Source organism: Stylophora pistillata, chromosome 3, assembly GCF_964205215.1.
Source record: "Stylophora pistillata chromosome 3, jaStyPist1.2, whole genome shotgun sequence".
NCBI lineage: Eukaryota > Metazoa > Cnidaria > Anthozoa > Scleractinia > Pocilloporidae > Stylophora > Stylophora pistillata.
The window spans coordinates 46,195,158-46,265,270 of record NC_142521.1 but is presented as its reverse complement, the minus strand read 5'-3'; the positions used below and the strand labels follow the sequence as shown (position 1 = coordinate 46,265,270).

General features: G+C 38.7%; 8 protein-coding genes, 1 long non-coding RNA gene and 2 pseudogenes across 14 annotated transcripts in view; 6 read left to right on the top strand and 5 right to left on the bottom strand.

The window, feature by feature from the left end:
* LOC111341316 (adenosine receptor A1) overlaps positions 1-666 on the bottom strand; it is a 4,188-nt gene extending 3,522 nt beyond the window's left edge. The window contains exon 1 of the mRNA XM_088754049.1: positions 190-666. Coding sequence (XP_088610175.1) covers positions 190-312 — 123 coding nt within the window. The 5' untranslated portion in view covers positions 313-666. The remainder of the gene's footprint in view (positions 1-189) is intronic.
* Positions 667-996: 330 nt separating this feature from the next.
* Positions 997-13,183, top strand: LOC111341313 (uncharacterized). Of its 5 annotated transcripts, none has more exons than XM_022948272.2 (12): positions 997-1,716; positions 2,537-2,644; positions 2,820-2,909; positions 3,524-3,721; positions 4,348-4,591; positions 5,501-5,634; positions 6,333-6,621; positions 8,251-8,466; positions 8,829-9,056; positions 9,392-9,494; positions 9,946-10,015; positions 11,134-13,183. In XM_022948272.2, the coding sequence occupies exons 1-12, from the start codon at positions 1,096-1,098 to the stop codon at positions 11,236-11,238; spliced, it is 2,406 nt and encodes an 801-aa protein (XP_022804007.2). In that variant the 5' UTR covers positions 997-1,095; the 3' UTR covers positions 11,239-13,183. The 5 variants fall into 5 exon arrangements, with proteins under 5 accessions (XP_022804007.2, XP_022804006.2, XP_088610173.1 ...); XM_022948271.2 differs by having other exon boundaries at positions 9,389-9,494; XM_088754047.1 differs by lacking the exons at positions 9,946-10,015; positions 11,134-13,183 and adding an exon at positions 9,571-9,691 and having other exon boundaries at positions 9,389-9,494.
* Positions 13,184-15,363: 2,180 nt separating this feature from the next.
* LOC148736429 (uncharacterized) lies at positions 15,364-18,648 on the bottom strand. Its single transcript, XR_015998935.1, has 2 exons — positions 18,482-18,648; positions 15,364-16,378 (listed from the first exon to the last, which is right to left on the bottom strand). It is a non-coding gene; the product is annotated as an uncharacterized LOC148736429 (long non-coding RNA).
* LOC148736430 (uncharacterized) lies at positions 16,444-18,086 on the top strand (the record flags this gene model as incomplete). Its single annotated transcript, XM_088751534.1, has 1 exon — positions 16,444-18,086. A coding segment is annotated over one exon (573 nt), but the record flags the coding sequence as incomplete, so codon positions are not given.
* On the top strand, positions 18,648-27,649 carry LOC111341327 (uncharacterized). 2 transcript variants are annotated; one of them, XM_088754024.1, is made up of 10 exons: positions 18,648-19,151; positions 20,096-20,296; positions 21,170-21,413; positions 21,817-21,950; positions 22,760-23,045; positions 24,126-24,341; positions 25,012-25,221; positions 25,833-25,935; positions 26,035-26,104; positions 26,631-27,649. In XM_088754024.1, the coding sequence occupies exons 1-10, from the start codon at positions 18,660-18,662 to the stop codon at positions 26,730-26,732; spliced, it is 2,058 nt and encodes a 685-aa protein (XP_088610150.1). In that variant the 5' UTR covers positions 18,648-18,659; the 3' UTR covers positions 26,733-27,649. The 2 variants fall into 2 exon arrangements, 1 of the variants encoding a protein (XP_088610150.1); XR_015998934.1 differs by lacking the exon at positions 26,631-27,649 and having other exon boundaries at positions 18,656-19,151; positions 25,012-25,246; positions 26,035-26,080.
* A 2,497-nt stretch (positions 27,650-30,146) lies between these two features.
* Positions 30,147-31,795, top strand: LOC148736428 (trace amine-associated receptor 13c-like; annotated as a pseudogene).
* Positions 31,796-35,392: 3,597 nt separating this feature from the next.
* Positions 35,393-36,413, top strand: LOC111341309 (adenosine receptor A3-like; annotated as a pseudogene).
* A 2,637-nt stretch (positions 36,414-39,050) lies between these two features.
* LOC111341322 (26S proteasome non-ATPase regulatory subunit 2) lies at positions 39,051-53,184 on the bottom strand. The gene is made up of 21 exons (XM_022948281.2): positions 53,039-53,184; positions 52,831-52,887; positions 51,114-51,278; positions 50,634-50,755; positions 49,958-50,179; positions 49,324-49,482; positions 48,014-48,170; positions 47,234-47,294; positions 46,445-46,588; positions 46,038-46,144; positions 45,446-45,573; positions 44,785-44,872; positions 44,132-44,294; positions 43,658-43,759; positions 42,743-42,990; positions 41,912-42,080; positions 41,497-41,591; positions 40,989-41,115; positions 40,488-40,606; positions 39,716-39,830; positions 39,051-39,349 (listed from the first exon to the last, which is right to left on the bottom strand). Exons 1-21 carry the CDS (start codon positions 53,141-53,143, stop codon positions 39,273-39,275), a joined length of 2,730 nt encoding a protein of 909 aa, XP_022804016.1. The 5' UTR covers positions 53,144-53,184; the 3' UTR covers positions 39,051-39,272.
* Positions 53,185-57,248: 4,064 nt separating this feature from the next.
* Positions 57,249-63,663, bottom strand: LOC111341319 (uncharacterized). The gene is made up of 2 exons (XM_022948279.2): positions 62,214-63,663; positions 57,249-59,128 (listed from the first exon to the last, which is right to left on the bottom strand). The coding sequence occupies exons 1-2, from the start codon at positions 63,661-63,663 to the stop codon at positions 58,365-58,367; spliced, it is 2,214 nt and encodes a 737-aa protein (XP_022804014.1). The 3' UTR covers positions 57,249-58,364.
* A 92-nt stretch (positions 63,664-63,755) lies between these two features.
* On the top strand, positions 63,756-68,448 carry LOC111341320 (solute carrier family 61 member 1). The gene is made up of 2 exons (XM_022948280.2): positions 63,756-64,071; positions 65,137-68,448. Exon 2 carries the CDS (start codon positions 65,177-65,179, stop codon positions 66,509-66,511), a length of 1,335 nt encoding a protein of 444 aa, XP_022804015.1. The 5' UTR covers positions 63,756-64,071; positions 65,137-65,176; the 3' UTR covers positions 66,512-68,448.
* Positions 68,449-69,892: 1,444 nt separating this feature from the next.
* The window catches only part of LOC111341310 (vacuolar protein sorting-associated protein 18 homolog), a 24,025-nt gene continuing 23,804 nt past the window's right edge, over positions 69,893-70,113 (bottom strand). Inside the window, exon 31 of the mRNA XM_088751904.1 lies at positions 69,893-70,113. This exon is cut by the window's right edge and continues 178 nt beyond it. The gene's annotated coding sequence lies outside the window, so the exon portion shown is untranslated.

Below are 70,113 nucleotides of genomic sequence, written 5' to 3'. Positions count from 1 at the left end.
GCACACATACATCATGCATTCTATATTGGGATATGTTTACTGCCAAGACGAACCACAGGTAGCCCAAGCTCTGTCACAGGCTCTTTCACAGTGAATAATTAAAGAGTTTGTATAGTGGTTTAGTTGGACTTGCTTTTGAGCTCCGTAAATGTAAAGTTGTGTGAAATAATCAAAGAAATAAAGTCTTACCTTCGTAGAGAGTAGTCTGTGATGTTCTACTCGCGATTTGAGGCCGTTTTGATGTGTTTCAGCTTGACGCCCTAAATTACCGTGCATAAAATACGGGAAGGTCGGAAACTTCTGTTGACACATGCTCGGCAAAATCGCTCGAAAACAAACACTTAAATACTTTCCCTCGACTCAAAACTCGGCAGCACGAAAGCTAAGTAGTTTCCCTTTAAGTTCACCGAAAAAAATCCCACGAAAGTCGGTTTGTCGAGCAACCAATCCAGCGAGAATTTCAAATTAACGGCCGTTCGGAATTCTTCTAACGTGTGGAAGGATCTTCTTGTGCAGCTGAGAGACCGTTAATGCGCGGTCAACCTGGAACCTAGTCAAATCTCTCTCAACGGGTCCTCCCTATAGTCTTCTAATACCAACTCTTCACACATACTAAGGTACCCCGGGTAAACTCATCGACTTGACTAGATCGTCGGTACTGTCCATCTTCACTGTTTTCAATGGATTATTACATATATCCTCTTACCTGTTGATTTCCTATTCTGTTGCTGCGAGGCGTCGTTTTCCTTGCCGCTTTTCTTTCCCAGAACAACCTCCGAAAATTTGGTACACCCGCTAAAAATTTTCAAAAAATAATTTTCTCCTTTAAACCTTTGAAAATAGGAAAGTGCCTTCGACGAAAACAGAGTTCCTCGGTTTTAAAGGTCAACCCCTATAATTTTCCGCTAATTTCGCTAAATTTTAGACGTAGGCACTTGAGCCCGCGTTGTTGACCGCATACCCGCTGACGTAGCATTTAATTATTCAGCTCTGTCTATGGCATACATGCACACAAATAATAATTCGTTCGAAAGACTATTGATCGAAGGCTAGTGTTGTCAACGATAGATTATTACCTTTTATATGTTGTGACCGATGGGAAGTGGGACCTCTAAAAGAACCGAACAGGCAGTAACAACCCATGCAAGGTCAAATGGTAAACAAACAGCAATTGAAAATATTTACCATTCAGAGGAACGTCACGGTAAACTTTCCACAGATGCAAGATCCTCAAACGGAAATGTGAAAGCTGAATCTAACGCGACCACCAGAGAAGAAAAACCCGTGACGGATCGTTTCTCGGCAGAAAATGAAGAGATAACTAAAGATAGTAATGACGAAAAGATATTTATATCTTCGTTCTGCGAAAATGATCCTCAACTTGAAACACGATTAAGTGCCACAAATAGGCATTATCAGTCCTTGAATGACGCTTTTCATGATGAAAATTTTTTGACTGAAACGTCACTTGAACATGCCAAAGCTTTGATTGATGTTTACTCAAAGTGTAGGAAAAGATCAAACAAAACCGTTGTGACAGATTTTGCTTTGGCATTGGGAATACATAAACTTGTTTACGATATAATTGATGATCGTAGAAGTAATTACCCCGAGATAACAACCTGGGATAGGATAGTTCGTAAGGATACGGAGAAAGAAGGGCAGGGCAATCATGAGGAGACAAATGACAGCACTCTTGCCGGTGACGAGAACCAGGTGAATTGAGAACTAAGAAGTTGACAACCGTTTTTAGGGAATTTATTCGAATTACTAACATGTTATTTTTTGGGTAAGATGTTTTCTGAGTCCCTTTAAGAAATTGAACTCAGAATTTTTTCTTCAAATGTCCCATGCTTGTGACAAGACCAAAAGCGTCTTTCTCTATTTCTTTACCAAACTTTAAAGTAATATCATCTTTTTTTATTCTGTTGACAATGTTATTTTTATTGAGAAAAGGGAAAACAGTCAGGTAACTTAAATGTGTTAAACTTGTCAAAGGGGTGACCTTCTACCTGTGAAGAAGACCACAAACTATAAACTAGTAATGAATATGACATGCCACTCTCCAGAAGCGTTACTTTTTTTTTATAAATAGAGTGGCTTATCTTTTTTACTACTGATAGGGCTCAATAGTAATGGTAACCAACTAGCCACAGACTTGTAGAACTTCAGTTTTGGCTGGTGGTTTTCAATTTCCATTGGTCAGTTTGGCAAGTAAACAAACTGAAATTTTTGTAACAAATTAAGTTATCACTAGCCACTTGGCTAGTAAGTCAAAAAGTTAGTGTCAAGCCCTGACTGAGGTTTATAAATTCTTTGAATTAAAGTATTCTCTATTTTTTCAGCTTTTTTAACATAAGATGTGCTTTTATATCTTGTGACAAATAATGATATAATTATTTGATCAAGAAATTCAACTTGTGTACATTATGTAGGGATGTTTTATCTCTACCTGCAAGTCAGTTTTGTTGCAGCCCTAAGCTCAATTTTTCAGGGTATAAACAAGTTTCTCTGCTGGTATCAAATTATATTCCAGAACCTTGACAGTACCTCACCAGATGTTGAACAAGTTAAAGAAGGAGAGATCCACAAGAAAACCCAGGAGAGAGGAATTGCTGACCCTCCAGAAAGCGCCAAGGACGAGGTCAGTTTATCACCTTTATGGCTACAGTACGTGACATTGTTATCTAAATCCACTTGATCATTTGATTACTTTCACTGATAAGTAAAAATATTCTTGTAAGTATGGTTTGCTATAATACAGAGGTACAATGTAGGTTGTTGGCTGATCTGTCTAATGTTATTCCAACCAAAATCAGGAAACAAATAATACACATGATCAGAAACCACAAGAGGGAGATGAAATCCAAAAGACAATTCAAGAAGGTGCAAGTGAGGAAGACAAAACTGTGAGTATCTACAGATTTTTTATGTTTATTATCATTTATTATTAGAATGCACGGAATAATGACATTCTTAAAATGCTGATATGCAGCTGTAAGTAGTAAATACAGAACTCTTCTCTGATGGTCATTTGGTAATCATTGATGCAAACAATTGTGTAATTGTCATGGAGTATAAATTAACATATTGAAATGTTTAAAAGAAACATACACATACACGATGAAAGATTCCCTTGTGGGCAAGCAATGCAGTAAGAAACAAACAAGCAAACAAGATATCAAAGACAGGATTGTTGTTTGGTGCAATTTTATGACAGTAAAAATTTACACTATGATGTTTAAAGGACCTAACTACATTTTTGTTTGCCTTATTAATGTTGATAAATTCCATGTGACTTTATGACTTTTTCTGGGTTTGAGGTGGTATTTACTTATCTTAGCAATGTAAATTGCCTTTTGTTAAAGTAATGTTGTGCCACCTAAGATTTTCAACAATGAAGAAATCTGTATTTTGATGCAGTTTTTTCATAATACATCCCCATGTAATGTTTTATCCTATTAATTATTTATTCATATATTTTTTCTCATCAATCGCTAAAATTGTCAATGATAATTAACAGTCAGAAGAGGATGAAGAGAAGATAACAGCACTGAAGATGTCGCAGGATCTTCTAAACCATCTGTTAGCGGCAATTATGAACTTTACTGACCTTCATGATTCATTCTGTTTGGCATGCAATGATCTTGGGATGGTGCAAATTCTCATTGGTATGACAAAGGATCTACAAGATACAATACCCTATCATGTAAAATATGTGGTAAGTGACATCAACTCATGTGTGCTTTTAACCATTTTGCTCCTAAGATTTCATTCATAATTCTCCTTTCTGTCTGCTTTACAATTCATATGATGTTACATAGCTTGGAGAGTTTGGCATTGGATCAATCGATAATCCCCTGATTGATATTTTTCTTAATTTTCTTCACTTGTCTGCTTGATATTGTCTTGATACAGTAAAGAGAAACTCTAGGTCACTCATGGGTGTTAGAGAGTTCAAGGGTTTTAAGACCTACCACAGGAGCTCTTATTTAACCCTTTTAAAACCCAGAAAGGATTAACTTGTAACTTTTTCCTGTAATAACCATATCTGTGTTTTTGTGTGTGTGTGTGTTTGTGTGTGTGTCTGCCTGTCAAGCAAGTGGAGACTTGTACAATAAATGCAAAGAGATAAGACTTGTCCTTTGTATTCACCACACTCTTACTTTGAAATCCCTCACCTAAAAAAAAACAAAACAAAACAAAAATGAAACTTTTTGTGGCTGTTAGCAGCCTAGGAAACACACTTGTTACTTGCACTGTATCAGCCAACTTTATCATATAGTCTTGCCAATTTGTTCACTTTTTGGTTTGTTTGTTTGTTTTTCTTTACTTTCAAATAAACAGAATCCCAAAACCCAGTACTTATCCAAGTACTCATCACGAGGGAAAATGTTAAACAGGACCCTGGGAGTCCTACATAATTTATCCAAACGTGTGCCAACCAGGGTGAACTTTGCTGTTTGCCAGGCATTAGATGTGCTTATTCCTCTTCTTAAAGCAGAAGTGGCTCTGTTTGGTGCAAAGAGCCTGCTTGTATTGGCCTGCCTGATTGATGAAGATAACAACCATTTGATCATGGCTGACGAAGGTACATGTCTGAGGAGGATTAAGAGTTTACTTGTTAGTTCTCTTTTTGCCTTCAAATGCAGGCTTTTTTTGCAACTCTTTGCTTGTGCCACTGGCTGGGTTTTTAAATGACATAATTTGGATATATCAACAAAGTTCAAATGGTAAATTGGCCACCGTAACGATAACAAAAGCTGACGTTTCAAGCGTTAGCCCTTCGTCGGAGCGACGACGAAGGACTAACGCTCGAGACGTCTCGTAGTCGTTACGGTGGCCAATTTACCATCTCAACTTTGTTGATATATCCAAATTATATCGTTACCCCCACCGACGCAACCCCAAACAGTTTCTTTAGAAACTCTCAACCTTTATTCATTTTTAAATGACACTTCAGTTTAAGCATCCAGGTACCCTCACCTTACCTTGTAGTTAAATTCTTCAGGCATTTGATGACAATGCTTGATCACCCTTTTGACACTGCTCACCTCTGACCTTTTCTTGTCTTGTGTCTAATTAACTTGGCTGATTATGTGATGGAAAGAAATATAAAAGCATAGTTAAATAAAAGAAATTAAAGTTTTTGACCTGCAGATGACCTTTTTTTTTTCTTTTTTTTTTTTTTTTTTTTTTTTTTTTTTTTAATAAAGATTTAGACTACGAACAGCGCTCGCCTTTTCCGAGAAGGCCGTCGCACGCGAAACAATCAATAAAAGAATATTGACTTCTCAGAATAGCAGGGACTGTTGGTAGTCCACATTGTGTAAAAGAGTGTTGTAGGACTAGGTCTTCTTCCTTAATCTCTAAAACTACTTGTTTTGTTCTAAATGTTACATTTGAATTCCACAGTATTGGGGGGGGGGGGGGGGCTAAAATTGGACAATGTGATCCATACAGTACATCACAACGATTTACTGATTATCTTTGGTTTCAGGACCAATCAAATTCCTTACAAGCATCCTGAAGAAAGCTATTGGATCAACCACTCACAGATATTTGGGACTCTCTGCATCGGAGCTAGCAGAGGGACTGGGGCAAATTGCTGTTAACGATAGCAACAAGAAAACGGTATTGATTACTCGTTTGGGCCACCCTCACTTGCGCAATGATCACGGGCTTAACCAGTTACCCAGTAGGTGCTTTAGTGACTTCAGTTTACACTGTAGAAAACGAAATCGATAATGATCTGTTTTTGGACTGTCATGAACTGATATTTCTACGATGAACCAAAATTCCTGGGTTGTCTAATTACTGATCGTAAGGGGTAGAATTTCACTCTAATTAAATCAAATAGCCACAATTATGTAAGGCCGCAGTTAAACGACACGGAACGTTTTCCGCCCTTTTTTCCTTCATTTTTTCGGGCTCGTTTGTTTTGCCAGTATTTTGTGTTGTAGACTCCAGCGAAATATCACTCTATCGATTATGAAATCTCTAAACAACACATAAATTTACCTAAGCAGAGGTTTCAATAAAACCCGTTTGCTGGCGGTCTACCACTGCCTACGTGTATCATACCTCTCACTTCCCTCTGTTTGGCCTGCGAGCATGCTCTCGAGATTGAGTTCGCCTTCAGGCTCCTTTTCGGGCTCAGACGCTTATATCTTCATGTGCAGCCGCTTAAAGTAAAAGTGATTGAAACCATAAGTTGCTTTTATGGCTAAACTTGGAAACATTTAGGGAGAAAACGCGCTCGCCTTTTAAAATCAGAGGTAATGATACTTTCTTGCAAGAAAAACTCTACATTTTGCTTTATTCATGCTTAGATTGGCCAATGCGAAGCTGTCCCAATCCTGGTAAAAATGCTACAAAATGCAAAAGGCAACGAGGAGACACTGAATGCTTGTAATACACTTTGGACATTAGCTTTTGACGAGACAAATAGACAAATGATTAAGAGCGATGACTACGCATTGTTTGAGCTGCGGAAACTTCTAACAACAAGTGAAGATAGCCAGATAAAGAGAGCCGCCGCTGGTGCATTATGGGAATGTGAAGGTAAAGAGAAACACGCTGAGGAGAAACAGGAAACAGTCACATTGCAACAAGTATCAGGTACATATGGCTGCAAAGATCAGTCTCTGCTACTCTGTAGTTTCAGCTGCTAAGTTTACCCAACCTCTCTTTTGCTAAAATATATGAGCGCTATTCGATCGAAAGTCCTGAAACGTTGAAAAAACGTAACCCAAAGGGATAAAAACAGCCGATCAAAACAAAGACCAATATTTAAAGGCACCATCGTTAACTCGAATGAGCACACTACTCTCAGGGAGCAGGGATGGCGCAGTGGTGAGAGCACTCGCCTCCCACCACTGTGGCCCGGGTTCGATTCCCGGACTTGGCGTCTCATGTGGGTTAAGTTTGTTGTTGGTTCTCGTCCTTGCTCCGAGGGTTTTTCTCCGGGTACTCCGGTTTTCCTCCCTCCGCAAAAACCAACATTCCAAATTCCAATTCGATCTGGAACAGTGGACAAGAATAGCCACCCAGTGGATGTCCATTGTTAAATCATTATTTATTCATTTATTTATTTATTTATTTATTTATTTATGTTTTCTGGAGCTTCAAGTAGATAATCCAAGCGGTTACTGCATTTAGTTTTGGATGTTTCTGGTTACGAAAGCAGGGCGTAAAATTAACTTTTTTTTTCCGGTAGCCACTTGGCTCCTAAATATTTTAAAGTGGTAGCCAATTCCAAAAAAGTTGGTGGCCATTATGACACACACACAAAAAAAATTTTTACCCTATCAATGTACTAGATTTATCATGTCAGTGATACAGTCATACAAACATCAAAAATGAGCCCGCTAAATTCGCACGAGCTACAAAGAGGACACTAGAATGGATCATATACAACATTATAGGGTACCTAAATCCAAGATGGCGTCTAGTGACGGTAGATTTACGTTCGACATCGTGCATGTGCTGCGTTTTGGAAACGAGCTTAACGAGGAACTTTGCTGCAGATTTATCTCATCGAATCTTCAACAATCACTAGATCTCTAGCTAAGGTGTGATTAGAAATTCTAGTCGCCAATTTGTCGACTAATTTTCAGGATTTGGTCGCCAAAGAGGAAAATTTAGTCGCATTGGCGCTTGTATTAGGCGCAATTTTACGCCCTGGAAAGTAGTGCGAAATTTGTCGTTCAATCACTTGTTGCAATGAGCTTTAGTTGTGCAGTTTAACCAAAGCCATGCTCTCTCACAGTCAACAGGAAAGGCTTGTCTTTTTTTCAATTACTTTTCAGTGTGCTTGCTTTTCGCTTTTCGCTTTTCGCTCCCACAGCTGATCACTAGTCTTTCTTAGCCAAATCGCTGTTCTGTTAGCATTTTTTTATGTGACCATTGTATTACGTTCCCATTCGTGAGAATGCATAAAGATTGCTGGCAAATTGAGTGTTATCATTACTTTTAGAGCTATTCAACCGCTATAAAAGCGAAAATCGACGGTAAGAGCTTCGTTTCGTGTGAAAATTCCCGTTTAGGGACGTTACCGTTGCGTAAGATTCTAGTTTCCTTTTGTAACATTTAACTAGGTGATGTTAAGCGGCAATGCCAATCACCCAAGGTCTGCTGGAAACAATGATCCTGATTTTTTGAGGAAACTTCAGTGATATCTAAATGATAACATTATCCTTTGGTGGTAATATATGAAGGTTTTTCGCATTTTCGTTTTTCCTTTTTAAGAAGCGAAGCACGTGATGATCAGTTACCAATGGGATGTGCAAAACCTCGTGATTCAGATCAAAAACAAACTTCAAGCGGACGGCTTCAAAGTTTGGATGGACGTCGACGAGATGGGCGGCTCTACTCTGGAAAGTATGGCCAGGGCTGTGGAGAATGCGAGTGTTGTGTTAGTCTGTGTGTCTCAGAAATACAAGGAGAGTCCTAACTGTAGATCAGGTAATGAAGTTTTGAGGGTGGACTCAGTTTCCTCATAAGACAAAAATTAATGCTAGTCATCAAAAATCACGATCACGAAAAAATGTTTTATTCGGAGAATATGTTATCTTGGTTGTAAAGCGTGGCGTAAGAGAGTTTTGACATCTCATAAATCATGACGAAGAAGCGACTGTGCTTTTTTCTTAAATTTATTTTACCACCGGTCGTGTACAAACTCCCTTCTCCGTTCGACCGGATGAAACCTTAACTCAATTTCTTCGATTTACCCTTTAGGCCTTTTGGGGAATGTTTTTTTCAAACATTTTAAAACTCTGATTTCTTGCTCATGTTTTTAAGAAACCGGTTTACTTTTCCTGACTTAGAGGCGGAGTACACGTTTCAACTTCACAAAGACGTTATCCCTTTGATGATGGATGGTAAATACAAACCCGATGGTTGGCTCGGCTTCATTGTGGGATCAAAATTCTGGATTGACTTCAGTGAAAAACACAAACTGGACTCTAACCTTGGCGCACTCATAAGGGAACTGGGAAATAGAGGAAAAATTGAGCTGCACGAACCTGTTGCTCAAGGCTTAGGAATTAAACCAGGTACGTGTACTGGGGTTTGGGGGAATAATCTGGAACAGAGAGACTGGAACCGAGAGGGAATAACTGTAATACACTTTTACCTGGGGGGAGGGGGGGGGAGCAAGAAGGGGGCGCGAGGAAAGGTGACGGATTAGAGGGCTGCAAAATTTAGCCAACTTTTTCTCTCAATTTTTGGAAATGAATTATATCACGTTTTAGGGTGTCGTTTTCAATTTAGACCTTCTCTATCCTTTATCGTTATAGATTGATTTGTGTTCTTTTGATATTTGTCTGTACTTGTAAACAGTTATTTTATGGCTTTGTCATACTATACTTTAACGATTATTTTACAGCAGCCGCACTTGTTGATGTTGTTGATGCCTCGCCCCAGACCTCCATCAAGTCGTGGACGTGTGGCGATGTCAAAAAGTGGCTGAATGATGTTGGACTGGAAAACAGGTCAGAATCTGAGTTACGAATTAATTTTTATCCTCTTAATGCTCTGGGCTGATGAGTTTGTTGTCTGTCTTTTCAGTGCGAGTTAAGAATCCGAAAACCTCGTGCTTCATCACCTGACTTTAGGAATGAATGGAAATCCTGCTTTTGCTATTGAAGTGTTTGCACTAAAAGCATTTGTACTGTATATTTTATCAAAGGTAAACTATGAAAAAGGTGTTAGATAAAAGCAAAATATGAGAATTTAACCAGCAGCACGTTACCGGTCTCCTGCGGAATATCAAAAACCCAAATCTAACGCACTCTTGTCGTTAGGCATTTTAAGTTCGTCAGCTGTTAGTGTTCTTTGGAAGTTGTCTGCTGAAGTAGAATTAAGTAAAAAATAGTTCTGATTAATCCTTTGTTTGTGAATCTTCTTACAGTTTTAATTACCTTCTCTCAATTAATCTCGCAGATTAGATCCAAAGGCTGTGCAGCAACTAGATGGTCAGATGTTAATACGTCTTCGAGATCTCAGAAAAGAGGTGTGTTCTGTTATCTGTTCTTCTGGACTCAATCTACGTCATCAAGTGATAAATAATAACTGCCTCAGTATACGAGGTAAAGAACTTATCGAGCACTATTTCCTCTCCTGCAAATGACTAAGACAAGTAATGGCCATACCTCACACTTTTCCCTAAAGGAAATTGATTAACCCAAGGATAATTTACATTTCTTTGTAAAACGTCGATGTTACCGGGTCTTTTGCAGTAGGGACCTTAAGCAAACCACGACGGCGACGGCGACGAGGACGTGGAAAAACAAAAGATCTAATTGCTAAACAATGGCTCAGCACGTGCGTTTTAAATTTTACCGTCCTTTGCAAAACAACAACGTGAAATCACTAAAATTTGCCTCGTCTGCGAACGGAAACCACGACGGTAAATTATTTTAATTCCATTTGTAAGTCAACGCTACTTTTATACGTTATGTTAAAGTTGAAGTGTGGCGCTGTATGAGACGGTAAACACATGCAGCCATTTTCGAAATTCCAATTAAAAGTAGAAGTTCATTTCTTAATCGACGTGTTCCCTAGTGTTGCCGTCCTGACTGCTTGAGATCCCTAATACTATCAAAGGAGAGAAATTCGTAGGATTCAGGATTCAGTAGAGAGCCATATCACGAAAGTGATCGAGGACTGCGTTGGTTTCTGTTCATTATACCTCGTGACTGGTCCAGAAAACTTGTCTCACCTGCTCAAACAATCAGATACAAATCTCAACCAACTGCTATTCGGTCACTTCGGTTTTTCATGTGTATTTTCGTTTATTGCTCTTTAGCTTTGAAAGTCACCTTTTTGCTTGATCGCTCGTTGTAATAAATTTAGTTTTAATTTACGATACTTCGTCGAAAAGCGCTTTATTTAGGGAATTTCTTCGCCAGTTTAACAACACTTTGTGATATTGGCATGCTAAATTCCCCTTTTGGATTAGTTTCATTTCTTTTCTTTTGTTCTTTAGAGTACAGTTCTTTTCGATTTTAACCAGAAACTAGACTTCGATCAATAAATGACCAAATGCAGCTTACGGCAACGTAGTTGCACAATCTGGGACTCTAACACTCATTTCTTTAGATCTCATGTGAGGTTTCCTCTTTATTGCAGACAAGCCCGGATTTCTTCTATGCATCAGTTAAAGCAGAGTTCAAACTGGAAAGCTTGTTTGATTTGTTAAAGTTCGCAGATGCTTTGGAAAAACTGGATGCATAGGTTTGCCGTCGAACATGCTTCTGTTTAGAGGCGATTTACCCATGGAGCAATGTGTTTGCCACTAATACATCATCGGTCCCCCTTAGTACCTTCTCTTACCAATGATTGGTGTGGCGCGAAAAGTCTAAACCACGACTTAGCCGGCCAGTATCACAGTATAGTGAAAGGGCGTCTCCAGTCGAGTTCACCTCGTCACCAGTGTTGAAACGAGTATGTGGGGCACTTCGTATACAGCTGTTTTTGGTGACTTTAGAGATAACGCCATGAAGCCTTTGGAACGAAGGAATATTTACAGCTGAAGTCGCGCTGACGCAAACGTGCTCTGTTTGTGGCTTCTTCACTTTTACGGAATAGAAATAAGGTTACCCAGTTCCAGGCTCTCATTCACTGGAAAAGAATAAAGAGCGGGCAAGCAAAAAACGGCGTTTGCAGTCGTGAGGGAAACGACTGCGGAACGTCAATTTTTCTTTTCCTGACCCACGGCCTCAGCCGCTCGTCACAGGCCAGAACAAAGCTAATTTTTAATTAATTTTTTCAATTAATTTTCTGAAAAAAAGAATATACATTCATATATATATTAACATATAAATATTATGAGAGGAAAAAAGGACGTAACTACATTTCCCGACAAGCCTGTTTCGTGAATCGCTTCACTCTTCAGGGGTTTAATGAAAGAATATTCATGTGACTATCGTTTATATACTAGGAAAATTTGCATAATGCGCGGTAAACTTAAAAACTTTAAAGTTCAGTTGTTGCGTAGCAACGCTTTGTTTCTGTGTCGGCATGAAGATACGAGTTCGTTACGCTTATTTAGTGATGAGAGGTCGGGTCGGTAAATTATCAGGAATTTTTCTTTTAGGCAGAGGTTGCATCTTTTGTTGGAGCTGTTGTAGGGAGAGTTAGATGATAAGATGCGCCATGAGATAGAATAGTCAATGTTGTCGTTCTTGAGTGTTCAGATGTGTTTGCTAAGTTCGGTAGAGTTTTTGTGCTAACATATATATATATTACCATATATTAGGCATCCGGTCACTTCGTTCCATAGCCACTTCGTTCCAAGTCACTTCGTTCTATCTTACGGTCATTTCGTTCCACAAAATAGTCATAGTATTTATTATTTAATGAATTATTTATCCTGGTGTTATTTTACTGTTCAAAGCAGCATGTGCGTTTCAACAAACAAATAGTTGCATTTACTACAAATCTCCAATACTAACAATGTTTAGTTTTAAAAAAGTATTTTCTTTTACTTTGAAAGTAAGGTAAGACAACTCTCCCCCCCCCCCCTTCCCCAAATTGTCTCTCCTACTTGGAGACGAGTTCACAACCTTCTGTAAAAAGTCAGCTGAATTTTTGAAGAAATGAGTGAATAGTTAACTCGCCTAAGGTAGCTCGGGGGGAGGGCTGTGTCGAGTACCCATGACCATATAAATGGGGCCCCGAGTGGTCAGAAGATTTTATAATTTCTGACGTTTGAGTGACATGGAACGAATTAGTCAGAAATTAATATTCTTCTGATGGCACGTTGAAGAGGTTCGCGTGTCATCATGGTAGTTTGGGATTATTTAAGCGTTTTGGGGGAAAATTAAGTCATTTCAGGTCGGTCAGTCTTGGGTTTGACCACTTTCTTTTTCTTATTTGAAGTAATTTTGTTTTTAAAACTCTCTGTAAATATCACTACATTTTTAATTTTTCTATGCGATTAGTAGTGTAACTAGGTTAATTACGCTTTCCTCGGGGTATCGTGCTGCTGCATTAGATAAGGAATACGTTTCCACATCCACTTCCAAAGAGTGGTTTTTTAGTGGTTTTTCGTATCTGGTGTAGTTCAGGTTCTTTTTGTAGAATCCTTTAGTTTGAGTGAATACAGGCAGTGCATTGTATTAGGATGTGTATACTACAAGACTGGCTGACTCATCCTAAATATACTTGTCACCTTGAATATCTCGTCTGAGTGTAGTCAGAATGCGTAACTTCGGGATCCTCCACCAAGGGTTATGACGTTGACTTAGGCCCTGTTTACAAGCAAGGAGGGTAACCCTTGTGCTAGGGTTACCCTAGCAGGCGAGTCAAAGATAGCCCGGGTTTACAAGCAAAATTTCACAGGTAGGGTTACCCTACCACCCGGTACAACTTACCTATGCTTGGTAACCGCACGCATTGTTATCAATGCATTTTCAATGTTCAAAGGGTCTGGAAACAAGTAAAAAGTTGTCCCGGGTAGGCGAGTTAGCCCCACCCAAGCTGAGCGCTAGGGTTACCCTAGCGCTAGGGTAACCCTAGCTGCCTTGCAAACACGTCGATGAAAAAAAGAAGAAATGTGAGAGCGTTAGGTTAACCCTCCAGCCAGGGTAACCCTAGCACTAGGGTTAGCCTACCTGCTTGTAAACAGGGCCTTAAAATACATGCTCTCCCCTCCCCTCCCCTCCCCTCCCCCTCATCTGAATCGAAGATGAATACACGTCTAGCCGTACCCTCCTCTCGAAGGGAAACATTTCTCTTCGGGGGGAGGGTACGGCTACACGTTGGCCAGGTTCGTTGCCTAGCCGCTTTTGCCAAGATGCCTGCATGGCCAAGATGATGACGTGCCTATCGATCGGATATTTGCTGTCATGCTATGTAGACCTTGATTGCATGATAGGGTCAGGAGGTCAGCATTAGATGCCATCCACCAAAACCACCTCGGTCGAGAGGGACTGAGATGGAATATTTAATTAACTTCCAAACCATAACCGAAGATTCTCGGAAATCCGCGCGGAGACATAGCCGAACACCAGAAGGACAAACAGAAACAACATTGCGGGAATTTTAAAACGCGAACCTTTGCCTGATGGTAGAGATGCGGATAATTTTGGATATGTAAATTCTGTTGATGAGGCGTATAATCTCATTGCGGAATTCGAAACAGGATCGACGACGAAGTTTTCTTGCTGACAAAGGTTTCGGAAACACTGGTATGTCGATATATATTTGAAAGCGTTACGTCGTGCTAGCTTGTATCACTCTCGTCCTTGCTCTACTGATCCTATCTTCCATCATAATTTAACAACGGATCACTCGAACAGAAGTCACAAAATACTCTGGGAAGATCCACGAGACATTAAAGGTGCAAAAATTCCTTTTACTGGTGTACCTTTCATAATTTTGGGAAGGAAAGTGTTCGATTGTCAGCACGGCAAAGATAGAAAAGCTGGAGAGAAAAGGAAACGAAAAGATGCAGAAGAGGTAAATGAAATATTGCACTGTCCGTACACATATTTTTCTTATCCGCGACATTGGTGTTACTACTGTCACCTACGGCTTGCTAACCCGAAAGGTCAGATACAAATATCACGCAATGACACTTCTATTTTTTAACATTCCAAAAAATAGCTTGAGAAATGCACTTCACTCATCTTACGCTGATATACTTATCTTTTACAGAAGGCAGGTCACAAAGATTTCGTGTTCAAGGAAAGAAGATTTCTCGTTCAAGACACACGGAAGTTTGACTGCAAGGCACAGATAAAAATGCGAGAAATTTTATTTTTTGCACAGCGCAAGGTAGTTCCACACGTGTATTGACAGAACGAATTCGGTTTAATAAATCCGATACGCGGTATCACTGTCCAAAATTCATGCTACATAGTCACCTTAATGACTGGAACGACGATTCACTAAAGGTGGTCTTGTTCTTAGTTATTAAAGACACTTCGAGCTTCCTGATGTTCTTTCTCTCTGTCTGGGACGTTAGTGTGGTCAAACAAAGCTAACACACTGCAAGCACCAAGTTATCTTTTCATCCACATAAACGCCATGAATCAATTTTAAAACCTGACAGAAAAGTTGAGTTGAAGCAGCGGGAAAAGCTTAATTGTGCACTGCATCAGAAGCATTCAGTTTGTATTGGTAATCACATGATTTCTAGTGCAATTTGGAATAAATAAGCAAGATTAAATTATTTCAAAGACTAACAAAAATGCATGAGCCCGTAGGGCGAGTGCAATTTGTGGTCTTTGAAAAAATTTACAAGTGCTTATTTATTCCAAATTGCACGAAAAAATCATGTGATTATGTATTAATAATATACACAAAAAAGTACGAGGTAGCTTCTCATAACTAGGCGGAAGAAAAGTGCGCGCATAAGGTGCAAAAATAATTTATTCAAACCCTGCAAGTGACAATGACCTTGACCTTGACATTGACCTTCACATTGACCAATCAGAATGTCTGGTTTGTTTCTTTCTTTGCACTAAATTAACCCTCTTCTGCACTGAATTAACTGAAAACTGCATTCATATGAACCAATCACAACTGAGAAATGTTTTCATGTATATTATTAACTGTTAAAAGGCATCCATTGTTTCCCTTCAAATCTATGATTTTTCGTCTTTCAGATTCAAGAAGACAGCAAAAAGAGACAGGAAACTGCGTCTAAAATTTGCGAAAAGCTTTAGAAGAAGGGATCGCTAAGTACGAAAGAAGGATTTACATTGAACTACCTCTCATTACAGACCACCAGAATCACTTTGTTGGCGAGGTAACTCAGTGTTCCACACGAATTAATGCAACGGTCAATGAAAAAAAGTACACGACGGGCAAGCCGGTCAAAGTGTGACATAAAAGTGCCAGTACATTTTTCGTCATGATTTCGTTTTTCTTGTCGTTGTTAAAGTACAATTTCAAACATTCACACAGTACAAAAAATGGCAAAGGAGTAAATAACGTATAGGTGTGCATTACTCGGGCGTTCCCACTTGAAATAGCGAGAATTTTCACTGTTTGAGTTTTTTATTTCTATAGGTTGCTGGAATATCTCAACCCCTTGATGAGAAGATCATCAAGAGGATCCACGAGCTCACGGCGGAGGGAGTCAAGGAAATATATGAAATGAGACGGCATTTGAAAATCTTCGTGAAAGAGGTCTTGTTTCGAGATGATCAGCAACCACAAGACACAAACCGCCGATACTTCCCTAGGACATCTGACCTGCGCACGCACATGTATCGAGCTACGGTCAAAAACCGCATGTCAAGAATTGATCAGGCAAATGTCCACATGAAGACGGATGAGTGGAGAAAAGTTTACAACGCTGATTCCTTCTACTTTCGTCCTCACTCAGAACAAGTAGACACGCCTATGGAGGTTCCAGTCTGGTCTGAAAATGAAAAAGGTGATTACTGCAAAATGAAGCATTAGGGTTCTTATTCATAGCGTATTGTTTATGGTATAAATGTTGGAGGACACTGGCTATGTCTTAGCACAATTGGGGTGTTACATTCTGGCACTGTCAGAGTCTTTGACAGCCTGTTCATCAAGCCAAATACCATTGCAGTTGAACATGCTTGTCGAATGTTGCTGCATGCTGGTGATACAGTTACCTTCATAAACGAGAAGGTACAAAAGCAGATAGGTTCTGCTGACTGTGGTCTTTTTGCTTTGGCATTTACCACAGATTTATGCCAAGGTTTAGATCCCACGAATCAGAGTTACGATCAAGCACTGATGCGACAGCACTATGTCACTAGTCTTGAAAGTGCCAATGTTGCTCCCTTTCCAAAGACTTTAAGAAGGGTTCCTTCTCATGTCGTTCAAAACAAGACATTGGTACAAATATTTTGCAAATGTCGACTGCCAAATGACAAGAAAGAATATGTTATGTGCTTTAGATGTTCCAGTTGGTATCACCCAGAATGCGTGCAAGTACCAGAGTGGGCAATCAACTCAAAGAGGAAATGGCAATGCCAAAAATGTAAAGATCACAGAATATTAAGACTTCAAAACAGTTTGGTTTAAATATCAAGAAATTGATGTTACAAGTAGCAGCCAGTTATACTTAGAGTTTTATCAAGTCCATTACATTATTAAATTTAGAGTTACTTTGTTTTGAGAGAAGGAAATTGAGGAGCTGTAATATACTTATCATCATGGCGGGCACATAGTAACATTTGTTTATAGAGACTTTTGGAGGAGAGGGGGAAGACTTGTGACAAGCTGGCTGACATATACATAAACTCTACCAAATGAGTTAAGTGCTCAGTATTTGGATCACCTATGGCTCAAATTAAACTTTGCTATAGCTTCAAGTTTAATCCTTTGTGTTTTTCTTTCTCTGTGTTTATTTTTCAAGTTATGTTATGCAAAAGAACATAAAAATAATAATTAATGCTTTTGAATGGAGCCTGGTATAAGCAAGAAATCAAAGTGAATTTGGGTAACAAAGTGAAGTTGATCTTCCAATGTTATTTAATTTTAACCATTAACAAAATTTGCCGCTTAAATTTATCCCCTCCGTTGTTTTGGATGTTGTGTGCAAAAAAAAAACAACAAACAAACAAACAAGAAAGATTCAGCAACAACTGTCTTATATTGTGGTCAATTATCACAAAATACAAGGTAATTATATTATGATTTAATTTACCAAAGTGGCAAAGGTCTTTCACTGTCCATCCATAAATTAATGGGGAAATAATTTGTAAAATGTATGCTATTCTATATCTTGAGTGTATAATTAATCATCCATGTGAAATAGAAGGTTACTTGAAATCAATGTGAAAGATTTGGAGGAGATTCAGACCCCTGATAACAATTACTGATGTGCTGATTTGTAGTATTTACAGGTTATGATTTTAGAGGAAGTAGAGGAGGAAATTTCTGGATATGGAACTTTGTTGCAAATATCTGTTAAATCAGTTAAAAACTCTCTCTTATCACATTTCAAGAGTACATGATTGCCACACCAAAACTTTTTGTATTGTACATTGAGCACCATGTGATGATTATGGTTTCAATAATAAAAGGTGCTGACTTAAGAACTTTGCAAAAATATCTATGTACAAAGAAATAAATTGTGGTTATTTACTCCAGTAGCAGGTCAAACCATTCCTCTCTAATGGAAGTAACAGAAATTGTCATGGTGGTTTTGGTGGATGGAGAGAGAAACATCCACCAAAACCACTTTAATTTAATTTTATGTCTTATGATTTCAGTATGAACGTTTGATTAGCCAGAACGAAAAGTGCTAACATTTTGTGGAATATAATTCTTTTGCTTCCTTGAAGATCTAACATTGGCTATAGAAAGAATTCAAAAAGTACTATTGATGGTTTGATTGATCACTGTTTTGGTGGATGCCCATGCACGCCTAACATCCACCAAAACTACCTAATACCTTGGCACCTTTTAAAATATCGGAAGTATCTGCCTAAAATTGCGCGAAACGTTTTATAATAGTACCATCAAACAATAAATTAGTACTTACCATTTCTCGGGTGTAAAGTTTTGACGCAATTTCCCAAACAAATATTACACTCAAGTCATCGGGATGAATCGGCATGTTTTCGTAGCTTCATAATTATCCGAAGGTATAATACGTCACGAGGTGTCCATCCTTCCATCTCAGTCCCTCTCGACCGAGGTGGTTTGGTGCATGGCATCTAATGCTGACCGGGTCAGGAGGCTCTACAAGCACGACTCAGACCAAGATGGCTGAAGTTGCAACGGGGAACTCCGTTGACGAGAACATTCGCGTCGAACAACCTTCATTCGACGCAGAAGATCAAACGGGAGCAAACAGAAACGCGGAAGATAAAAATCTCGATCCGAGTTTGACATTGGCTTTGTTCAGCGAGAAACATCCAGAGATGTCTCCGACTTTCACGTTAACTACGAATCGTTGTCAGGCGATAAAAGCAGCCCAAAGTGATGGAATATTTATCTCTCGAACCACGTTAACACTTGTACAAGGCCTGCACGAAAGCTACATCCAAAACAAGAATCCAAACGATAGGTTCTTATTGTCTGATTTTGTTACGGCTTTGGGATTTCCCGAATTCGCTTATAAAATAATCGTTCAATGCAGAATAAATTACGAAGAGCTTACTTCGTGGGACAGAGAGGGACAAAATAGAAGTGCTGACAAGCAAGCTGAGGTACGTATATGTAAAAAAATCCTTCATATCGAGGAATAATTTTTTTTTTCTAGAAGGGAGGATTGGCGAGTGGCAGGGGGGGGGGGTGGGGGTGTAAAAGAACCTGTCTCGAATGCTGCAAGGCTGTAACATTAAAACAGCTGGGTTAGCTGCGCAGAGATCGCTGTCTGAGCTGTTTGTCCTCACTGACACCTAAACAGAGCCGGTGATACTTGCATCTGTAATTGTATCAACCTTTATCTTTCTTGGAAACCCCCCCTCTTTTTCCCCTCCCCCTCTTTTTCCCCTCCCCCTCTTTTTCCCCTCCCCCTCTTTTTCTCCTCCCCCTCTTTTTCCCCTTCCCCTCTTTTTCCCCTCTCCTCTTTTTCCCCTCGCCCCCTCTCTTCTCTTTTAAATTTTAATTCATTTTCTTTTGATGACTTGATTCAAGTTTTCAAAATATTTTAAAATTTGGTTTATACTGCCTCCCAATCTCCTCCACTCTCAGGCTCGGCCCGGCCGTAAACCTGATGGTTTTTAAAACTTGTAATGAGCTGCATAATTTGACTCCTGTGCCAATGACATGAAGGAAAAAAAAAGTGGTGGCAGACAAAATGAGCACTTGAAACACTTAATCAGTCATATTCCTTTCTTTGTTATCACTTATCTGTCACTTACAACACACAGCTTAATATGTGGTAATAAGTGTATAGTCCTGTTTTCACCAGAGACACAACTATTCCTAGGATCTCTTAAACAAGATTAACAAATCAAATTATAGGAAACAAACAATGATTTAAATCATATCCAATGGTGGCAATCAGGGCAAACATTGCTAAGAATTTACATGAAGTTTGTTTCTTGTTTCCTCTAACTAGATGGTAAATTACAGTAAGAGTGTAAAATCACCTTACATTGTTAAGTTTAACAAATATTAGTAATTTTTTTATGTTGTATTTTTAAAGGAGGTGAAAGATGACAACAGCCAGAAAGAATCACTGAACTTGTGCCAGGATATCATTGCTAAGCTGGTAGCAGTGCTTTTAAATTTCTCAGACCTTCATGATCAATTTTGTGTAGCTTGCAGCGATGTGGGCATGATCCAACTTTTCATCAAGATGACAAAAGAGCTCAAAGATACAATTTCTGATAATGTAAAATTTGTGGTAGGTAGACCCTTAAGTGACACTTTATTAAGGATAACCCTCCCCCCCCCCTTAATAACTTATCTTATTTGATTTTAAACCCAAATGGCAAATTTTCAAAAAAGTGAATAAAATTATCTTTCATTTACATGCAGTTTAACTTATCCTTCAACTTGTCATTTAATGCACTAAGATCTTTACAAAGATTAAAAGAGTTCCAAGGAACTTGAGGTCCACTTAAGTGCCCACAGTGTTTTCTTGAGTCTGTTCCCCATTCCCCCAATATGACTGGATCATCACTGGTTCAGACTCGATCTCCAAATTTTTTCATTTTCTCTTTCATGGTCCTAATATATATCCACACTTTTCTCTTCTTTTCCAGACCACCTGTGTTAATGTGTTATTATTTTATTAACATTATTATTATTATTGTTATTGAAATCATCATTTTTTTTTGTTATCATTATTTAACAAATGGTAAACACCACAGCGTACACTATTGAGTTATGGATGCACGCGGGAGGTTGCTAAGCACGAAAGAAGCGTAAGAGTCGCTCGAGGCGATAGCCGAGAGCGACTCTAGCTTCTTGAGTGCTTAGCAAACCTCCCAAGTGCATCCATAACTCAATAGTGTACGCTGTGGTGTTAACCATTTGTTTTATAACATAACATTGATACATTGTAGCTAAAGAGTTCCCTTTTATTTAACAAATCTTATGTGACCAGAAAAAAACAAGCGCGCGCGGAAAAATAGTCTTTGCATTTGCTCACGTCAGCAGTGTACACCCATGGGCAAATGGGGGACGCTAAATTGACCAATCAGAACACGCGCTTTACTTTGGTTATGTTATAATGATATTTATTATCCCTTGATTGTTTTTCATGAATCAACAGAATCCCCAAACACAGCATCTAACCAAGTACACTGTAAGGGGCAGAATGTTTTCAAGGATCCTTGGAACCCTTCACAACTTGTCCAAACGTGTGCCAACCAGGGTGAACTTTGCTGCTTGCCAGGCATCACATGTACTCATTCCTCTTCTTAAGGCAGAAGTGGCTCTTTTTGGTGCCAAATGTCTGCTTATTTTGGCTTATTTGATTGATGAGAACAACAATCACTTGATCATGGCTGATGAAGGTAAAAATTCATAGGAATTTTTTTAGCACAAGTGCCTTGTAGGATTTGAGACTTAATTGACTTAATTTGTCTCTTTGAAAACCAAATTTGTTGAACTCTCAGGTAGTTTGGTATTGATTTGAATGCTTTATTTAAAGTGGTTTCTTTTTTGTTGTAAAGATGACTAAAGGTGTGTTCTGAAGTATTGTGCTGCAGTTTTATTTTGTATGACTTGTTTCACAACTGTTTCAGCAAAATGAGTTTGATTTCTATAATAATTTAAAATATGATGGATACAACTCAAGATCTCATCATGTGATTATTCATACAAACTTAATGGTGTTGAAAAGATGTTTTGTAAAAGATCTGGTGATGTATTATTTTGAATTTTCATCTTTTTAATCTTTCGAATTTCACCTTTCAGGTCCAATCAAACTTCTCACAAACTTACTAAAAAAGTCCTTGTCAGATTCAAACCATAGATGTGTAGGCTTTTCTTCATCAGAACTTGCTGAAGGATTGACACAAATTGCAGTCAATGATAACAACAAGAAAATGGTATAGGATGAGATTGACTATCTTGTTTTGATTGTCTTTTTTTTATTACACTGGCTTTCCAACAGAAAAGCTTGAGTTTTGAAAAGCTTCATTTTATTTTATAATTGATTGGCCATGGTTGGTGGGGCTATATACAAGAACAGCATTTCAGAATGCACTGCATGACACTGCAACCTTTTTCACAAAGCCTAATGCTGTCACCAGAGGTTACTACCCATGCGTTACCAAAGTACAGGTATGGGAGGGAGATAAAAACTTATTTGCTGGCAAGTACATTGCAAAGCAACACAATTACAAATCATGACATGTTGTCTTTTGGGGAGCTGCAAGTTCCCATCAGCCCTAGCTTGGTATAAATACTGTGTATGATTGATTGCAATATGTTACAATTTCAGGCCATGTGGAATCTAAGTAAGGCCTAAGTGAATTTTGACCACATGCATTTTACAGTTGCATGCGTGGTTGCTAAGCCTTTGAATAGGAGTGAGGCTAAGGGTGCCCTTGGTCTGATAGAAACACTTTTGCTGTTTAAATATAATTTACTTTGTTATCATGCTAACTAGATAATGGTCTCTATCACAACAGGGTCGCCTTCAGCCTCCAAATCAAAGGCTTTGCAACTAAGTACACAACTGTAAAGTGGCCTATTCAAATAATCAAATCAGGGTGTAGAAACTGTGTATAACATAAGACTGGGATCAAGTGCTTTCTGGAGTAGAGCTTTATCCTGAGTTCATGATCAAAGCAGACCCAGTGAGGAACCTTGTTGCTTTATGTGTTTTGGAGTTACATCTCTTTATCTATTTCAGATTGCTAAATGTGGAGCCATTCAAATTCTTCTAAGGATGCTCCAAACTGCTAAAGATAACGAGGAGAAACTCAATGCATGCAATGCATTGTGGACCTTGGCATTTGACGAGGAAAATAAGATAGAAATTAAAGCCAATGAACAGGCCATAAGTGAACTGGAGAAACTTCTTACTGAAGAGAACGTTGGAATACAGCGTGCTGCGGCGGGTGCATTATGGGAATGCACTGGTAGAGAAAGATATGCGGAAGAAAAAAGGCAGAAAGTTGGATTAGAACAAATGATAGGTATGTGTGCACAATGTGCATGACAAGTCTTGTGCAGGATTCGGTAGTATACAATCTTTGTAAGGTTTTAGCACTGTCAATTTTCTAATTGTCCACCTCCTGGCCTCAACTCTGCAACGATCCATTCTTTATCTTCTTAGGGTTCTTATCATCTACTGAAACTGACAGGCCACATTATCGCCCCACGAATACATAGCGAGAATTCCGTCATTTAAAACACAGTAAAAATCAATTTTTAATTGAGCATTTAAAGTGGGATGAGTAGGGAAACGGAGTGGCAAGGTCTGCGAAAGGTACGTGCCCTAAGTTATGGCCTGCACAACACGTGTCATTTTTTGGCATATCGAGGAGAGTGGAGACGAGTGTTGGTCGAGTGCGAAGCGAGACACACGCAACTTGTCTCGCGCGCGACTCCCCGCTTCACGCTCCACTCGCTTCCGCCTTGCATTTCACCTCTGCTCAGCAAAAAAGTGACGCCTATATTGCGGTCCACCTTGGTCGTTCCTGTTTCTGAATAACTTAGTCTTTGTTATTTTTTCTGAATAATTTAGCCTTTGGATACAATGAATATATGAAGTTCATATATTTTGAACTGCGGTATTAAATACGTATGATGCACGATCCTTCGCAGTAGATAGCGCTATTTATGCAAAGCGAAAATCAGACCTGAAAAAAATCAGGCCTGTACGGGATTCAAACCACTGACCTCTGCGATACTAGTGCAGCGCTCTACCAATTGAGCTAACAAGCCAACTGGGAGCAGGCCGTTAAGTTGATTCGTAATAAACCCGTAAATCAACTTAACGGCCTGCTCCCAGTGGGCTTGTTAGCTCAATTGGTAGAGCGCTGCACTAGTATCGCAGAAGTCAGTGGTTCGAATCCCGTACAGGCCTGATTTTTTTCAGGTCTGATTTTCGCTATTGCATGAATAGCGCTATCTACCGCGAAGGATCGTGCATCATACGAATTTAGTCTTTGTTATTTTTTCTGAATAATTTAGTCTTTGTTATTTTTTCTGAATAATTTAGTCTTTGTTATTTTTTCTGAATAATTTAGTCTTTGTTATTTTTTATTCTTCAGACGCCAAACACGTGATGATCAGTTACCAATGGGATGTGCAAAAACTCGTGATTCAGATAAAAAACAAGCTTGAAGCAGATGGCTTCAAGGTTTGGATGGACATCGATGAGATGGGCGGCTCTACTCTGGAAAGTATGGCCAGGGCTGTGGAGAATGCGAGTGTTGTGTTAGTCTGTGTGTCTCAGAAATACAAGGAGAGTCCAAACTGTAGATCAGGTAATGAAAAATTGGAAGTCAACTCATTCTTTTAATCGGAAATTATTTTCCAGAAAATAAACTATTTCTTGAATTAAAAAAGAAGAAAATTATCCTTCCCCAGGATTCCAAAGCGTGACGGTCTCAAGGTAAATAGCGAACAAATGAAATTTCTGATTTTTATTCCCTTCTCTTCCATCCTTATATTATTCAAAAATCCAACGGGAAAATTTGACAATTTTATGTTAGAGCGTTACTTGAGGCAAAATACATTTTCTTTCTTTCAAATCCGTTCAATTTCTAACGTCGATTAAAAAGACCTTGTGCTTAAACGACACGTATTGAAATCTGCTTTGGGACATCTAGCGCCTAAATATGTTACTAAGATGTAGTTCAACACATCGGTAAACTCTTTGAAGAAGAATAGTAGGTGAAATAGTTTTAAGTGGCGATGTGAATAACACCTCTCGGAAGCTTCCAATCACAGCGAACTTAACTGTAGTGGGTGCGCCTACCACACGGAATAGAAACTAAGGCCGGAAAATTCCTTGTATCAGGAAAGTGGCACATGAGATTGATTTCTTGAATCAAATTTTCCTCTCCGCTGTTATTGTTAACTCTGCAGTACGTTAGGATACCTCAGTTTTGTGATAATAACGCGTAAATATTTCATTTTGTCGGACTTAAACAGAGGCAGAGTACACATATCAGCTACACAAAGACATCATTCCGTTGATGATGGATGGTAAATACAGACCTGATGGTTGGCTCGGCTTCATTGTTGGATCCAAATTCTGGATTGACTTCAGTGAAAAACATAAAATGGACTCTAATGTGAACAAACTTGTGAAAGAACTGGGAGCCAGGGGAAAAATTGAACTGGTGGAATCCGTTGTTCAAGGTACAGATACCCACAAACCTCGCACGTAAGATTCTTTTCATTCCATATGGCAAAAAGTTCTCTTTTTAATCTGCTTTCCCATGTTTTACCTTTTAAACTCAGTGAAGTTTCAACCGGATTTGACAAAATTTTGTTTGAGGAATATTAAGGTCGAAGGAATGTTATTAGTCACTTATCCGCAAGCGAAGATCATCGAACTGTTTTTTGCTCTTTTTTGACATTCTTTCTCAGCAGTTTTTGGGATTGGATGATACTAGGAACCCATTATCCATGCCCCTCATGATATGTATTGTAAGTAGAGGATCAGGGAAGGATGTTTCCTTTTCGAGGATAAACTAGGTACCCCTTGAAATTTGGATGTCTGTCACTAAGGGCACAGGTACATTTTTTTAGTAGGGGAGAGAGGACGTCCAAAGCCACGGACAGTTTTATTAGTATTTGGGGCTTGACTGCAATACGTTATTTTTTCTTGACAAGGAGTAAGTCACACCTCTTACGGGCGGTTTCCCCTACTTACCTTCCCCTCCCCTTCAGCCACGCCTGTTGTTTTAAACCTCTTTTGATCTAATTTATATTTCTAATTTTGTTTTTATTATTATTATTTTTACTAGCCGCGGCTAAAGATGTTGTTGACGCCTCGCCCCAGTCCTCCATCAGATCGTGGACACATAGTGATGTGAAAGCCTGGCTCCAGTCTGTAGGACTAGAAAATAGGTGATTATTAGACGACAGCAGCCGTGTAATGGAATATAGTAATTTATTCAAAGGGTTACTATTTTTACTGATGGCTATAAAAACTACTTTAAATTGCAGGTTAGATCCAAAGGCTTTGCAAAGAATAGATGGTCGGAGGTTACTGCGACTGCAAGATCTCAGAAAAGAGGTACTTACTCTTTTCGTCGTAATTCTTAAAGGAACATGTAATTTTTGGCACGAGAGTACAACACAGAGAAAATCAGGAACCCCCAGGAGTAGTCCACGCCCAGATCTTTAAATCTTTCGATTGACTGCTTTCACTACCACCTGGATTGCAGAGGTCACGCTAATGAGCTAGATTATACATGTTTACGTACACATATGTATGCTTATTTTGAAAGGCCGGTTTCAAATTGACTTTTTGCAAAGTAGAAAGAAGTACGATATATTTGTATGAATGCGTCGTATTGTTTGATTAATTAGAGCCTTAGATCACTCAGAGCTTGAGGGAATTTACTTGTGATCGTCTTTGAATTTAATACTCGACAAAAAGAAAAGAGAGAAATTTTGATTTCCTTCTGGCTCCATGATCTCTTTCTGAGAATTCTCGTCAAGATCATTTCTCGAGAAATCTGACTACAAAGTGCTTTACAAGTAGAAATAGCAAGGTGAGATTATGTTCAATAATGATTTATGTTTCACTCTGATTGCAGAGTCCGGAATTCTTTTACTCTTCCATCAAGACAGATTTGAAACTTGGTAACATTTTTGATGTACTAGACTTTGTTGATGAGTTAGAAAAACTGATGGAATAGACTCCGCCAGATTCCGGCCGTGTTTAAAGGAAAAGCACGCATTCTGTTATGCCCAATCATTTGCTACCAACGCATGATGTACAGGCTTCTGAAGTCTCCAATCCCAGCCCGGGTTACGTAGAGAAGCACAGCTCCAACCCATGGAGAGGCTGTAGGTTTAATAAGACGAAAAACAAGGGGAACAGACAATAGCGTGCGACCACAGACGCCCCAAGCGTACTGTGTGCGATTATAAAGCAAGGGATATGATCGGTTTGGTGTCGTTACCTTTATTCCGTAGCTACCTTATCGCTTAAGGTCTATACTTGTGACTTTTGTACAGTGTGTTGTGCTACTGTTGAACTGTATGTATAAATAGGCAGTCAAGACTATATATGGCTACTTCTGCGGCATCCCACATATTTGCGAGAACCCTGTTCTGCAAGAGAAAGGTGATTCAAGAATATAGTGACTGACTGACACTCAGCCAATAATTAAATGGCAACAAATAATTATGTCAACAATAAAACTATAAAAATAATGTTAATAGTAATGATAACTTCTAGAGGCCAGCTTAAGATACCCACCGTTCCACTAACGGTCTATCCTTAGGTTACCATAATGATTAAACAAGCCTTTCTTTAATCCTAATTTTAATTTTGCCTATTAATTATGAATTACTCTCTCATTTTACCGCGGTTCCATGTTTGTGAGACTTTCGTTTCATAAACAAGGCATTGCACTATGTAGGATATTCCGTTATTCTGCCATTCCACCGTTCTATTATTCCTTGGAATAGGGTCAACTGTTATAAATTATGATATCGTATTTCGAACCTTACTCACCTCGCAAATTTAGCGGATTTTTTTTAGCATTTTAGTCGTCGGTTGAAATGGTAAAATGCTCTCTTTGTATAAATAAAATTTTTCTTCAAAGTCTCCGCGATAAGTAGTTCAAACCTATGTAATATATTTCTGCAAGGAGAAGTCTTTACTTTGAGATGTGTATCATCTGTTGTGGTGTTACAACTGAAAAAAATTTGTCCTCGGATCTACTGGGCATAATTCGCTTATTCAAACGGTAAAATGCTCTCCCTTCGAAGAGAACATTGTTTCTATGAGGTTTCATGATACGCCGATCACACCCCTTAACACAATCATGCAAGGTAAGACTTTGTTTTTTTTACTGCCACCCTGAAATGATTGCGAGATATCTGTCTTCTTGTATAGTGCTCCGAAACATACAAGAAGTAGCACCGAAGCGATCTAAAGAAATCGTCACCAAGCGTTAAACGACCTAAGATGTTTCGAAACAGACGCGAGCCAAGGGCGAGGAATATCGGGTAAAACTCGGTAGACTTCGTTGTGGGCTTTTGAGGTCGTTTGTATTGAATCGCTACGCCCACTCAACAGGACAACACTACTATCGCTTCGCCTCCAACGGAAACAGTATAGCCATAGTCAAGTCAAGCCAAGGTTATTGTGTATATACACTTAGCTTTTGTGAGAACAATCTCACCAGCTAGTTTGCAGGTATGATACAGAAAGTAAAAGTAAAAACTAAATTGAGATAATGCCATCTACATAATTAAGATGATGTGAAATTAAAATTAAGATTTAAAACTATTTACATAACACTAGATATATCATTTCATAAAATAAGGAAAGCTTAAACCAATTGAAGTTATTAGGTATTAATTATGACGATCATATCAAACCCGACAAGTCAGTAGTTTTCTGATAGTATTTTTAAAAACCTTGAAAGATCGAATCGTTTTTTATTAAGTTCCACAGTTTTGGCGCCGTGAACCTCCACGATTTTAAACCGTAACTTGAAGTGTTAACCCTTGGCAGCTTTAAAATGTCGTTTCCTCTTAGGTCGTAATGGCCGTTTCTATTTCCGATCAGTTTTTTTTTTTTTTATACTCTGGTGCAGGATTACTGTTTATAACTTTGAAACTATGCATACTTTTTTCTGGAGGCGTTGATTAACAAGTGATGGTAAGCCTATTTTACCAAGAAGTTCTCAGTAGGGCGTTTGTTTAATTTTCATTAAAGACGAAGCGGAGGGAACACTCGTTAACTCTTTCAGCTATGCAGTGGTGTTTTTTATTCAGAAACGCCATGTCTCTAAGTAGCAATTGAAGCGCGGAATTATGAATGTGAGGTTTTGACACTTTCTTGTTTCAAATGGTACCATCTTTTTCATTCGCTTGCAGCGATCTGCTGAGAAACTTTTCTGTGTACATTTGCAATGTGCCTCTCGAATATCATTTTGTCGTCAATGGTAACACCAAGCATTTGGAGATTTTCAGTAATGGGAATTAATGACGGTGTTTTCGCAGTAAAATTGCGTGACATAACTTGTGACTTTCCCATCACTATTGCTTGGTATCTAGAGGTATTCCTCTTCGTTCCGTTGCCATAAAGTTTAAAAAAAATGCGGTAATTATTGTCACTACGCCTAACAGGTACTAGAAATTAGGACAAATGCATAAGAATTTGAGCGCGACAGGTCCTATTACATGTAAATTGTACCGGCTGGTGAAAAACCTAATGGAAAACAGCATAGCTAGACAACAACAACTCGACTCGGAGCAACCATAACTGTTTCCCGGAGACGGATAACGAAAGTGACACGGTGAGACGTAAATTTTTCAATTCTTGGAATATATCATTGGGTCACATCCGAAAGTATTAGCCTACAGAAAAAAAGAAGCTCTCAGTTTAAGCTGCAAAATTATATTTTAATTTCCATATTGGTAATAGCCTTTCAATAGCCGTGTTATCTTTCATTTTTTTTTTTTTTTTTAAAGCAAGGAATTACGAAACGAGCGCTTTTGTTCACGTTCGGCAGAACACCTGCGGTACTTATTTCGTTCGCGCTCAGGACTAGAAGACTAGTGTTAGCCAGGCACTGCAAATATCAAAGAAAGATGTCTTTTGCCGCCTTGTGATCATGAACGCAAGAAAAGGATAAAATTCTGAGTCCTCATGTAGAATCGAACCTCAGGTCTTCAGATCAGTGCGCCACGACGCCGTGCAACTGCATCATAGATTTCCAGGGTAAAATTAGACTGGACCAATAGACCTTTGGACTGTTCGAAAGTAATAACTGTAAATTATTCTTGAAACTGCATATAATTCAGATCGTAATGAAAAGTTGAAAAAAGAATACCCAATATTGATTTAACCAGATCGATAGAGGACATAATAACCAATCATTAGCAGTTTGAAAAATTTAACCATAAAGTGTCAAATGCCTTAAAGTATAACCCTCAACGGTCAAATTACGAAAAATTTAACCGTCAAACGTTAAAGCTCCCCCATCACGACCCTTAAGGACCAGCCACCATTGTCTCCTGGGGGTGGGGGAAAGAAAGAGTTTGGGAGGATCACGTAGTTTTCAAGGAGGGGGGTGGACAAAGAAGGGGGATCAGCCGTCGTCAACAGAGTATAAGGAAAGGGACTTGGAATATTGTATGCCAATGAGTGGGGATGATACAAATGTTATAAAGCCATATGAGGGGATCAGCTAAATTTTTAATCGTAACACAACCAAAATCCTCCTGCCCCCCTATGATGAACGGTTCCTAAGTACCACTATTTCAAAGTAGAATTAAAAGCAAAGAAGTGACAACAAAAGAAAAATCAGAGTAATGGTCAATAAATCTGCAGCTAGAAAGGAAAGGTTTTTCTTAATAGGACACAAGAACAGCATTGTCTGATATCATGGATTTTAACTCATGGAACATCTTTTGGAATATATGCTTTGCTGTATTAGCGACTTTGATCAGCTTTGGAAATCATGGTCCTTACCATCTGGATATTCTTCAGACAGAACCGTCAAAGACGCTCTTCCTCTCTACTCATAAGCTTGGCCGTGGCTGATTTGTTGATTGGAATATTGGCGATCCCACTCATTTATATCAAAGCAGCTGTATCAAAGAGGTCTTCGTGGCGCATTGTTTCCACAGATGCTGACATTTTTACCAGCATAACGTCCATCTACACTCTTGCAGTCATTTCTGTGGAGAGACTGTTCGCCGTCGGCTGGCCTCTTCGTCACAGACGAATAAACTTCCGTGTTTACATCTGCGCCATTATCATTCCGTGGGTCATGGCAGCAATCTTTACTACTTTAAATGTGTTTTGCCAACTTGGTATGATAGGGTTTGGAAAATACTTTTAAGTTATTACTTTAATTTCTGGGACTCCTCTGTTAATTATATGTGTGGCAAACTGCCGGCTGTTTGGAAAACGTAGAAATCGCTTTTTCGCCACCAGAATCATGTTAAAAGAGAAGTAAAATTGGCAAAGACATTGGTTCTCATAACAGCAACGTCGCTTTTAACCTGGCTTCCTTTTCAAATTCTTCAAGTTCTTTTGATTGCGAAAGTCGGGAGACTTTTCTTCCATATTCAGTTAACAATATTTATCATCAAGCTGTTACCGTTTAGCAATTCATTTGTGAACGGAGTAATTTATCCGTTCAGAATCCCAGAATTTAAGAGAACTTTTGCCCAGATACTTCATTTCCGTGTAATTCCCTATGGAAGATCCAGTGCTATGGCATCACCACTAGCTGGGACCGGGTCAGTTGTCTCCTTGATAAGATTTATCAATTAAATGTTTTCACCATCAAACGTTCATCAGGAAAGTTCACTTTAAAAGTCTTTAGCCCGGCCAGGCATATAACAGACGCGGCCACTCTAAATGTAGAATATCAAATCATTCTGCCCGTTAGAATATTTTGACCATATAGCTGCTATCGCTTACAAAATTAATAGTTAATATCACTTTCAGCTCTCTCTGTAACCGTGCACGTTACGCGACATAGTTTCGAAGGAGAACATTTATGTTCTCTTTTTGTTGCTGACCGCCACGATAGTTGAAAGGTAGAGTTCTCTTTATTAGAAAAAAAACATACAACAGGCAAAATATCATTGCATTAATGTTAAATAGTAGTGATGGTAGAAAAGGACACCAGATGTCTTTGTCATTAATTCAAAAAATTTCTTTGACACTGTAAAGAACAACGTTATGTCCAATCCAAATTATTTCAAAATGCAGTTTTTTTTTATAACTAACTTCACATAAAATCATCTACTCAGTACATTGTAACATTTGGGCGTGAGTCGTCCCTATTACTTGTATGCACCTCTCCAAGTGGCGCAATCCTCAATTGAGTGTGTCAAGCAATCCGGTACTACTTTATTTTTGCTGCACTTCGCTTTGTGATTGTTCCAGAAGCCTCGCAACACTCTGTGGACCAATCAGATACAAAGCGAAAACAAATCATGGCCTTGTTATCCGCGTTTTCCCGCGCTTTAGGCATTTTTCTCTCTTCTCATTGGCTGTTGTGATTACTTTGGCTTTGTATCTGATTGGTCCACGCTTTGGAGTTACTGGCAAGCCATTTTTATGGTTTCAGGCTTATTTGTCCGATCGCAAGCAGTATGTGTCTGTAAATGGCGGAACTTCCTTGAAACATGCTCTTCCGCCAATGTGGTATTCCACATGGTTCTGTTTTGGGACACATCTTGTACTGACCTCCTCTACACCTCACCGCTCTCTGACATTGTTAAGAGATTTAACTTGGGTTATCATTTTTATGCTGATGATTCGCAACTTTTTGTGTCCTTTCAGCCAGCTATACCTGTTGATAGGGATTTAGTTGTGTCTAACATTGAGCGTTGTGTACATGAGATTGATCACTGGATGTTGGTTAACCGTCTTAAACTAAACAAGGATAAGACTGAATTACTAGTGATCTCTGGCATCTAGCTATGCCAACTGTTCAAGAAATCTCTGTCGTCAATGAGACCATTCGCTCCTCACAGAAAGCTAGAAATATTGGTGTTACTTTTGACAACCATTTTCTTTTCAACGATCATGTTGCAAGTATCTGCAAATCATCTTTTAATACCATCTCCGTAATATAAGCTCAATAAGAAAGTACTTGTCATCGACCAATACTGAAATACTTGTTCATGTATTTGTATCTTCAAAATTGGATTAGTGTAATTCATTACTCTATGGACTACCGAACTACCAAGTAAAAAAGTTACAGCACGTCCAGAACGCCGCTGCTCGTCTCATCTCTCTTTCAAGAAAACATGAGCATATTACGCCTATTCTGTTAAATCTTCATTGGCTTCCGATACATTATCGCATTATGTTTAAAATTATACTCATCACGTACAAAGCTCTTAGCAATCTTGCACCATCGTACATTCGTGATCTACTCACACCTTACGTTCCAGCTCGTCAACTACGTTCATCATCTAAAAATCTTCTTGTGATTCCTCATTTTAATTTAAAGACATACGTTGCAAGATATTTTTCCGCAGCTGCCCCCACACTCTGGAACACTTTGCCTTCCGATATTACGAACAGCTCTTCAGTGTCCGTTTTTAAATACAAACTTAAAACTATCCTTTTTAAAAAAGCATTTTTATAGTTTCGTCAAAACGTGGATTTTTTTAAGAACGGTGTCTTAAAGGCTTATATATTGCAAACTCTAGGCATTCATTGATTTTCTTAAAACATCCCACTTATAGAGAGCCCTTGAGTGTGGATATATGTTATAAGAATCGAATCTGATATGCCGTTAAGGGTTTTAAAGGAAGCGACCCTTTACAACGATTTTACTAACTTGTAAAAACGAGGAACAAAATGAAGGTTTGTAATTTTAGCTCTGGTTCCTTGATCGTTGGACAACTGGAAAAATTAAAAGAGCTAATGTTTGACATTAGATATTTTTTTGTTCATTACACATAATGAATATTTGAGCGCACTCTATAGTACTGTAGAGAAATAGCAGCTTGCTCACATCTTCAAGCGCAGCAATCAATTTGATTAACGTCCTCCTTGAATCTTCTCAAAGCGGGCATTTTTATTGACAATTTGCATTTCTCAGTTTCGTTCAACAATCATCTTTAACAGTTTGGCTGCGACACCAGAGTAAAGGATAGATCCAGAACATTTTACTTAATAGCCTTTCTACACAAGGTAAGTGAATGAAGTTTTAAGTGATCAAAATTTTGAATCTCTTCCCGCAATAGAACGTCGTTTGTACTACAAAAACATAATTCAGCAGAAAGCAGCTAGGCAGGTAATGAGTTCCCCTTTAGCTAAAGCCATGAATTTAACAGCTTCAATATATTTCCTTTTCTTCTGAAGAAAACGCGTAAGAAAATTGACAAATAAGTAAGGGCCTGGCTAAACTAGGAAACTTCGTTGCGGAAACATTGTTTCCTGTTATGTTTCTTGGGGTGGCTAAATTAGCAGGAAACAACAAAATGTTTTGCTGCCCCAGTGGCCAAACGAGGAAACATTGTTTCGGAAAAAAATGAGCTACGCATGCGTGTATGAATAAACTGACCTCGAGGAAGTCTGGGGATCAAAGGATGTTCACATTTTCATTGTATCAAAGCCCTTTGTGGCATTCTGCACAATAATAAGGAACTTCAGCAACTTGTACCTCTTCCAAGAGGAGTGGTACACTTCGCTTGTTTGTTAACCGGACTTCTGTTTTTTCTTTCCAGGGCCTGTTCCCTCATAAATTGTGACCAGATAATTTTCTACTTGCTCTTGGAAATCGTCCCGGCTGATATCATATTTTTCTGTCATCAGTAGATCGATTTGCGAATACGCCACCTCCTTACTGTCCTTGTTAATGTAGTCCTTATGACCCAAGTCCCAGAGACAAGGCCTTTCCTCATACCGCGTAATTAGCATTTCAATTTCTTCATCTTTCCAATTCCTTTCCCTTCCCGTTCCCTATCCCTTTCTTTGAGCGTGACCCGCTTGAATTTCTTCGTAGTCAGCCATTTTAATGGTTGTCTGCTCGCTGTCGCTATGAAACATTTTTCAATGTGCGAGCTTCACTGGAAACTAATCAACATTGTTTTCATCGTAGCTAAACTGGGAAACATATGTTTCGCACGCACAATTTATGTCCGGGAAACAAAAATGTTTTTGTCTGCAGGCAAAAACAATTTTTTTTTCCGAGCAGCAAAATTTGTTTCTGCAACATATGTTTCCAGCGCGGCTAAACTGGGAAACATTTGCCTCCGCAACAGTGTTTCCGCAACAAAGTTTCCCAGTTTAGCCTGGCCTTAAGGCAAAAGCAGAGGGGGTCAATTTTTGGCGTCAGGCGCTCTCCAATTTTGCGCAAAAAAAGTTTAGAATAATGGAAAATTATGAGAATCAACAGACGTCACGCCAAGTTAAAAAAAAACAAAAAAACATTGAAACGCTTACAGAAACAGCCACAGTAAAACAACAAATTTCGTATTGCTTTTAATGGAGAGACCGTTGTCACCGATCATTTAAACGATTGAAGACGAACAACTATCACATCACTCACCGCAGATAATCATTCGTATAAATCACAATAAAGAAAGCTTTGAAGTTTGTTTTTGTCGAAGCTTCTCCAAGATATCAGAGGGTAAACTTGAATATCTGAGCTGCAAACAAGTCCATATTATAGCGGACTGATCGGTACTGACTATCTGCCTTACGGAGACCCCCCAATGGGTGTGCCGTCAGCCTGACTCAACTTAACGATGAGTGTTTAATGACTGTTATCATTGCTCGAATACGGAAAAAAAAAAAAGTTCTGACTTAATTCCAAATTAGACAAAAGATAATTGTCAAAAAATGCAAACGTTTTAGTTTGCTGAAGTGTTTTGCTTCCTCAAATTTGCTATCGTCCAAAGATCCTTTCGTAAAGGTTTACTTTCTTGGGAGGTCAAAAAGAAAAGCAGTGCCCAGCATAATGGATTTTAACTCATGGAACATCTTCTGGAAAGCATGTTTCACTTCATTAGCGACTTTGATCTTTGTTGGAAATATTCTCACCATTTGGATATTCTCCAAGCAGAAACGTCACAAACGAACTTTCTCTCTTCTCATTAGTTTGGCTGTAGCCGATGTGTTGGTTGGGATTTTGGCCATCCCACTGTATTTAAAAGTAATGGTATCAGAGGGATACGCATGGTACATGATTTCCATCGTTACTGACGTATTTACAGGCACAACGTCCATCTACACTCTCGCTGTCATTTCCCTGGAGAGAATGTTCGCCGTTGGTTGGCCTCTTCGTCACAGAACTATAAGCTTCCGTGTTTACATCTTCGCTATCAGCATGCCGTGGATCATAGCGGTAATGTTTACCACTTTGTGGATATTTCAGCAGTTTGATATGATAGAGAGGAAGATACTCTCTTACGTTATTCCTTTGATTTGTGGAATCCCTTTGTTAACTACATGTGTAGCAAACTATGTTGTTTGGAAGAAGCAACAAACGTCATTTCGCAGCCAGAATCATATTAAAAGAGAGGTGAAATTGGCGAAGACACTAGCTCTCATAACAGCAACATCACTTTTAACATGGCTTCCTTTTCAAATTATAAACATTTTATTTACCTTGAAAGTCATGGGATATTTCAATTATCGAGAGTTGACAGTCTTTATCGTCAAACTTTTGCAGTTTAGCAATTCATTGGTGAACGTAATGGTTTATTCGTTCAGAATCCCAGAATTTAGGAGTGCTCTCCTTCATATACTTCCTTTCCGTGTAAGATCAAGCGCTGAGGTGTCTCCATCATCTAGGATCGGCTAAGTTGCTTTCTTGATAAGATTTACAAACTCGACGTTTTTATCACCAAATATTCACCTAGAAACTTCACTTTAGAGTCTTTAAAACTGCTCAGGCAGATTGACATAGCTACATTGGATCGCTATGGAATTTAAAACTATTCTGTCGGTCGTTAGGAAAAATGTATTCTGTTAGAATATTGAGTGTTGCGCTAAAAGGATACCAGATGTCTCTATCATAAATCTACAATATTCCTTTTATGCTGTTAAGAATAATGTTTTGTCCAATTATGTTGTTTTATTAATCAGGCGCCTTATTTGAATACATTACATAAAGGGAAAAATTCATTACGTTCTAATTCGCTGCGCTCAGACGAACGTAAATTATTTTCTCCTTAAATACTATAGAAATACAACACCAAATGAATGATGGTTGGATGCTCAGGCAATCCAACCCAAAGTGAGACATCACAAAGAAAATGAAAGGTCTTACCGCGAAAAAGCTGAACATCGCTAGCAGATTTAAACTTTTTAGAAGCATTGCCGGAGTTAGCTTTAGATTCCTTCCTTTTCTTTCAAGTGCCGATATCTTAGCCTTCCGAATTTTCTTTTCTTCTTCAGAGTCGGAAGCAAGCTTGTCCGACTCGTATTCCTGCACAACCAGCCACCCGTCTTTGCTTCTATCTGCGAGCTTTATTAACTTCTGTCGTCTCTTTATGAGCTGTCGCCCTTCTGCCACCAGCTTGCGGATCTCTTGCGGTTCGTTCAGGCTGACCTCTATCTGACCAAAGATGTGGTCCAGTAGGGAATTGAACTCGAACTGCTTCCTATTACCCTTGAATTTGAACTCGGCGGCTTCCTTAACGACTTTCGACTTTTCTTCGGGCTGCTTGCTTTATTCGTCGAGTTGGGAGGCCAGATAAGTTTCGAAAAGAGAGAACACTTGATCTACCAAAGGTGGATTTGATTGTTCTTGCAGTGATGAAGAGTTTTCCGTGACTTCGGGTGCCAGAGGGATAAGGACTTCTGCTTCCGATCGAGCCGTCTTACTGTCCATTGCTGCAACTTCGATGTCAGCGTGGAAAGCGAGAGTGAGAGGTCTAAATCACACTGAACCGTCTATAAATACTGCAACCACACTAATCAGGAACACCCAGGGGACACGCCCCAAACGGCATGTCCTACAGTGAATAGAATCAACGATGAAAGAAACTGTTAATGAACTGTAAACTCCGTATACCAACAGAAAATATATTTAAGGAAAAAAGCCCTAGCTTTGCCTTCAAAAGTATTATAATTTCATGAATGCCTTTTGGCAGAACTGGTCTCCTTGCCTTGACGTTGTTGTATCAGAATAAAATTCCATTCAGCTGATTCGTGCGTATGCAGAAATTCGCCTCGTCGGTGCACGACCGCAGCTATTGCTGAAACCTCTGAAACACAAGGGATATTAGAGAGATTCAGCACCGCCTTTACGTGAAACAGCCAACGTCAGCTTGTCTTGTCGCGTTTCACGTAAAATAGCCTGAACATTGCTCCTTTAGTTTCGCGTGAGCTCACGTCGTGGTGGGTTTGAAGGCGCCCTTGTATGACTTACAAAGAATATCAAAAGGGCACCAAAAGTTTTGGTGCTCTTTTTCCGGCATTTAATTGTTCGGTGAAGGAAAGAGTGAAGGAAATCTTACGAACATGGCAAACGCGAAACAGGTAACTTTCACGTAGAAAAGGCAAAGCGCAACCAGCAAACGTGAAAACATGGTGGGTTGGTCACGTGGTCACTCTTGCCATTCACGTTTCACGTACACGCGGTGCTAAATCTCTCTAATAATCCTTAACTTTACGAGGCAATATGCGACTACCTATACACACAGTGTTTACCGTAATCATGTGTACGTGAGACCTGATACAGCTTTGCAAGAGAAGACTCCGAGCTTTTAAATTTTCCTTTCGCGTGTGCAACTTTCCTAGTTCAGCGAACCATTACCAAATCATCGAGTAATAGTATCTAAATATCTCAAATCACTTGTGGTAATGAATATAACGAATTCATCTGCGCTGGGCCATCAATCGTTAACGCTTTTCGTGTAGGCTTTCAAATATGGATCTTGCTAGCAAAAGCACCATGTTGTGCTGGTGCACAGCTCGTTTTATGGCCAAATTATGCAAAAGACTATGTTAGTGTTATTTTCAAATTATGCTTTCTCTCTTTAAATTGTACTCTTTGAAAAAATAGCAGATAAGTCTAAAAATACGCTAATTCTTGTAAGCTTTGTACTTCCTTTTTCATGTCAGTTTATTGATCGTGTTTCCCCTAACCTGTTTTCCCAATGGAAAAAAAAAAAAAAAAAAAAAGGCAAGTAATAAAGCTGAATTTTTCACGATGTAGGAAATCCTTACACACTCCTCCAATACCACCTAGTTCTTACTCTTAGCTTACTTTGCACAGGCAACCCTCTCATCGGTTCAGGAATCATTGTAAAGGTGTTTACAGCCTCGAGGAGATCTATGTTTTCATTTGAGGGCGGAGTAAATCTCTTATAAAAGGTCAGACATATCACGTGTAATAATCGTTCCAAGTATCGTTTCCAAATATTTCGAAAACCCGATACAGATCTCATTGTTTGTTTGTTTGTTTTTCTAAATAAACTGATTTGGCTACGAATTCACTGTGAGGCCTCAGGAGATACTTCGGCAAAAGGAGGGGAGGAGCAACGGAAGAAAAACTGCAAAGAACAGGACTTGTAAGATTTTATTTTGCAAAAGCATTCTTGATTAGTGAAAGTTCAATAACATATTTTTTGCTGTTTCCTAAGGTGTAAGAAATTTCTCCAGTAGTTTTAGCTCTTTTACTGTCGCACTCAAAAGGTTTGTTACTCGGCAGTCGTATCTATAACTTGGTAGTCATATTACTAGTTGTGAAGTTTATTTACAGACGTGCCACCCATGTCTCGGCAATTTAGCTCTCTGCCTTCTCGTACTCTGGGTTCTTTTTCAAGATGACAAAGCCCTCCATTATCGGTGCGAGCGAGATGTCTGATACATGGTTAAGCAAAATATAAGCAGTTTAACTCTCGATGTCAAAATCTAGGTTTCCTAAATATCTTAATAACACAAACACCGAAATAGTAATGCCTGTGCGAGCAAATAAAAGCGGTATTGCGTCATTTCGTTCCATAGCTCGGGAGCAGGCCCTCATTTTAAGCGCTGCAGAACGCACGTTTTTCCGCCCGCGCGAAGATTGGAGACGATCCAGGGGAGAGTTTGCCAGGGGTCTGGCACTAATAATCAATACCAGACCACCAGCCTCTCGCCGACTCGGGTTGCTCAAGGCCTCCTCATAGACCATTCGTCCTACATGTAAGTTAGGGAAAAATTATTTGTAGAAAGTGTAAAGGATACATTCTTCAGTGGCTAACTCTGCTCGTTCTCCATACGCAAGCAGCACAGGAGTGGTGTGAGTTTGAAATCCTGTTATTGTTTTAGGCTTTCCTGCTTGGCCAACCACATCAACCGCCTTTTAAAAGAAAGAATTTACAACTTCATCAAAATCGGTGCATCGTTTGCCCCCGAAGACTCTCAAGTCTAGATCGGTAATTCTCCTTTGTAATTCTTATCTGCGTGACACCGCGGAAATACGTTTTCGTGACGTCACAGTAACTGGTCAGTGGTCATCAACTTTAGGCTGCCAAGCGCTTCCATATGTTTGTAGACTGAGTTCGATGAAGACATCGGCCTTTTGGGTGGTTTTAAGTTGGAAAATATGCTTCCTACTTCTCCTTGTTTGTTATAGTTGATCCTTTTAATTAGTTTTTAATACTAAAACCACGTCTTAACAACTAGTGGTAAAGGGAGTCATTTTGTTTGGAGTTGTGTGCTGTTTGCTGACTTAGGCTGGCCGTCCAGTTACGAAGCGCGATCTTGGTTCTACAGTCGCCCTCGCCTTCAGAATTGTCAAAAACAGCGATAGTTATCCACACAAAGCAGGAGATTAGTTTTCCAGCGAGTCTGAGGACTGGTTGGATTTTTAAGTGTTATTAGCATGAAGCGATACAGGTAATTACATACAATGAATATATGAAGTTCATATATCAAAAGGAACAGCATGGAGCGACAAAACTAAACTTCAAAATCTATAACCCTCTTCATTAGGAAGCTTGATTATCTCTCTCACCTGACCGACCCGCACAGAGACTGGCAAAGGGCGTAAGTCTGTGTCAAACGTGACAAGCATTCTAGGCTGCATTGCAGATACCAGGTTGAACAGCACATAGTGCGATTTACCAAGAATTACTACAGAGAAACAATATAGAGTCAGATTATGGAAACAAATGATTGTTTTCACAGCTTGTTTCATGCTACTCTTAAAAAATAAACTTCTGACCTATAAAACCACATATCAAGAAATGCAACCCACTAAATATGTCAAAATTCGGCTTTCTGGTTGAGGAATTTCTAAGGAACGCATTTTAGTCCAAGACTTAACACAGGAAGCTTCCAAAATTATTGATCTCAACAAAGATCATTTATGGCTTAGTTTACCACAGTTCGGTTAGGTAAACCGATCACGAAATCGGAACTGGCTGATGAGCGCACATCCATCGGGAAACCATTTTTTTTCCTCCCAGGGCCCGCGTCAAAACTCTTACTGAGTAGAATAATTATTTAACCATACCGTTCTTTACATCCAAGAACGACAAGAGGACAGACAGCAAGCCACCAACAGCGACAGGCATCATCAACGAGCGATCGCAGTGATATGGACCAAGTGTAAGTGTACCTTTACCAAGGTGGACTAATCCCTATAAAGAGTTTGGAAAACTCTTTATTTACTGTTAACACTCGATAATATTTTTTTGTATTTGACACACATAACGTAGAGCTGTACCGATGGTAATTTGTTAATAAGGAAACTCATACCACGGCTAGCATACCGAGGTTGAAAAACAATCAACGACAGTCCTGGACATACCGTACTGTACATCATCCGAGGTACATGTACCCTTGGGTCGGAGGAGAAAGAAAAATACTTCTACTTGTCTTTGCCCACCCCCTTCATTCGACGTCCATTCTAACCTTACTTTGACATCTGTGACTTTAATGTGATGCTGTCTGCACTGAAGACTACTCACAAGTTAGTTACCATAAGACCAGCCTATCACTGTATGGTTCCTTGCACCCACCTGTGCGAGTCGCACCATAAACAGATTGTTTGCATCCTTGTGGTAATACATGGCCAACTGACGGAGCATTCCCGCGAGTCGCGCATTGTTGGTACCTGTAGGTGAAAAAGAAAAAAAAAAAAAAAAAAAAAAATGCATTAAGGTCCTTCGAAGAGAGGCAAAGAGCTCAAACCTAGGAGGCCTCCTTTTCAATTGCGTAATGAAAAATCATCGCGCAAAAAATATTTTTCTTGTGCAAAATACTTTTTGCCGTTAATTTAGAGAAACGTGCTGTTAAAATAAGGAGTCTACCGCGAAGAACTGTTCTAGGAATGGATCTGAAATGAAGGAAACATGTACGGACGATTACAAAATAATGTTTTCAAACAATGTCAAACCAGACCGAGACGTTTTCTTTGAAATGCTTTTTGCTCACCTGCACCGACAATTCCCATGGCAAAGATGGAATTGTGTGACACTTCAGCGTCATTGTCATGTGACAACTTGCTAAGAGTATCGATGATACTCAGTTGTGGATTGGAAGCTGATAGGATAGCAAGAGCCAGTGGCACCGCTCGGCGTATCACGGGTTCACCATACTGCAACTGTAAGAAAACAAACACATTCAGTATTTTACTACTAGATGACCGTTAACCAAACATAAGCCGGATCTTTCTTTCTTTTTCGTCCAACAAGAGACCCCCGACCCTAACTTTATACCAAAATTAGCAGATGGCAACTTTGACCACAAGTTTTGTTTACCTGGTTGGTGAAAAATGAAATGTAACTTCTTCCGAAGCACATCCTGATAACCGTAGTGAAATAAATGAATGCTAGATCATCGCATTAATTCCCTTTCTCAGACTATTTGCCGCCACCTACTTACTATCATGATCAAAGAACGTACACAACTTTAAGAGTAAAGTACTGTAAGTTGCACACAAGTTATAGTGTCAATCACCAAGGCTGCCTGTTTGTTTTTGGTTTGCATATATTTCTTTTTTTTATTTCTTTTCTTTAATTTTTAACCTACCTAGGGAGAATGATCCAAACGACAGCCCGTTATTTCGGAAAAAATGGATGTATTACAAGTATGTAATTATACTAAATAAAATATATTCATAGATGAAAGGGTAAAGTTTTGTAATGATTGCAAGGATTTACAAGCATTTTAACACATCGATGAAACGCATGACATTCCCAATCAAAAGGCAACGCCAACAATAATTCGAACCCAGAAAGGTCTACAAATTACGGGAAAACATACCAGATGGTTCATGGTTCTGAGCGCCATCTGAGCGCCAATTTCCTCCCCCATGGCAACTAAAGCGATGCCCAACACAGCCACGCCCTGGTGACTACCATCATCTGGTTTGTCTGCCTCTTTTTTATCCTTATCTTTATCCTTTGAATCCTTGTCTTTGGAATCCTTTTCTTTTTCTTCGTCGTCTTTCTGCTCAAAATGTTCGCTACAGATGTGCAACATTTCCTGGATTTTGAGAACATTTCCAGTTCCTGATACAAGCCAAACAAAAGTGTGTCAAACGCGATGAAAGGTAAGGTATTGTCTTGAAGGGGCTGCACACCACAGACGTGCACTATACGTGTAGATACTCAAATGTACTCGCGTCTGAACGCGTCTAACAACGCATGAATACGCGAATAAAATTCGTATGTGCAGTTGACATATACGTGAGCGGTAGTGTACAGTTGTGCGTCACAGTTTGTGCACCTTGAAAACTTGAAATTTTATTTTTTATCATCATCGTTGTCCTATCAAAGCAACAACTTAAAGTACTGTGACACTGCAACTTCCTTGTTCCCCTGAACTGCCTCCTTCTCAGTTGAAGGGACGCTTCTCCGTAGAACATCTTCCACGACTATACCACCCCAAGTCATTTCCAATGACTTCCTGGGATCCACACTAAAATTCTGAGATTTTCTAGGCCAGGAAACGATACAGTCGTGGAATTCCACGACATTCCAGATTTCCGTGACCTTGTTCGTACCCTGTTTGTGGGTCTTCAAAAGACTCAAGGAGAGCAGAGCATTGTGAGCCCTCGCCAAAACCATTTACGCAAATATAATGATTTTCGCCAAAAAAAATTCTGTTCTGCTTATAAATATATATCTATCTATATATATATATAAGAGCATCAGCGCCTTTCAATTCAGAACTCACCAGCATACGCACAGATTTCAACAAGGATCGTAGCCCACTTTGCGAGAGGTTCTGGGATGACTTTAAGAGCTTCAAGGGTAGCTTCTGCAGCCTCTTGTTTACCTGTTAGCGAAAAGAAGCCAATAGTACAAAATTAGACCCCTTTAGTACTTACAAAAGAAACGAAGACCAGCTTCTCAGCACCTAAGAACTGAAAAACCAAAACTTTTAAATTCCCTTGTCATACTGGCAACTGATACAAATGCTTTTTTCCACAGTGAAAATACACAAACTTTAAAAAGCGACCTGCAACAGAGCCACCACACAGTTCAAGGGATTCTTGCAAAGTCAGCCCCAACGCAATCGCAACCACTTTGTTGGCGAGAGAACTAAATTCTTACCACTACAATTTACTATACCAAAAGTGAGGCGAACATTTGAGAAAATTTGCTTTTTAAAATGCGCGTTGCTACCGTAAACAAAAATAAACCCTACCTAAAAATGTCAAGCCGAGACCAAGGGCTAAATTCCGAGCATTTGTATCCTTGGCGTCTGTTTCAGAACGCTCCATCATTGTTTGAAGTATGGTTGACGTAACTTCGCCATTACATGTTCCAATAGCAACAAGGCCGCAGGCTATACTCGCCATACCAATCACCTGTTTAGCAAAACATTTTTTTGTGATAAGTGCTACCGTGTGATCAACAACGCTTAAAGACTACGCAACAGCGAGGGTCCAATCGCGAGTAAATGTACATGGCGCTTTAAATTCATATCTTGCAATAATTATCGCAACGTTTGTCGCGTACAACGTTTAATTTAAGACGCGTAATCTAGTTGTTCAGTTGATTAGTTCAGTTTCAACCAAGCTAACCAGTTGTTGTTATATTGCTAACCAGTTATTTGACACAAGTAAGGAGGCAGTCGATAAGTAAGTTTTCAGTTGTTTTCCAGGTTATAACAGTTCATTTCCTGTTTGTTTTGAACACTTGTAAGGCCGATTGCTAACGTGGTTTCTTGGTATCTACGACTGAATTGGGTTAACAAATTAAATACACCTCTTCCTCCGTATTGGCTCTTTGGTCTTCTTTTTCGACGTGGCGTGGCCTTCAGTAGGTGTGCAAGTAACCTGCAGTTAACCAACTCACCTCTAGGTTAGACTTTGGGTCACCAAGGACGGGAAGAATGAGGGACAAAACCTCTTGCCTGTTTGAACCAGCATAAGCGAGACCAAGCCTGAGAAAGACATAAATGCTATACTTTAATAACAAATTCTAATGATTAAACTGTTCCAAAATAAAAACAAATCCAGGTAAGTTTAACCTGGGAAGAAAAACATCCCATCTACATTGAGGATATTGACAGTTTACTGTCACAGTGCACATGCAAAGACGATTTTTCAACAAATTTTGTCTATGACACGAAGCAAGACTGAAGGAACTGCATGGAGTACATACATGTAGTTTTCAGCATACTTGTGGATTTTTGGAAAGCAAACATGTGCATTTAGAACCAAAGAAATGAAAGGAATGTTTGTTTGGCTGTGGTATGTTTTCCTCCCCAAACTTTTTTTCCTTTCAATGATCCAATGAGTATTGACAGGTGAATGGGTTACAAGGATTTGTCGGCCATGGGGGGCAGAATTCTATTTGATAGCTGGTTGGATACAGTGGAACCCTGTGCATATGCAAGGTATCCACCATCCGTTTTTTAAAGTGAGGAAATAGTGCATTCACATGACTAGATGCATCTTTTTAAGAGTGCATTTAAAAATGCAACATTACAAAAATTGCAAAACCGCCAACTTGCCCAACAACAGATCCAAGTCTCATGATATTGTTGTTATGCAGAACATAATCTGACAGCAGAGCAAGGGCTGGGTCACATTCATTCCTCACACCAGAGTTAACAATGCCACAGGCCAACAGAGCACCAGCCTACAACCAATAACATAAACATACGGTCAAAATCTGCATGATTACATTAGACAACACACTACTGATAAAGAGTATTTCAAGTTCCATTGTAGAGAGCAACTAGGAATAATAGCTTTAGAACTCTTTACAGTGACCAATTTACTTTATCAGCTCAGTTGATAAAACCAAAATTACAGGAATATCATAGCTTTTCCTCCTGAACAAGATACAATTCCTTTGTAAGTAACCTCGCTAAATTTCGTCTTTGGCAGATGGTGGAATGTAGGTGGTACCAGCTGTTGACTTACATGTGCCCAGTTGTATAAACAGCAGACGCTATCCAATTAATAAATTACTATCCAGCAAATAGGTGATAGCAAAATGAACTGCACTATTGACCAGATAGTGGTTTATCCAGTGGATAGTATTATCCGAACCTTCAAACAACCAGGGCCAGAAGTATTGTAAAATCCTAGCACATGTACCTTGATGTAGTCCTCAGTGGAATATAAATACTTGTCAATCTGAGTGAGTCCTGCATCAACATCCCACAACAAAATCAGGCCAAGTGATGCTGTTGTGCTCATCATACCTGAAGATAATAAAAAAAAACTAACTTGGTATTTGTTTCAATACAAGTAAGACACAAATAGCAATCTCTGACCCCACACCTAAGATTGGGTACCAGACCCTTAAAAAGATTGGGTACCAAACCTCAAAAAAATAAATATGTCAAGTTAATTGACTGAAATGTACAGTGTAGGAAAATGCAAGGAGCGAGTCAAACAAGAGTGGTTTTAGTTTTGAGTCACATCAGTTGGTACAGGTTTTCTTGATAAATCATACAAGGCTTATGAGGAAAAATTAATCATGGATCATTCTAAGTTCATACCATGCTCCTTGTTTTTGTAAATCCACTTGTTACCATCTTCTGTTAACAGCTTGTCAGCACCAAATGCAGCATTCACAAAAGAGTTCACAAAGGAGGAAGCTAAATTCTGCCTTGCAGAGTCCAATGCAACACCACTTGACACTCCTGGAGGCAAACAAAAAACATTTGAACACGTAATGAAATTTAAGATTAGTACATAAGAAAGGGTGACCTTGGCTGCATAACCCTAAAAAATATAGGCCCCCAATGGGTACTCAAGTTTACAGAGCTCTTGGTTTTTACTCTGGGTCTCAAATATCCTCTTAAAAGGCTCAAAATTTAATATCCCCTTTTATTATATAGCTGTGTCTCACAAGGACTGGGAACTACTGAATTCACAAATTTGATTGGCTGAAATCAATATTTTAAAGCGGTCTAGATTTGCCCACCTAGACCGGCATCCAGACCAGTCTAGAAAAAAAAGGTACAAAGAATATAAAAAATTGGCATACAAGACACAGCCATAAAATAAACATTTTATTAACCAAGCTAGGTCGGTCTGTATGGAAGAATCTTGACCTCGGTCGCTGGTACAGACCTCAATGCGTTCGGCCTGCACTGGCAACCTCGGTCAAGATTCTCCCTTACAGACCTCCCACTCGGTTAACAAGAACTAAACAAAGCTCATTTTAGTATAAGTGGGATGGTAAAACAATTTATATAACAAAGGATGCTAAAACAAACAATAAATGTAGATTTAAGCAATGATCAAATTCTGGTTAAAAGATAACAAAAGAATATAATTCATACCTTTATTTTCTAGATGTGTTTTATAAATATCCTCAGGAACTTTAGGCTCCATGATATCCAACTGCACCATAAAATTTATGAATAAAATTATAAGTAATTATAGTATTTCTGTTATGTTCTACAGGATAAGGTATTTTATGCCTAACATGTACCCTCTTAAGTACATCACAGTTGATTCATTTTGATTTCAAGGAAATGGAATTCAATCATCTGTCACATACAGTATATACAGGGTTCGTACAATTTTGACCAGTTAAAATTTCATGACTTTCCACGACTTTTTCCATGACCTTTTGAAAGATTCCATGACAAGAATGCAGTGCGAAAGAATGTTTGCAAACATTCTCACAATGCGTACTTCTGTCTATTTCTAATGAAATTAAATCTGATTTTTGGACTCGTCAGTTAACTTTGCAACTTTGGGTCTTATTGCCTTTCACTCATAGAGAGCATATTGATTTTCCATGACTTTCCATGACCCACACCTAAATTTCATGACTTTCCAGGCCTGGAAAATGAAATTTTGAAATTCCATCCCTTTCCAGGTTTTCCATGACCTGTACGAACCCTGATATAGAAGAAGGATCATATTTTGTGGGTAAAGGTAGGCTTAAGAATTGTTCCTTACAATTCCTGATAATTATAAAGTACACTGTAATTAGTTCTTTACATTCTAAGATGCAGTTTTTTATACACTGATTCAAGAACCACTTTGAATGTTGAAAAATTTCCAATTTTCAGACACAGAAAATTCAAGTACAGCTGTTATGTGTTCATCACCTCTCTTGCAAGGCTAAGAAAATTGTTGTTCAGATGTGCATTGGACATGATCTCCACCAGCTCATCATAGTCATCCATGTTTTCATCTAGCTCCAGATAGACTTGTTGTCTTGCCAACATGAATGCCATCTGTCTCTGGATTAATTTCTTCTCATCACTGTTAAGGGAAAAAAAAATCACTGTTTACTTTGTAACTGACTATTTACCCTTTCACCCCTAGACATCTACTTTCTCCATACAATATCAACCTTTAATCACATATCAAGGTCAGGGCTCGAAAATAACTGTACAGTAACCACCCGTTAACCAATGGTTAGTAATTTTCAAGGTTTGGTTACTAAAAATGTGTCGAACTAACCCAACATGGTTTGTAAAATTGTCTACCATTGGTAGACTTTGGGACAAAGAGCACGTAGACCTGACTCTCAGAGGAATACTTAAAATACTCAAGTTGTTAAATGAACTTAAACACTTTTTATAGAATGTGCTGTAGATGTACTGTTCTTGACTAATCATGGTAAATGAGAGGGAAATAAAATAAGTGCATAATTGTCAATGTTTTTAAGGTCACTATGCAATTTCAGCTACTCTTTCATTTGTCCTAGTTGCTATTATCAAAATGTTGAATATTTGAGATATCGTAACTTGTGAGCTTGGATACCAAACGTTATAATTTGGTTATAAGTAAAAAAGATGTCCACTAACCCAAAGGGTTAGTGCTCCAAAAATTAAATTCGAGCACTGAAGGTCATGAGAAAAAAGAAAATGATCCTCAACTAAAGACATTCTTGTGACAGTGTAGTGTGATTGTTTGGGTGAGTGTAGTCCTGAGAAGGAATGTTGTCAGTGGTCAGTGGTAGTGACTGATGTTTCAACAACCTGTGTGGAAGTCATCATCAGAGTCAAGTGATGACTTCTGCACAGGTTTTCAAAACGTCAGTCACCACCACTGACAACAGTCCTTCTCAGGACTACACTCAGCGGACAATCACGCTACACTTTCACATGTTACCCCCAGGTTCAAACCATTTAATGTAAAGACATTCTTGATTGTTCACCAAATTTCTCCTTGTCATCACCTTAGGAAAGGCATAGAGAAAAGCATGCATAATTGACATGCATGCATAACATGATTACCCTTTCCTCCTTCAATATCGATTGGGTAAACCCACCACATAAATCTGCTGGATTGTGCTGTAAGTTTGGTCAAAAAGTATCCGCTGAACCATCTATATCTTGGATAGCCTTTAACCCTTTGTACAGCTGGGCCCAAAATGTCTCTTAAAAGCATGATGTACAAGAGCACTTACCTTCCACAACATGAAAGAAAAATGTCTTTGATAAGGTCTATATCATTAAGTTGGATGGCTAGCTTCATAGCATCTGGCTGGTGGTCGAACCTTCTAAAAATCTTCAAAGCAGTTTTCAAAAGGGTACTATCTTCTGGCTCAGGAACATAACTCACACAGCTGCAAGGAAAAAAAGCACAAAAAATTAAACATAAGAAATCTCAATTTTCATCAAGACAGCAGGCAGATTGCCATATGTTGCTTAGAATGATTAGGTAAAACAACATATAGCAATCTGTGGTCTTTCCTTTCACTTAGGTAGCACGGAAAGCTGTAAAACTCTTGAACAAAAGCTCTTCTTTCAAACCGGCAGTCTAAATCCCACAGGGATCAACGAACACTTTTCATTCCACTAATTTATTCATGTTTTTTCTCATTGCCATGTTCCCACCAATAACGTAGCTCCATTTTCTTCCTTTAAAAGCACACACAACCCACAATTCCTCTACTCGCTCTGAGGAAGGGCTAACGCTCAAAACATCAGCTTTTGTAATCGTTACGGTGGCCAATTTACCATTTCAACTTTGTTGATATATCCAAATTACTTAGTAATAACCTGTCTGACAGTCTGTTATCAGTTTAAAAAGTCACTGACCTTGTAAGATACAGACAAACTCGTTGAAAGCTGTTTTGGTCAACATATTGCTCCAGTAAATCTAGCCGTTCGATCTCCATCAGTAAGTCACAGGCCTCAGTTTCTGCATTGTGCTGCATATTGTATGGTATAATTTCTTTAGCAAGGGCCACCAGGTCTTCCACACCTCCTCCTTTGTCTGATCTGTCGCTGTACTCACCACGAATTTCTTCCGCCAAATGTCTGTGGATTGCACAATCAGACGGTGAGTAAAATAAATGTACAGAACTTTCTAAACGGCCATGCCCAGATTATGTCATCACTTGCACTGCTCTATAATTGTTTACCTTTCAACTGTCTACTGCTTGGATTACACAGGGTTGTTGCTAAGCAACTGCTACTGGCGAGATTTGCTGCATGAAAAAGCGGTGATGGCCAGCTGGATTTTTGGCCGGCAATCATTTGGCAAAGCACAAGGGATGCCTCTGACGTTACACACTTACAATTGTTCACCATCTTTGAGCCACCTTACTTGAAATTTCTGACAGAAGCGTAATTTCTTTGCTACAATACTGATCCTACACTTAAATGTACAGCCTTTACAGACACATACACAAGTCATGCAGCAGATGCAGTACAACCATATACAGCTAATTTCAAGCAAAGAATGGACCTGCAGTGACTGCAGTCTACTGACCTAACATATTCATGTCCCCATGATTCAAGTTCCTCCTTAGATCCTAACATTCTAAATTTCAGACACTCGCGACCCTCACTGATTGTCATGCCAAGCACTGAGATTATGTCTGCCAGGAACCTCTAAAATCCAGTATAAAGTAAGGAGTCAGGTTAAGAATTGCACTTTGTAAGAACTCTGTACAGTTGTAGCTATGATTTCCTGGTTCAGGTATTCAAAGAGAGGTAATAATTATTCAAAAAGAGACATTCAAAGAGGAATTAATTTTCATTCTAGATGTTTGTCAGAGCTAGTTACTTACACCTAACTTTACATGAACATGTAACTTTACCAAGCCCAAAACTTACCATCTTTCTTATTCTATTTACAAAACCTGCAACTCGTAAGTTTCTCATGAGATGTATACACATTTAGACAATAAGTTGAACCATACAGGCATTTTGATTGGTTCTGACTTATCAAAAAGAAGTTTACCGGTACCTTGTTTTCGCCATTGCCCCATTTCTCGTATATTTCTTTCAGTGTGGAGAAGTGTGGTCTGAGGTATTTTAAGGGTTTAGGAACAGATGTCATTGAGCTTGTGCTGGCTCTGATTTGTGATCTCAATGCTTCCAGTGCTGGCTTGTGTAATGATACATTGGATTCCTAATGTTTCAAAAACTCAATTATTAATCCATGTCAAGTAAGATTTCCATTCAAAACTAAATGAGCAGAAATTAGACAAAAGAAAGAGGGAAATAAACTACAAAAAAAGTTCTACATCTTAATTTATAAAGAAAAATGGCTCAGAACATCAAAATTTAGCCAAAAAATCTCTGTGACGAAGCCTGAGAACTTATCAATTTCTGATGCCTGTGGAAAATCCTGTTGAAGTAAGTCAGAAAGTTTGCTTGTGGTCTTTTGATGACTTGTAGCAAACCAAAAAGGTATAATGATACCAGCATGCATATTTTCTTAAAATAATAATCTTCATTTATTATCTCTACATCAAATAATCAATGACACTTATGCATCAAGGCAACATTAGATAAATAAATTAAAAAAATATGTCTAAAAAAAACATATCTACTAATTTATGCAAAATAATGGTAAAAAAAAAAAAAAAATGAATCAATAAAAAAAATGGGTAAAAAGAATCAACTGATCATTTCCAATTACCAGGACACAATGACCTAAAAAACACTTTGTAATGCAGTAGAACCCTGCTATCTCAAACCTGATGAACTTGAACCCTTGCTCACTTGAGCTATTTTTAGTTTCTCTTGGGAGTTCAAGTTGGCAAGGCTCTACTGCAGCTTGAATGTTACTTGGCAGAAAATTCCAATCTAAGTGATTATCATGATTGGAATTTACTTGAATAAAATAGTCATCAGTAAATGATTTAGTTCTATGTCCTTTGAAAAAAAATCGAATGCAACCATGGTGTCACTCTTCGTTACATTTTAAAATAAGCTGATTACAAAGGTACATTGTAACAGTGATGAGCTGAACTATTACACATAAAAAAAACAATTTCGGTTAGCATTTTTTTAAAGTATGATCACTGAGAATTGTAGCATATAAGAGCCGTATGGATAAATGGCAGTAGCAGATGTCATGATGCAAGTTGAAAACTTGTCTTTCAGACCCTCTTGATGGAGTCCAAAAACATTTTTTTTTTTCGCAGAAAACAACAGCAGTCTAACAAAATTAACAGAATTTGACTTTCAAAATTTCCGGGTTCTTTCACTGTCACTCATTATAACACTGTATCTCATCTTTCCACATTTGTCCGTGTAATTCGTGTAGAAACATAAATTCTTACAATCTTTTCAAACAATCGCTAAAACTGTATGTTCAAAAAAATGATTTGTATTAGACGTATTTGAGTTTCTATCAGCATGTTGACGATATAAAATAATTGTGTATTTGCAAATCTCTGATCGATAAGAAAGACATTGAAATTCGCCGTCTATTATTAGTAAACTATTTTAAATGATACTATAATTAAATGGGGACCTTTGAAAAAGCTCAGCAGAGCTTGCTAGATCTTCTGCCGTATCTTGTTTATAATTTAGTATGTATTATGTGATGTAATGAACTATTGAAGGCGAATAAACATTAAGATATAATTGCAAGGCAAGCTTAAGTATGAAGATCGATTTAGATCTTCTTGCGAAAGCATTTTATTGTTAGATAAGAAATTTAAAATACCTACCGACAGCCTTTCCACAAGCATTGTCAACTCTTCTTGCAACAGTCTGTCCTCTTCGCTCTGTAAAATATCCCAAAGTTATTCGTTTATTGTAAAAAAAGAAAAAATCGCTCTCACAAGTCATAAAAGTTGATGAGTCACGTTGGTTCGTTTCATTCATTTTCCTCTAAAGAACAACAAGAATAACCTTAAAAAACAAACATAAAGTTACCAGTTCAGGCTCCTCTTCTTTTTTGGTCTCATCCTTCGATTTTTTCTCGTCTTTTTTGTCTGCAGTTGTCTCTTTCTCTTTCTTCTTCTCGGTAGCCGGCGCCATGTTGAAATTTATGGTGTCTGAGGTTCGCGGCGACTCCTGGGACTTCTTCCCCAGTCTTTAACTTGTGTTCCCTGCCAAGTAGAGCCCAGGCTTTCCCCGTCGAGTTTGGTTTTTCTTCCGAGCGATTCCGAGCTGCTCCCGAGCTGTACAACATAATCCAAAAATTCATTTTCAAAATATGTTTTTCTGTTTCTTCCTGAAATGAGCGAAATTTGGATTCCGTCGGGAAGACGTTTGTATAATCCTTCCCTATTCTAAGGAACAGTCTTATGTTCGACTTTATTTTTCTTTTATCAAATGAATAGTAATGAAGTATAGCATGGATGGGATTGTAAGGAAATCATTTGCCCAAAGATCATCTAGCTTTACAGATATTCGAGTTAGTGTGTTTTAAAAATTGTACTTTGCTTTGTTGTTCTATCACTCAAAAGGGGGTGACACCTTAGGGACCTTATACGCGATAAGTGACTGCCTCGGTCGAACACAATGAAATTCCGAGCTTTTGATTGAATTGCATAAAATGCACAAATTGAATTCTAAGAGAGATTTTCATTTAATTTGTACCCCACATTCTTATGCGATTCCTCAGCTGGGATTTTTTTATATTCCACCTTTAAAATTCCACGTTGAACCAGAATCCCGGCAGGTGGTTACACTTCACACACGCCAAGTAGTTTGTTCCATAGATTTCCAATATTTGTAGCTTACTGCCTCAAGAGGCGTAAGCTACTATGCTGTCCTTCTGAGTGAGTATAACAATAAAATCCGAGTGAGCGACTAACAATAGAATTCGAGCCCACAACGAACTCCGATTTTGATTCGATATTCCCCGATCTTAACTCCTCCTTTTTGCATCTACGAGCATCTGTGAAGTCCTAGATTCTATGCTATTCAGAGTCCTTCCGTATGTCCATGACAATAGAAACCTTCGGATAATGCTCAGAATTCAGTTGGGCGTGGCCGAGTGGCCCGGGTTCGAGTCCTCCACCCTCAACTCCTCGGCTGCGCTCTGTAAATAGCCTACTGGTTTGCCTCCTACCAGTGGGGATTTTCATGCACTTTATGTATATTTAAAATATTTGTTTGATTTATTTGAGGGCACAAGTTCATCAATAATTCATGAATAAAGTTGTTATTATTATTATCGCAGAGAATTCAACTGAATGCTACATTCTAATCAAGCAACACAGGGCGAAAACTGTAACCTGTTAGCCATGGAGTAAAAAATAAATGTACATTGTGTATACGGTCCTCCTTCTAAAAGGAACTCAAACTGCCACCTTGAAAGTCCGGGCAATATTCAACGTGCCCGAGAACACTGCCCTCTGCATCTTTCGCAGTACGTCTGTGCTTCTGCCTCCCACCAGCTCGCGCATCATGACATCCAGCTCCCGTGACCACCCCCCGAGGGCATCCATAATGATGTTACATTGCTTCACCTCGTAGCCTGGGAACTGCTGCCTTCGTTCCCAGAGAAGGGGTCCGTACTTAAGTGTCTTCTCTTCATCCTTTCTTGTCCGATTTTTAACCCACGGGTAGCTCATTCCAGCATCACAACTCTCTTGCACATATGATTTACAATGCGTGCATCCACCCTATTGCATCTGACCTCTTGTTGATCAGCGTATATAGGGACATCCCAATAAGCTTTAACATTCTCTGACTCATACACAGGCTTGGGCTTGTCGGGTGAGTACCAGGGTGGTATCTCGTCTATAACTCCCTCACCTCGCCTTCCCCACTTGAATGGGTCTTCTGACTCATATATACTCGCGTTGGCAAGAGCTGCTCGTATAGCTCGACGAGTCCAGCAATTGTGTGTGATCGGCAGTTCTTCCACTCTGTAAGCCACCAGAAACACCCATCGGCACTCAAACTCTCATCCTCTAGCCTGGTAGTCACCAGACGCCCTTACCATCGTTGGTTTCTGATCTCATCCTCTAACTTCTCAATTTGGCACCTCCGCACTTCCTTCTTAATCCGTTGCGAGTGTTCCAAATCCAACTCCACCCCAACTTCTCCGCGCAATTAACCGCTTCTTTAAAATGGACCTACGCCCCATCCTTGCCACTTGCTCTTCAAACTCGCGTACCATTCCCAGTGCACGAGTCTGACTGCACCCTTGATTTTTGTGGCTTTGTACTCCATTTCGACAGAACGCAATCCCCGCCCTCCTTTACTTCTTGGCATATACAACAATGCATTTGAACTACATGGGTGTCTACTCCCACTCTCGACAACAATCTTGCGCGCCTCCCTATTGATCTGCTTAAGTTCCATCACCGGCCACTGTTGTGTCCACATAAGATATCCAAGAACAGGCAATGCAAACTGATTTGATGCTACCACCCGATTATAATCGGACAAGGGACTTGTCCAAATAACTGACAATCGTCTGAGATACTCTCTTGCTGCACACTCCAGGACCAACTTATCCTCCTGCCTGACACTCTCAAGTACTCCAAGGAACTTGTACCGCTCACCATCATCAAGACATGGTATTCTAGTCAACTCCACAACTCTCCCCCTGAGACAGCAGTCACTTGTATCCCCCTTTTCACATGGGCCACCACACACTTCTTCAGGTTCCTTTGAAGCCCCACATCCTCCATAGATGACTTAACCATCTTCATAACCCGTTCAAGCTTACTCTCCGATGCAGCGAAGATCTTGAGATCATCAATATACAAGAGTCCCGTAACCTTGCTGTTAATAGGTTTGGACATCCGGTATCCTTCAGCGGCTCTGATCTTCCATGCAACTGATTTCAAGCATACGGCGAACAGCTTCGGGCACAATGCATCCCCCTGCGGTAACCCTCTCTTGAACTTAATCCTTTCGGAGGTCTGTCTCCCTTCCCTTGTGATCGCCACTACCTTTGTGTTCCAACTCTTACACAGTTTAGCAATGACTTAACACAACCATATGGGAAACCTGTGCAACGTCATCAGCCCATTCAACCAACTATGATCTACAGAATCGTACGCCTTTTTTACATTTTACATCAATCCAGGCCACGCTCAAATTCCGCCTCCCCCTATGACAATCCAACGCAACTGTTCGATCGATCAATAGCTAGGTTGTCTGTTGTTCCACTGCATCCTACACGTGCCCCCCTCTGCGCAACCTCCATTAGATCGTTCTCCTCCAGATACTGGTTTGTTGTAACTAGCAGACAAGAAGTGAACCACTTATAAAGCGTGTTTAGACAAGTGATGGGTCGTTGGTTGTCGCTGGTAAACTCACCGGGTTTTGGGATTAACGTTGTTTTCCCTTCACAAAAACCATACTGGATACTATAACTATTATTATTATTGTTATTATTATTATTATTATTATTAGTGTCGTTTCAGGGCGGTTAAATACGTTACTCTAAGTAATAACACGGGTGCAGTAAGCTACATGCAGTCATCGACTGCCTATTTTTACTTCTGCACTTGTCCACGCCATAATGCACTCACTGCGCTTTCATGCTCCTACCGCACTTTTATGCACCACCACACTTTTATGCACCTGACCGCGTTTTAATGCACCTACCACACTTTTATGCACCTGCCGCGTTTTTATTCACCTACCGCCTACCGCGCTTTTCAGTCAAACTCTAGACGGTAAAACTAGGTGTTCCAGCATAACACTGGTTTGAAATTAAGCTTCTCTCCAGGAAAGACGATTAAATCGAAGTTAACGTTGAGGAAAACGCACATAAATATTGAGAAATGTCGAGAAGTTGCAGCTGTTAAAATCATACATTAGTAACGAGTGAACAAGGGTAATAAATTTAGCGCTGCCAATTTCCACCTTCATGCGCACCTTAAAATTTTGCGATTGTAGAGAAATCGCCAAATTTTGTTCCCTCGAAATCTAGTAGCGATGAGGTAGGCGTTACACTTGCTGTCTGAAACAGCAAACCTGCTTCTTCAGAAAAGCAGTTACCTCGATCTCGATCGCGTTTCCCTGAACCTCTCGTCTAGCGTCTAAGCCAACTAAACAGTGGTATTAATGTGTTAACTTTTCTCGGGCAGAGTAGCTCAGCTGTTTCGGAGGTCCCATTTAATCTCTACTTCCCAATTGCTTCTCTAGCTGGGAAGGTAAGCGCTTTCCACACTTATAACATGATAAGAAGCCTTTTTATTCTACCGTTGAAGCTAATCACAACAATTTCAAGACAATTAAATGACGTAATTTTGTTCATCCAATAGCCTGCGTGGGTGAGGAGAGGGGGGAAATTTGACGGGATTAGGGCAAGCATTTCCCGCTCCTCTCGCGCGTTCCCTTCGCGCGTCCTCTCGCGTCTCTCGCGCAGGCTACTGATTTACCTTAACGATTTTCTGTGCGACACTTCCAACCGGATCTCATAATAGGAAAATTCTGTGGTCAAAAGATTTGTTTAGTTACATTTACTGACTGATTTCAACCATGCCTGAAAAATATTATGCCAGATGCTGAATAATTATGCAAGGCAAGTATTTTCAAAGTTATTGTTTACGTTGTTACTTCTGTTGCTTTTACAAAACAAACTCCTAGCAAAAAAGAAAAAAAAAAAATAGTAAAAAAGGTGAAGTGAAAGGAGATTTGCAATAATCATCAAAGAATGATACCATGAACAGAATATAGTCAAAATGATTATAAGTAGTGACAACACATATGTAAAAAAAAAAAAACCGTCTATCCATACTGGGTACGTACGACATATATTGGACATTTATACACAAGCTACAGAGTAAGTTTAAAGCCCCTGTAGCGAGTTTCAAGTTTTCTCTTAAGTCTCGCTCTTGTTGCATATTAAAAAGTTATATCAACCATCTGTTTTTAATTTTTCAAAAATTGAAAGAATCATGACACCATGCATAAGAATAGGGTAAAAATCGACAAATGTACAATTATTATTCCCGAAATTTTTTTTTTTAAGTGACTGCTAGTTAATTCCTAAAATACATATGAGCATTGATATTCTCTCCTAATATCTGTCTACAAAATGTACACTTGTGGATCATTTTAAAAAAGCATCAAAACCTTAATATACTAAAACAAAAAAATACAAAAACAAAACAATAAACGAAAGTATGAAAGTGACAGGAAACAAATGAAAAAAGCTGCAATATTCACCAGTTTCATAAAAACCAACCAATTCAATGTACATTTGCACTTTTTATTCTTAACTGAGGAATATTGCATTTGCACATGTGATCATGAAAAGAATGTGCAGGTTTATCAAATTTAACTATGCTACAGCTCCAGCTATCGTTCCATATGGATGAGCAAATTTCTCATCCATTAACAAGTTCAGCAGTACTGTCACATCATGTTTAAATTGTTTAAGGGTGCTAGCAGCCATTGACTCACTACTGGGCACTTCACTTCCTTCACTGTCTGAATGATGGCTGTTTGGCTGTTGACTATTCTTGCTGCTGTCAGAGGAGGGATAGCCAATCCCATTTGCACCCTCTAGAGGCCCTGCATTCTGGAAACTGTCGCAGTTTTCAGTAGTTAGGGCTATTCTCCAAGCAACCTCTTGATTTTCTACATCAGAGCTGCTTGAAAAGGTTTGGTAGACAGGTACATCAAGTGACTGCCAAAAGGTACTTGTACTTTCAGCAAACTCACAATCTTGCATCCCAGTGTCCCTTTTCCAAAAATTGGCTTCTTCGTCTTCTTCCTCTCCCATAAACTGTGAATGCATTCCTGAAAACCAAAGCTGATCTTCAAGGTCATCGGAATCAACCTCACTACTTGCCGAGCTGACGCTGCTCCTCTCCTCCTCAGAATGTGTTGGTGTCACACAGTAGAAATCTTCCACTTCTTCAGCATCCTGGTCATCATCACTCTCTTCATCACTGGCAACATACTCACTGATGTTATCAGGAGCTGGTACAGGTGTAGAGACCTCACACCACTGCACTGTTTCTAACTCTGTGTTTCTGTCAGAGGCTTCCCTCAGCTGATTTTGCATATCTTCTGTTAAGGAGACTGTCACATCAAACCAACCTAGAATTGAATGAAAGAAAAAAAATCAGACTCTGGGTTGTCTACTCGAGAACAAAGTGAGTATTTGATTCAAATCAAACCTACTGCAGTGATAGTAACAATTTTCAGACAAACTTTCAAGGAATCCATGTCAATATATTAAACTGATGATCACTTGGAAAGAATTTCCATCGCTAACAAAAAGTTTTATTCTTCTGGTAAACTGGGTAGCCTTAAGCCGACAAGATCTTTTTTTTTTATCAAAGACAAAAAACACACTGTGTACACAGTGTGACTCTATTAATTAAGGCGAAACTAAAAAGCCAATCAACATGCCAGCCACTTCTTTAAAGATATTCACTTCATGAAAAGTTTCCTTTTTTTGTAATCAAATGCAAATCTCTAAAACTGCTAGTATCAGAAGATTTACATTTAGGTACATCTAATTTATTTAAAAATTATACATTACAAATTAAACAAATAAGAAATACAATAACCTTTGGAATTATCAACATGTAAATTGTCTTCATGATATGACCTCTTTACTCAACAAAATGAAGGTAAGATTCAATCATCAGATAAGTTTCAATTGGAAACAGTATCTTCGTTTATAGAAAAAAAAGTAGAAAAATTATCATTTAAAATTATTTCACAAAGCAACAAAACATGTGTATAGCAGCTAAAAGAGAGACTTACAGATCTGACCTTGGGGGTGTAACAAAAGACATGCGCATTGTATAGATTTTCATACTTCATTTTTAACAATTAACTTTAAACCAATTTGTTTATACTACAAATTTCAAATAGAAAGAGGTTGTTGAAACTCAAGGCAATATTACATGTAGGATCCTAACTGATGGAATTCAGGTCTTTACAGTGGGTTAATATTTCTAAGAATTTGGTTTTAGGAATGTGGTGTTCACACAAACACACATAACTGAGCTGGAGGTCTGTATGGGAGAATCTTGACCGAAGTCGCCAGTACAGACCGAACGCAGCGAGGTCTGTACCAGGGACCGAGATCAAGTTTCTCCCATACAGACTGAACTAGCTCGGTTAATGAGATGTTTATTATATGGCCGTGTCTGATGTGCCAAATTTTATATTCTTTGTACCTTTTTCTTCTAGACTGGTCTAGATGGGAAAATCTAGACCACTTTCAATATTGATTTCAGCCAATCAAATTCATGAATTTGGTAGTTCCCAGTCTGCCTTGTGAGACACAGCCATATATTAACACTGCTTATTTCATATTAAGCTTTGTTATTCGCTTGGCCCGTGTGGTTAAAAAAAGTGTTGATACGTTCACAACAGGAGAAAATGCAAACTGATTGTTGCATGCCAAAATAATGGGGACAGAGAATTTTTGACACAAAGCCAAGCATTGCATAACAAGTAGATTTTTGTTAAACACATTACAAGCTGCCCTGTGCCCTATTTTCACATTTTACAAATAGTTTACACAACAATGAGATTGTGTTACTCAACCACTGCTGTGACATGCATTTTCAATTATTGTTTTCATGGTTATGTCCACCAAACTGAGTGAAAATCATTGTTACAGCTGATAACATTCCAAATAAGAAAGAAATCAGAATTTTCAATTCATTTCAGAATTTCTTGTTATATAAATAGCTGTGAAACATGAATGAATAAGGAGAATTTTACTTCAGTTATTTGGCTTGTGTACAAGTATGCACTTTGAAATCTAATTCTTAGAATTTCAGTAGTACTTAACTAATTAGCAATCTTTGGTTAAAAGTTTAAGGGAGATCAAAGGATGTACAAACCTGCAACAAAAACAGAATTAAGCAGTTCTTTTCAAGGTTTAATGTTACAAAGGTTGTGCATAATTGGTATTGTAAAAAAAAAACCCAAATTCTTTACTAATAAAGCTGTCCCATCTGTGATTTTTTTTCTTAACTGTGACCCCAATCCCGCAAGAACCTTTAAGTTAACTTTAAGGTTAAAACTGATTCACCTAGGACCAGTTAGCTTGCCTAATAGCACACACACACATTAAAGGCGACACATGGCTTTATTAAACAAAACAAAAGCATTTTTATATCCTGTTAAATACTCAGTTGGAAACCACAAAGGAAATGGGAGTCCTGGTTGTAGCATGTATTAATATCACATTGCATTTTTGTGGTCCAAAGTGATTGGAATCTTTTCTATTTGGCACCTTGTTTTGATCATATGATAACACAAGGCTCACTGCATGTCGCCCGCAGCCAAATTGATGAAACAACCTCTGATCACGAGTTTGTTCTAGAAGGCAATACATTCATGCAGATTACTGTATAACTTATTTTTTTTTATGGAAACCAAATTTAAGGATATCACTTGTCAAAGATCAAAGAGATTTAGTATGATTCAAGCACAAAATAATCTAAAAGTAATTGCTTTAAAATTAATTTAAGTTACAAGATAGTCATCTAAAAATGACATCATCCCCTTATCTCCTGCAATCTCACGTTCTATTCAAGTATTTAATCCAGAGATGTTAATTACTCCCACATCCTCAAATGCCAAAATTAGAAAAAAAAAAAGATTCAGCAGATTCATTAGCAAAGATATGGAAATTTCAATCAATGTTCCAACTGTATATATTATCAAGAGAGTTCAAATGCAACATATTCCGTAAAAAGGCAAATAACAGCTTGTTGTTTCATGAAAGTGGTCACGCTTGAAGGAATAAATTCTTTTGTGGTATTATGGAAATTACGTCTACTTACGTCTGATACTTCAATCAGGTTGAAGACAAGAGAATTGTTTCAGATCATGCAAAGAGTTACAAGCAAGATATCTAAATTTTTTTCCAATGAGAGATGCAATTAGGACCAGAAGCAAATTTGATTGATCCCAATTTCCTAGTAACAGTAAATTTCATTATTGGTATTCCTTTTTCCGAGACAAAACATTTAATGAATAAATTTTAAAACAATGGATTTTAGAAAGATAAATAATAGGAAACACCTGCTTAAGAAGTTAAGAATGATCAAATAAATCTTTAATCACATTTAAGTCAAACTGGCAATATCTATATTTCAGGCAGATCACATCTACACAATTTTTGTAGAAATAAAGGAAATTGCAACCTTACCATTGAGATCTTTGAGATGCAGCACTGCTCTAGTGGTGTTGTGGATTAAGTGAAGTGCCCAGATTGATGTGTCCTCCATATTGACATAAACCCGAGCATTTATATTCATAAGGCAAACCAGGCGATATAAGGCAAGACAGCTTGGAATGGGTTCAAATCCAAATCCATGGCCACGCAGTGAGTCGTAATTAGCATCAAATGCAACACCCCCCTGAATCCAGAGCTCAGGAAAGGTAGGCATACAGTCATGAAACACCCACATAGTATTGTTTATATCATAGTTTACAAACAAATGGGGGACATCATTGTTATTTACAACTGTCCACATCCCAGCCACTTCTGCTTGAATTTTGTGCTGTTCCTCAATATCCCAGTGATTGCTGCTGATGAAGTATTCACAGTTACTGACATAACCAGTGTCAAAGCCTCCCTCCGATTCATCATCACTGTCAGTGGTGCTACTGGCGATCATACGTCTAGACTTGGTCTCCTTTCTATCAAAAGAAAATTGATTACTGATGCTTCTCAATGGCGATCTTGGGCTAGATAACCCACAGCTAGACAATGAGGATGTTGCAGAGTTACATCTACTACCAAGAAGTTTAGGAGGGGACAGGTACAATTCCTTAAACGTACTCACCCCCATAGGGTGCATCAGAAAATGAGGGTGGGTAAGTAGTGTGAGAAGTTCAAGCGCATCTTCTCTGAAAGCTGCCGATGTTGGACTGCCGTTGGACAAAGTACACGACATTGCAGCTTTCCAATCGAAAACTTCGAAATGAATCCCCGTTTCTCTGTGCTTCAGACGGTATCGCCATATGCGATAAAAAGTTAACCCAGTTTCCTCCGTTGCATAAGCACGAAAAAGACAAAGCCAACGAAACATAACCATGCAACTCGGAATAACTTGATACGGTCGAATGTAGCGTGCAGGTTTTGTCGAAGCTTTCATTTTGCCACTAAACCAGTCATCGTTGTATCCTCGCCGCTTGTCGATGAAAGTCCACTTTAGATCGTGAGTGTCAAAGAATAATTCGAAGTTCTTATTGAAACCTGACGTGTTAAACTCGTCTTCCTGCTCAAAAACATCCGGAACTTCCCACTTCATCATGGTTCCCGCCATGTGCAAGAACATACTTTCACGCAATTCAATCTCGGTCAACTCGTCACCACTAACACAACAACAGATGAAATATTTCATATAATCGGCTGTATAGTTCCCCCTTTGGGACAACTCTTGATAAGTATTCATCCAGTTGACGCAGGATAAAGACACTTTCTCGTACAAAAACTTCTGCGATGGCCACCTCAATAATACAAGTCTTCGCCAAAGGGACGGAGTCTTAGCGATGCTCCTCCACTGTTTACAAACCCACGAACACTTCGTCAGAGTTGGTCCATCGAGATATCCAAATATATGAAGAAGAATTTCGTCTAAAAACACAGCCATAACTTTTTCACGATGTTGACATAAGAAAAAATAGAATTGCGCGCTACCTTCGACTGCGTCTCGACCAGTTTTTGTTCTCGTCACGAGGTAATGGTTTTGTTTACTTCGCCACAACCGGAAGTCGACCTCGTCTGAAGGAAAGTACCGGAGGTGACGTTTCCGAAGTCTCGACGAATTTATGCGTCTTGATTTCCGGCCAGCTCTCCGCTAATTTTCGGAAATCGAAGTTACTCTCCGCAAGAGCGAACTGTACTGTAGGCTCAGTTGGTTGGGGCAGTGGAAGGAAATGGCTGACTGCGATTGTCATTATATTACTTAACTTTTCCACGTGGCATAAATCCTTTTCCTCTTTAAATATATTTTCTATAAATTATTGCAATTTTCTTAAACAACACAGCCAAGGCGAAGGTAAAGTCGTCGGCTAATTTTCTTTGCTCCATACTAGTATTATTATCATTGTGGTTAAGCGAGCTCAAAGCTTGACGTGGCACATCGACCGTTGGGGAAATCAATTTATCAGTCCTTGATTTGTTTGACTGAAATTTCATTTTCTTTGTTCCTTCATTGAACACTAGTGTAAACTACCAAGAAGAAATTCTGTAGAGAACAATCCCCTGCAGAACGGCAACGCAAACATCTTTGAAAATCAATGGTCGAATATATTTATTTTAATTTATACTGGTGTTTGTCTTTAATGATAGGTGTACTTTGCAATTCAGTTGAACAATCATGACAATATTGCATCGATCTGACTATTGTTTTTCCTCCATATTACTTAAATTACACTCTTTATACTGGCCCGCCCGCATCAGATTTAGCCCACCACATTTATTTGTATGGAAGTACTGTTTTATAAGTTATATACCAATGATTTCCCCTCCCCTATACTCAGCCACTTTTCTAGAACTTCAAATTTATAATAAGCTCCCTTATTCTTTATGTGATGTTCGTCAAATCTGGGCTACAGTTTAGAAAGAAACTATATTTTGCATTCTATAAATTACTGCTTCCCTCTCTAATTATCTCCCTGCTCTCATTATTTGACACTAAGGTTCTGTTCGAGACAATCTACTTTTATTTAGGTGAAGAATACCTTAGATGATATGGCAAGGTCTTTGCTCTGGAAAGATCTGGTGGTTTTTGCTAAAATTAGCTTGGAATCAGTTGTGGAATTTTTCCGAATTGTTGCCTTTGCATTAGTGCACAGGTCATGCATGATTCATTCCTCTTGGAAAATAACTTTAGGGATGAGAAATTTTAAGTTTGCATTATTTGTAACATCATTTCTTTTTTCAACCATAGCTTAGTTATGAATTTTTTTAATACACTAAAGTGTTTTGTTCAGTTCACTTCTGGTCTGGATGACATCTTTGCTTGCCTTTTTTTTCTCCTCCAACTTTGCCAATAGTCTATCCCTTGCTCAATATTTGTGACAGAGGACTTGATTTGTTCATTTGTTCTTTTTCTTTATAGAGACCTTCAAGTAAGAGCTACCTCAGTGATCCACAGAAATATGCTTGTGATTGTATACGTCTCATTTGGTGTTCTTTCTGCACTTTGTGGCATTTTCCACTTTTGGTGCAAAACAGGTCAAAGAGATGAAATGGTGATAGCAAACCCTAACTTCGTCTCATTCCAAAACAGTTACTTCAAAGTTTACTTCCTAGCTTTAATGGCTGAATGGCTACAGGGACCATACCTTTACAAACTGTACAGTCACTATGGCTTCATTGACACGCAAATTGCCATAATTTATGTGTGCGGCTTTGCTTCAAGTGTTGTGTTTGGAACATCAAGTGGATACTTTGCAAGTGTGTTTGGTCGCAAGAAGGCGTGTGTGGTTTTCACATTACTTTACTCTTTGTGTTGCCTAACAAAGCTGTCAAGAAACTATGGTATTCTAATCCTTGGAAGAATTCTGGGTGGGGTCTCCACTTCCTTGTTATTCACAGCTTTTGATGCATGGTACTTGTATGAACACACACAGACCCACAATTTTCCTAGTGAGTGGGTTTCTGCAACATTCGCCAAAGCAACACTCTACAACAGCATCATCTCTGTTGTAGCTGGGATTTTAGCCAACACCATAGCTGAATGGATGCCCTTTGGACCGGTGGCCCCTTTTGTCCTTGCCATACCATTTCTTATTGCAACTGGGATTTTGATTCAATTTACATGGGATGAAAATTATGGTGGAAAGAACAACAAAGTCATTCAGCCATGTATTGAGAGCCTACGACACATTGTAACAAACAACAAAGTCATGTCTATTGGCATTGTAACATCACTTTTTGAGAGTGCCATGTACATATTTGTTTTTTTGTGGACTCCTGTTTTGGACAGAGGGCATTTGTATCCCCCTTTGGGAATTATCTTTTCATGTTTCATGTTGTGTGTTACACTTGGAGGGTTTCTCTTCAATTTTACCATCAAGCTAGGCATAAACCCAGCCAATGTTGTGATTTTAACTGTTATTGTAGCATCTGGGGCAAATATCGGTGCAATTTTTTCCAGTGCTCAGAATCCACGTTTATCATTTGTTATGTTTATCATCTTGGAACTAGCTTGTGGAGTTTACTTCCCAGCAATGGGATGGTTGAGGCAAAGGATTCTACCTGAGGCACACCATGCTGGTATTATAAACTGGTTCAGAGTACCCCTGAATGCTATTGCAGCAATTGTTTTGATGGTACTTCACGACACTCATAGCATTCATGGTATATCTGCAATATTTGCCCTTTGTTCCTTATTGTTGGCTGTGGCAGGAATTGCCGCTGTAAGACTCTCCATCCTGTCAAGAAATGATGAAAATCTGAAACTTGTCCATGATATGGAAGAAGGACTTTGAAGAACTTATCAGAAATACCGTATTTATTCACTTATAAGGTGCACCATTTTTTATGAGAAAATATTCTTTTTTGATCAAAATATGCTCAAAACTTGGGGTGCGTCTTATAACCGAGTATTTCCGCAAAACTTTCCATTTGGAAACTTGGCTTGACTAAGTTGCCAAGTTTGGGGTGCATCTTATAACTGAGTGCGTCTCATAACCGAATAAATACAGTTCATTGCTTTCAGAGAAAGTGAATTCTTTATTTCAAGTTCATGGGGGGGTTGACTGAGCAAACTGTGGGGCTGCTTAAGTCATGAAGCTCACTTAAGCTAATCATGGAAACATTTCAGTTAATGAAGTGGCTGAACAGCACTCTGTTATAATCTTTACCTAACTTAATCCTTTAACTCCTGGAAGTTATGAAAATGTATCTTCTCCCGATAATATCCACGCATGATCCAGCAAACAGGTAATAAGAATACTCAAACTTGTCGGGTAGAAGTTGTTAATCTTGATCTACACCAAATTCTTGTTACTAATTTACTAGGAAATAGCTTGAGGGAATATTACTAATCAGATCTTTCACCTTTTGCTCAAATGGGCAACTTACCAGCTATTCTCGATTACACTTAAGTTATTCATCTACCTCTCTATTTGATGGCAGATACAGTAGCACTTGCTGGCCTGAGATAATGTAGCGAGCTGAAAGAAGCCATGACACAACAGAGGAAATTTGACAGATTATGTTCACCCTTAACATTGAAAACCTGAAATCCTTTAGAGGATTGATAGGAATGGTAGACTAAGTGAATTGCGGGAACTTCAATTGATGATAAACACAGGGCTAAAAAATGCCTCCCCCCTCCCCAACACACGCCATGCTTTTCCCCTACTTCCATTAGCTTTATTAAACATCACTTTCCTAAGTCCAGCCCCCTTTAAATTATATCAGATAGACTTACTTGTACCATTGTCTTGGTAGTTTTAATAGTCGGAGGAAGTTACCCATGTGGAAATTGAAATGCTTTCAGTGCAATTGTATTTAAGTTGAGTGGATGCTCGGTATTTATTTGCACAAGTTTTGGCTGCCCTACTATAGTGTTAAAGCAAAGGAAGTTTCAGAAGCTAAAGAATTTTCTACCGAAGGGGTGGTCAACTGTTGCCATGGCCACCTTTAAATCAAATGTGGAAGCTTGACAACCTAAAAAAGTCATGATCTCAATTATTAAAACCACACTTTAGGCTAAAATGGCATTAATCACTTTCTTTTATTCTTGTATATTATGTGTTATATTATCCAACTGTATATCGCAGAGTACAAATAATGGGCAAGACAAGTACAAATGTGATGTGATGCAAATATCATGCGATATTTGTACTCCAGAAATATCCATGAAATTTGCACTGAAATAACAGTTTAGTGTGTTGGATAATAAATCTCTTACTAGATGTTTTGTCGTGTAGTATCACTAAGTATTTGTACTCTTTGTTTTTTTTTACTTGCCCTATGGGCTCATTAAAATACAGCACAACTCATAAAAACACTTAACGATACTACACAACAAAATGCCTACTATAAAGATATAATTATTTATTTAAGGCAACTTCATTAACTTGCAATTTCTTGTCACTAGCAGTGCCAACATAATGGAACTAGTGGATGACAGCGTGCACTGTGTTAGTTATTCAGTACATATAATTGTTTAGTACCCTTGAGGTATGACTTAGTGGAAACCAAAGATATTATTGTCTAGCACAGCCCAGAAATTGTTTTCTTGAAAATATATTTATATGACAGCTTAAAACCTAATAAAAACATAACATGTAGATCGTTATGGTCACTGGTTCAACCTATCTTTGGCTAAGACTCAAAAATGCCTGGTATCAAAACTTGTCATGGCATTGTAAGAGGATAATATTTAGAGTCACCAATAAAAAATTGTGACAACAGACATTACTGTGTTCTTCTATTTGCTTTCAGGTTTGTTATACTACATATATACATGTGTGAGCCTGCCAAAGAAGCAAATGAATTTTTCCACCCTACATACAAATTAGCAGTTTACCATCCTTAGGATGGTAAACATGAATACATTAGAACATAGACGTATTGAACAATCTGATATTTTTTAAATGTCCAGACTATATAGCCAATTTATTCAAACCCCGAGTTACACCCTCTAATCTTATAAGTAGTGGTCTAAGCATAGTACAAACTTCGTATAATAGCAGATTCCTTCATGGCTCATATGCATATATGATCTTGCGTATTAATTTTGAAACCAGTTACCATCTGCTGTAAGAAATGCATCTAATGCATCATCCTTCCAGAGACTTTTAACAAAGTTAAATTCATTGGCTGTCAATGCAGTGGTTGCCTTTGATTTGATTTTTCTTTTTTTTTTTTTTTATCATACATCATATTTTATCATACATTATTTTTAATTTAATTGGTGCTATTACAATTTCGGCTTTCTTTTATATTGTCAAACACTTTTATCATGAGCCTCTGGCTGGGTGGATTGGGAGACCACCCTCTGTGTATTTTTTGACATTAAATAAATGATCTTATCGATCTTATCTTTCATTTTCCCAAGGATCGGACCTAAACTTTCAAACAAAGTCCTTCCATTCTGGTTTGCACTCAATTAACATTTCACACCCTCTCCCAATAAGGATAATTAGTTTAACAATCAAGTGCATCTTTAGTTTGAGATCATTTCCTATATTCTCATGATCATAATGTTTGATTCAGATGTTATGCAGTAGGGAGAAATTAGAGGCTAGCCATTCTAAAAAATGGTTGAAGTGTCTTGTTTTAAGATCAAATAAGAAATATTGTATGTGTATTCTTCTAGTTTAGCAATCAAGGGGTTTTCCAGTTGATGATCATTTCCTTTATTCATGTGACTTTAATGTGTGATCCAGGGGTGAAATTGTAAGAAGAAACTAGATGCTGGTCACTCTTAATTTTAACTCCCATGAGTGACCAAGACAGAATTTCTCCTTACAATAGCAGGCCAACAAGTGATGAAAATGAAGGTAAATATCAACCAGTGGATTATTAGTTGATCCAATTCAAAATTCTCCAAAGTCACACAAGAACTGTACAGCACACTGTGGGAAGAATTACTCAAAAGATCATGGGAGTGAAAGGGTTAAAGGTCAAAGGGTCAAAAAGCTTCCCAACGGGGTATTGATGGCATTCTTAAAAATGTAGATTTCTCAGGGTGGGGGTAAAACAATGGATGGGCTTCGATTTGACGAGGTGATAGGAAACATCCTTGCTTAAAAACGAAAGTAGTTCTGACCAGCAATTGAAAAATGTTAGCTCTAGGACTCAAATTGTATTGCCGGCACGCTTGTTCCAAGCATTTGACCAAATAATTCCACATCTTTCTAAGAAATTAATTTTTATTTTGTCTAAATTGTGTTACGAAACATCTTGTCTTTGACTAAATTCCTTTTCATCCGATTCATAATTCCTATCCTCGCCCTACTCAAGTAAAGGATTGTTGAGCAATGGCAACTCAAAGTTTTGACGAAAGGTTTCTGCACGATTCTCGCACAACTTCTCGCAAGATTTCTCGCGCGAATCTCGCGCTATCACGTCCTCA

Excerpts from the sequence above, each read along its gene's own strand:
- LOC111341313 (XM_022948271.2), top strand. The coding sequence starts at position 1,096 with ATGGGAAGTGGGACCTCTAAAAGAACCGAACAGGCAGTAACAACCCAT. Across the intron at positions 1,717-2,536 it reads TTGCCGGTGACGAGAACCAG|AACCTTGACAGTACCTCACC; the intron begins GTGAATTGAGAA and ends ATTATATTCCAG. Across the intron at positions 2,910-3,523 it reads CAAGTGAGGAAGACAAAACT|TCAGAAGAGGATGAAGAGAA; the intron begins GTGAGTATCTAC and ends GATAATTAACAG.
- LOC111341327 (XM_088754024.1), top strand. The coding sequence starts at position 18,660 with ATGCTGACCGGGTCAGGAGGCTCTACAAGCACGACTCAGACCAAGATG. Across the intron at positions 19,152-20,095 it reads GTGCTGACAAGCAAGCTGAG|GAGGTGAAAGATGACAACAG; the intron begins GTACGTATATGT and ends GTATTTTTAAAG. Across the intron at positions 26,105-26,630 it reads TGCAAGATCTCAGAAAAGAG|AGTCCGGAATTCTTTTACTC; the intron begins GTACTTACTCTT and ends CTCTGATTGCAG.
- LOC111341322 (XM_022948281.2), bottom strand. The coding sequence starts at position 53,143 with ATGGCGCCGGCTACCGAGAAGAAGAAAGAGAAAGAGACAACTGCAGAC. Across the intron at positions 50,180-50,633 it reads TGGGGACATGAATATGTTAG|ACATTTGGCGGAAGAAATTC; the intron begins GTCAGTAGACTG and ends TGCAATCCACAG. Across the intron at positions 46,145-46,444 it reads TTACAAAAACAAGGAGCATG|GTATGATGAGCACAACAGCA; the intron begins GTATGAACTTAG and ends TATTATCTTCAG.
- LOC111341319 (XM_022948279.2), bottom strand. The coding sequence starts at position 63,663 with ATGGCTGTGTTTTTAGACGAAATTCTTCTTCATATATTTGGATATCTC. Across the intron at positions 59,129-62,213 it reads GCATCTCAAAGATCTCAATG|GTTGGTTTGATGTGACAGTC; the intron begins GTAAGGTTGCAA and ends ATTCAATTCTAG.
- LOC111341320 (XM_022948280.2), top strand. The coding sequence starts at position 65,177 with ATGCTTGTGATTGTATACGTCTCATTTGGTGTTCTTTCTGCACTTTGT.